Below are 60,948 nucleotides of genomic sequence, written 5' to 3' on the forward strand. Positions count from 1 at the left end.
CATGAACTACAGATAAGTATTCCCCTGCAGATACTCAGGGAGAATTGTGTTACTTGCTGACTGAGCTGATAGGGCTGCAAATATATATGCAATGTAAATACAGGTTTTGAAAGCACCAGTGAGCAGTTCCTTCCTTTTTTCATTTCAAATTATATGTGAGAATGTCTGTGCCAATACCAGTAATTCTTGCACAACAAATACCAAATATCAGGGATTTTAGACTGAAGTGGTATAGAGTAAGAAACATCATTGGGTACTTAATGCTTGCTAAAGCATCATAGTCACATTTCTCAGAAGAACGTGACCTCAGTATAAGGTGGCCTTTTGGTATCTATTGTCTTGCTGGTAGGCTGCCTACCTCCTTGCTGTGTCACTTGGCAATCCTTTTATACAGAACTCCATCTTCAGTAGAGTAATAAACACCAAAAGCAATGAAATGCATGAGATACAAAGGTTTTTCCAGTGAATTGTTTTGCTTTGAGTCTCTATGATCTGTACTGCATGTCTGAACCAAAGTCATGTGGCCACACTTTTGCCCATATACACAACTGATGAGGACAGATCACTGCAAGGTTGCAGTTTTTCAGGTTGCAAAGGTTGCAAATTTTAATTCCTGATTACTACAATGTGATTATTTGCTCTAGCTGGTTTCTAGTCAGTGTAGGACTGAGTATTAGTGGTACTCTAGGCTGAGTATTAGTGGTGTAATTTTAGAGCCACTGGAGGGCTGGGGATAAGAGGGAGTGAGAGGAAAAAGGAATCACTTTTTATGGATTGACTGTTTGGCAGTTGTCATCCAAGTAAACACTGAGTGTAAACTATTCAAGCTGCACCACACCTTTCTAGGCACCTGTATGGGCAACACTCATTTCATTTAATTGAATGATAAAAATGATAAACAAATGAATCAGATGGATAAACAGAACACGTCACCAGCCTTCCTGAGAGCAAAATTATGACCCTCTTATTGACCCTCTTACTTTCATTCACATACTCCAGTGCTAGTCGAAACATCTCTCCACTTTCCTAGCAAAAAATTATCAAATCCTAGATAAGAGAAAGAGTGTATCAGGCCCAAGCACAGCTCATATATTTTGTGCAAATGCTGGAGGGAAAACTGGAGAATACCTGAATGACTGTTTTATTACTGAACAGAACTCTTTGTCTAACCTGTCAGCTACCTGGCTGGGAATCTCTCATCTTGACACAATAACGAGAGAACCAGTTTTAGAAATGAATGCTCAGATGCTGAAAAAAACAAGTCCCAACTCATATGCTCCAAATGTCACCTTTCTGTTTAATAAGGTGTAATTTAGATGCCAGTTGGGTGGAGGTTTCACCCCTTGCTTTTTCACTTCCAGGTAAGCATGTCAGTGGGTAGAGATGTACATGCCCTGCAGCTGTGGCAGTCTTCCTTGAGGACAAGCATAAAAAGGATTAATGACAAACACTTTTTTTTTTAAATATTCCTCCCCTTGGTTGGTTAATTTTCTACTCAAAGTTCTCATTTTATTCATTTGACTCACTCAGACACTGCAGTAAGGTTTAACATTGGAGTAAGGTTTAACACTGGAGTAAGACATAAAACTCCCTCCTCTGGGAAGTGTGATAATGTAGCTCTCACGGTTGCAACAACACTGTCCCAAGTTACATTTCCCCAGGCTCTGTCCATTCATTTTTAGGAAGTCAGACAACAAAACTGCAAATCTTTTCTCCAAAGCCTGATGAGCCTTCTGCATGTGTCAGCTGTCTGTCAGGTTGCTCCATTCAAGTCTGTAGGATTTGTATTCTTCTCCAGAAAAATTATCTCACTTGTTTTGTCTGAGGTGCCTTTTACACCCACAGCTGGAATAAGTGTGCATGTGCAATCCCTGTGATTTTAAATGTCAAAAAAGAGAGATGTTGGATGTGGGCCCAGCTTCAGAAAAAACACCTCTTCAGTAATTTGTGATTGCAATGCTCGTGAAGGTTTGACAGCTCTGCAGGCAGAGACCAGGTTGTGGCTACTACAGGGGTGAGTGATAAAAGAACCCTCCATCACTTGGGCACTTCCATTCTACGTGGGCACAGAATGGAAGTGCCCAAGTACCTTGAAACTGGGCAGTAGCCCTCCCTCAAGGCATCAATTCTCTATCAGCAAAATGAGTGGAGGTATAGAGGGACTAAGAAAAATGTGGGAAAAGCTAATGATGATGAACATAGGATCAGTTTCTGTGCTACCAAATGAAACAGGTCAAGAAGGAGGAGACAGTAACAGCAGCCTGAATCAGTGGCTGGAGTCCAAACAACAAAGAGGCACAAGGTGAAGGTGACAAGGAAGGGATACTGGCAGATACTGTGCATCAGCATGGATGGAGGGGAGAGACACAAGCCATGTAGGAAACAGAGAAGGATGGTTTCTTGGAGAGGAGAGGGAGTCCCATCCCAATGAGAATGACAGACTCTTGGTGACAGAAGGACTTTCCTGAGGGATGAGTTGATCAATTAGGTAGCTTTACTGCAGCTTTTCTAGAGATGGATGAAACACTAGCCCAAGGTAAATCAATTGCTGACAGAATCTGTGTCCTTCCTTAGATCTTGGCAGGCATAGCTGTGCCTCAATAGGGAAGGGAACTTTGTCAGAATTTGAATTAAGCCAGTGGTCACCTGTTTCCCTACCTGTAGCTTTTTTTGTTTCAAATATGGCCCTTATTCAGTTTTATTCACAGTTCTCAAACTTTATTAAATGTTCTTCTACTGGCCTTCTTGTTGATCTTGGACACTACATACCTCAATTTGTACATCTTTAAAGTAAACCTAAAATAACTCATCCAAGGATGTCCTATCCACTAATATGTGGGAGCTCTTAATTAGATTAAGTTACCTTTCTAAAAATCAAAATATTCTTGTAATACATTTCCTTTCCATTTGAAATCCTTCTTAATAAGTGTTGCATACAATTCATTAGATGTGAGTTGTCACTTGTCTACCTTATTTTCAGGTTTTTATTTGACTGTAGAACAATTTAAGTAGAATCCAGAAAATACCAAGCATTTGTCTGATCTGTCTCTGATATTGAATAGGCACATTATAGGAGTTGTGCCTATTCAACCAGGACGTGTCTATAATGATGACAGGTCCTGACTTTTTGAAAAAACAAGGTTAGCTTATCTGACACTAAAATCTCTGGCTCTTACACCCAAAATTGAGAAGCCCACTGAGTGTCTGAGAAGCATATGTTCCAAATCAGCTGCCAGTAAACGACCGAGCAAATGCATGGAACAACTTAGACATTCTTCACACTTTGCAAATGCAGACACTTTTTCTTATTTTTAAGTTTTTCCTTTGCACTTATTTTCATATGGAAACCTCTCCAAAAGCCAGGTAACATGGTGCACAATGGGAAAATAGCACTGAAAGTGATTGATTGCAAAAACTGGAAGATGTATTGTGTAATCATACGCCGGTAGAAGGAGCAGGCAACATGACTTGGTTTCCATTTCAAATAAATAGACAGTGGAACAATCAAGTAACTGCCAAAGTAAATTAATTCAGCATGGTTGGAACACCAGCACATCGCTGCCTAAGAGAAGTTTGCTGTCACAAGTTACAGCATCAGCAGTGAAGGACACAGATTTTCTGTTTTATTTTTCACTTTCTGAGCCACATTCTGCTCTCTGTCAGTCTAACTGACATCTGGAGGAACGCTGCTGAGTTCACTCAAATTAGTCAAAAGTTTGAATTATTGTAAAACAGATCAAATTCCTGCCCACTGTCCTTGAACCCCTGGGATATGCAAAAGGTATGATAGACTCTTTCTCGTGGGGATTGATACACTGATTTAACTGTTCCAAACAACTTCTTTACCACTTTATGAGCTTTAGGGGAGAAAGAAAAAAATCTTTTACCTATGATAAAGTGATAGAAATAAAGAAGTATTAGTAGCTCTCCATGGAAATTACAAGAGGTCCCAAGGCCATATCAAAGCACATTATTTAAATTCTTTTGGCTTTCACCCACAGAGCTGAACTTCTCTTCCAACATGTCCAAATCTGCATTTGATCTTGTAATTTGAGATATGGTAAGGTAGAGGTTATCATACCCCTTTGCTTTGAAATCTGTCACAGAGCTTCTTGTAAAAGGCTTTGATTTTGTATAAGGTGAATATAAAATCACAACATGCACAACATGCTTGACACCAAACACTCTCTTTACAAACTTCAGCAGTGTTGTGCAGGTGTGAGCAAGGATTTACCAACACACAACGTTTTTTACCAACGCACAGCTTGTGTCAGAAGGGCAGAGCACTCCAAGGATATCGCAGCCTAATACCTGACATGCTTTATGTGAAAGCAGGACACTCCTTCATTAGCTGAAGGTCACAGATTATAATAATGCTTGGCACTTACAATCCTGGAGGTGTTGTACTCCATCTAATTAAAATTGGCAGATATGTCAGCTTTTATGCATAGGGAAAATAAAGTCGAGATTTCCCTAAAGGCAGAGATAGAAGAGGAAAGAATTCATAGGCACAGAATCCTAATTCTATTTTTCCTTGGTACCCAGTTCTTCCTCAGATTCCTGACCAAGCTTTCTAATAATAACTTCTTGAATTTCATTTTTAAAAAAAAGAGGAATAAGTAGTAAATCTATCATTTATACTAAACAGGGCGCAATATTTTGAATAGCAAAGAGTTTTTTCAGGACTATGAATAGAAAAGCAAAGCATAACACCCACTGGTGTTAAAATTCACAGGCCTATTACAAGCCAAAAGTTATAGCTTGTTTTTCTTAATACTACATACACACCTTCTTTCCCAGAGCAAAATCTTGGAGTATGAGCAGAAGCACTACATATTCACCCTCCTGCATTTGTGAACAGCTAACACATTCATCTTATACAGACTTTGCATGTCAATGCATTTATTAAGCTGGACACCATAGCATTACTCTTTAGCTTATATTAAGCATGGAAGCAGAAGGGAAACCCAAATCTGAACAATTCCATTTTAATATGTTTTATTCTTTTTTCTACCAAGTTTTTCTAATAGATGCGTACTTCATAATGAAATACCCAATTATTCAGAAATCACAGCTGCATGAAGCTCACTTCATTTGGGAGTACAGCTATCCGTCATTCTTCATGCTGGTACTACATGATGTGAGAGGTCTCCACAAAGTCAGTTCCCTTGGTGTTCTCCATGCTCATTTGAGGTTGGCTGTTACTGATATTTGGAGCAGCATTGGTCATATCCCTGAGCTGCCAACTGAAGGGACACATCTCCTTTGCTCAGAAAATTCCATGACATCTACAAAGGTGTCCTGGTTTAGGGCAGATTTGGGAGAAATTTGCCTAGGACAAAAGGTAAAAAAGCATTTTGGAATTTCTCTGCAAGCACAGACAGTCTCAGCTCAATCTGGCAGAGTAACACCACTGATCTTCAGCAGACCCACTTACAGGAGTGGGAGCAATGCCCAAGTGTTCTGCATCTTTGGGATGAAAGCTGGCAGTATTAATCCATGCAAAATGCCATGGAACTTGGTTTAAGTGACAATGTATGTTAAGGCCTATGTATCTTATTAATTAATAAAGAGAGAGGCTGTAGAGTGCAGAGTACATGCACTTGGCTGGCTGTAGCTTGCAGCTCATAGAATCTGTTATTCTGTGTGGTAACAGCGCTAACTAGAAATGTTTAAATAATCACATGTATTTTAGTGTGTCTTCTCTGCTCTTAAAATTGAACACAAGATCAGTTCTTGTAAAGAATTTTCTCCATCTCATTGCACACTGGCTTGGAGAGTGCCTCAACTTTTAATAAATACTGTGGACTTTTCAAACCATCTTCGCACTCTTAAAACATTGTGCAAGCATTGTCTAGAAACATCTGAAATCTATGGAGACATCCAAGTTCAGTAAAGTGCATTATATATGCCTCTTATCCTTATTCAGTGTCTATAATTTCAGTCCTTCTGAAGATAAGGAACACACAGAGCAGGCAGCTACCCCCACATAGTTGTTTTGTTGCTACCAACTTGCTTAATTTGTTCAAACCGTAACAAACAAGAAAGTAATTTTTAATAAAAAGCAACAACTATGGACAAGATTAATTGTATCAAATTATTATTTTTTCAAGAAAGCAGAATGTTCCCTTACAGTGTCTTGTACCTCCTTGTTTTTAAAACAGAGTAATACTCTGGAATAATTTTTCTTAATAGGCCACGTGTGCTTAAAAAATAGTGAAAATGATAGTGTGGAAAGTTGAGAAGCTTTTCCTCAAAGCAGTAGGTAGAAAATATTTCATGTCAGAATGTGAAAGATATTTTTTTGAGTTGAACAAGCAGGGCCAGTTATTTATACTGAAAAATTCCAAAGATTAAGCTTCTGCTTTTTAACGTCTCAGCCCTAAAATGTATGTGATATATGTGTTCAGTTTGTTCCTTTTTACATTTGCCCTTTAAGTGCTGCATCCATTGATAGCCATTTATAAAGCACTTGAGTGCTGTGTGTTTTAGCAAAGCTAACAAGAAAGAGGTTTTAGATATAAGGACTAGTGTTTAAAACAACCTTGTGAAATTGCTGGTTTCTGTGTACTGCCAAGAACCAACCTGGGGTGGGAGGGGTGCAGGGAAGCTTCAGAGGAAATCTTAAAGAAATGAGCCATAGCCAATGCTGTCATCAATGCCAGTGAGAGTCAGACTGGCAGTTTAGTCGGGGTTTAGCTTGTGTCTGGAATTTGGACACCCCTGAACACAAATCCTTAATTCCAGGGAGCTCTGTAGCTGACTGGCACTTGAGCCAGACATACAGACATGGAGTGGTTATCCTGCTGCAGATGACATGTCCAACCTTTGGAGGAAGTAAGGGCTCAGATGGATGCAGAAATGACAACTATCTGCTTGTTTTGTCCTGTCACATGAGATGGCCAGAATCACATTTATCCTCCTCTGTGGATTAATCACATATCCTTCTCTGTGGATTCACAGATATTCTTTTTTTCTCCATATTGCTCCTGCAAGGAGTCATTCTTGTTGCTGAACAAGGCAGGAGATGTTGCAAAAGTGTTCAGTACTCTAGAGATGTGTTTAAAATGTAAGCCACCAGGTTTAATGAGGGGACAGGCCTTTTCCAGCAGCCACCAGGTTGCTGAAACTTTTTGTTTACCTTGTCTTGCTTGGTCTTGCAAGACACCTTTTATGGCAAAGGTGGCATGTAACACAAGAGTTTCTGGAGATGAGTGCACATCTGACCCGCAATGATTTGATTATGGTGTTCATGGAGGCTGAGTATGCCTGAAATGCCTGAAAGTGTAGTTAATCTTCTGTGTTATTATCCAAACTGGTCTGCCAAAGTCATGAAATTGAGGTTGGGGTTCAGTGAGGCTTGCCAGAGCCTTTATCAGCTGCTGAGGAACAGAGTTCCAGGGGGATTGATGGGAATTGGTGAGTCTTGATGTTTTCTCTGCATCAGATCCACATCCCTTTCAGGATAAATATTGCACCATTATTGATACAGCTTTCAAAAATTTAGAATATATTTGCAACCTTTTTTTTTAACCTAAACTACAAAAGCCTTGGTCTGAAACACTTCAATGGCATGATAAGCTGTCAAGAACTGGTGGCCTAGGGCCACCAGTTAATAGTCCCATAGTTAATAGTCCCATTAGTTCCCAAGAAATGTCCAATGATCAGGGTTGCTTGATTTGTAGTAAACTGTCAGGAAGTTTCTCCCAAGCATGTTACTTTCCAAAGTGTGTCCTTTAAAAACCTTATTAATATTATTTTTGACCTCCCATTCATCCTTCTCCTGTCATACAACAGATGAACTTCAGTCTAGCATGAATGATGTCACGTGTTCATCTAGCAGGAGTCCTCATCAGCATTGCTCTGTTGGTCAAGGCAGTTGTTCTACCATGTTTCAATAAAAATGAGAAAAATGCCTTTATCCTCATTTCTCTGTGAAGCACAATTTATTTGGAGGATAAGCCTAGACCTGTTATGTTAATCATAAATCAATTATATTTATCCCAAACCTGTAAAGCATGAAAATACCTTCTTTCCTAATTGTAAAATCCAGTAGGATATTCACAGTAATTAAGGCTTGTTTTGTACAAATCATAAACTCATATCATAATGATTAGAGCTACAACAGAGTATTTCTCTGTCTTAGAATATTTGAAATGTCTGTTTCAATTGCAGTGGAGGTTTGGGAATTTATTTATTTTTGATAGCTAAAGTAAATCCTTTCCTGAACCAGGTTTTCCCTTTTTATTCCTCATGTAGCCTTTTGAATTTAGTCAGATTTTACATGACATGAAGAAAGTGCAAAGGGAACTGTGAGGTTAAGCCTGTAAAATACTGTCTCTGCCCAGTACCATTGGCCATTGATTTGGAAGATAAGCACCTGCAATATTGCTCCTTACACCTTTAGTCAGTAAATAGATTATGTCAGTCAAGCTGTCCCCACTGTTTGTTATTACTAGCACTTGAATCATCAGGCTCAGACCTCCTCAGTGTTAAGGAATGTACAAGGAGAGTCAAAAAAGCTCACAAATAAAGAAAATATTTTAGGAAATAAATAAATATTCTTAATTCTGCTATATGCATAAGTGGCTGAGATGCAAAGTAAAGATACTTAATTGTCTTCATGATCCTTATCTTTTGCAGTAGGGTTTTTGGAGGGTGGTTTTTTTTGTATGTTCATTGGGTAGCTTAGCTGTTTGGAGATTTTTTAGGGGGTGAGGAGGGATTGGGGGATGTAATTTACAGTTCTGACCCCACCTGGTAAGCAGTGGTTTCAGCTTATAGGAAAACAGGAAAAGTTTATTTATCTAAAATCTGTAGTTTCCACATACTATTCCCCAACCATGTCTAAAAATTGGCTAATTGTGAGCTTCAACACCCTTAAAGCAATTTAAGCCATTTGATACTGAGGTACTGGGTTTGGCTCACATTGTGACAAACAGTGCCAGAGAATAAATTCTCTGCATCTTTCCTCACAGTTCAGTTGCCAAGATATCAAATAAGTACACTTCTGCTTATGAGAGTGCTCATTTCATTGTCAATGTCTAGAACTCAAGCAGCAGAAATATCCCATTATTCTGTGTTCATTATTAAGTGTGTGTCATGGACTTATTTCTCCCGTTCATCTCGGACTCTGTGGAATGTAAGCATGATCTTATGGTCAGGCCCTGCTGCCCTTTGGCCATAAAGTACTAAACTGTCAGAATGAATGGAAACAGGTGTATGCAGAGAAAAAGAGATGGCTATATCTGAAAGAGTGGTTTTGATTGTTGTAGGCATGGTTGAAATTAAACCTGGCTGAGAAGAGCAACCAAAATTTTTCAGGCTCTTTTGTGCACCACCATGGCTACTGACCATCATGCTAGCAAGCATGTTAATAAAAGGGCATTTCTAAAATTCCCTCTTCATGACAATATCCAAAACAGTTGCGCGTTATTTCTTTTTGAAGCTTCTGGAATATTTTGTCTTTGTTGTGTCAAAACTTCCTAATGAATAGGTCAAAAGACTCAAATGCAGCCTTTATATTTCTTTCAGTTCCCTAAAAATTTACTAAAATCAATCCCAGTGTGTGTAATTGCCAGTGCTGGAAAACAGGCACCTGAAGTATCCCATCATTTCTCAAGCACTGTGAGGTCTGCTCTGCCTGGCTCAGGCTCTCTAGGTACAAAGTGCACTTTGAGGTTATGTGCTCTTCCTACAGGCTGATGCTATTATGTCATCATGGATAAAAGCAGCTGCTATTTGAGTCAAAGTACAAATATGATAATTAATTTTACAAGATATATAGCATAATGAAAAACTGCATCACTACAGACAGCTTTAAATTGACAGTTCAAGTCTTTTGTTATCCTTTTGGTGGGGAAAGAGGGACATCTGGTGGGAGGTCTTTGTAAAAAATTGGGCAATGTGATTTTCTATTTGCAGTGGGATACAAATCACTAGAGAAGTTGTATATTCTGTGTAACCTATGGACTTTGCATAATTTCTAACCAGGAGAGTTGGTTAATTAATTTGTACCAAACCCACACAACAAGATGTCATGCAGTGGTGCATACTGTAAAGCCCTCACTTCCCTTTATCAAGTTCACAAAGTATGGCTAAGGCTGGATAATGTCCAGTACCCTCTTGTAAAGAGATTTTCACAAAAGGTCTGAGAGAAAAGTGGTGGGATGAAGACTTATCCAGAAAAAGCACTTCATACTTTTTGTTCAGAGTTAGAAAAGAAATATTAGGAATCCTCCAGCTTGCCTGAGTACATAAAAAAGCAAGATAATGTGGCATTACTAAGCCTTGAGTAGACATCTTCTAAAGGATTATAACCGACTTAATCAACCTCTGGGAATGCAACAGGGCAGGAAGCAAAACGTACACTTATACTTGAGCATGACACTTAAAAATAAAGTGCAGCAGATTAAAGGAAGACATAAGAATGTGGCACATCTATGTTAAAATGCCCAAGATGCTTGGGCCCATCGAGTAAATAATAACTAAGGATTGCATTTATTGATAAAGAAGAGGACAACTACAAGTCTTTGTTGTTTCCATCTTCTTTGGTCCTTTCCTAGCAACAGTCAATCTGGAATATGTAGCTTCGCTCCTTCTGCTGCCATTTCAGAGCTTCTGTCACATTTTGGGAATGATCCCCTGCAGAAAGCATCCTACAACGAGGTGGCTTCAGGGTCACAGCAGTCACAGGGTGAGAGCTTCAGTCTTGCTGTGGGAGGAGCAATGCTGGAAAATCATTCCCTGCACAGCTATTGCTGCATGGGGCATTGAAGAGAAGACAGCCAGCATGAGGTGAGACCTTGCTGCAGCTCCTCACTCTGCCAGGTTCTTGCTTCACAGCTGAGCTGTCTCACCCACTGCAAACTGGGTGAATTTAATTTCCTGGGAATTCTGTGACAGAAACATTTCACCAAAGTCAGCATAAGAGATCTGTTGCAAGCTGAGAATTGAAATGAGTGTACTTCTTTTTCCCCCTACTCCACTGCTATATTTCATTTCTTTGTCTAAACCATTTCATAGTCTGTGTCCCATGGCAGCACTGTTACAAATTTAGATGTTTTTTTAATATTTCTCTTTTCTCACTAAAGGATTCTCTGAGTGCATTCCAGATTTATCTGCAACCTTTAAAGTGCAGTAAGGGACTATCAGTGCATCTAATTTATGCTTGCATTTGTGTTTAAGTTGTCATTAGCATAAGGTATTAAATCAGATTATGATTAACTTGCTTTTGCAAAGCTAAAGCAGAACTTTCTAAGATCAAGTGCAACTCACTACTCTCCAAAAATTATTTCCATATAAAGTATATTTATTAAATGTGCTGAACTGTTATGGAGTTCCTTTAAATTTATGAAAAGACTCAGAAACTGCTTGGCAAGAATACTTGAAATGACAATATATATCATAAATGCCTTTCATACTATATAAAGAAGAGCATGTATAAAGAGCAACTAAAAAAGTTTAGCATGTTCACTTATGCTATGAGTATAATATAAGCCAAGCTAACCTCATTTTATATGAGGCCCTTTTTTACTCAAATATATCACTAAGCTTTATTTTATCTGTTGCATTTTCATTATTTTTGGCCAAATCTGAAGTGAGAGCATTCAGGCTTCTAAGCCGCCTGATAGAGAGGAATTTAAGAATGGAACAACATTCAGAACTGATGGATACATAATTTATTTTAAAAGATGGGCTCCTGAGCTAGCACAAAGAAGCAATGCTAATGTTGTGATCCTATCTGGAATGCACATTGTAATTGTCTGGACTTTTACTGCAAGAAAGTTTTCACTTCTCTCTTTCAAAAGCGAGTGATGTCACAGTTTGTTAATTTTGGCAAACAGAGCAGTTTAGTTTTGAAACATGCTACAACTGGCAAGATAAGCCATTAGGAAAATTATTAGAGCTAAGTGGCCTTTTACTGTCAAACAATGAAGAGCACAATTAGTTGCATGAAATCTTCAATTCCCACTGGTTCTTGTAGGGTTTCGTATTGGTGATGCAAACTCATTTTCAAAGGCAGGGTCTCCCAGCTGATGGTGGAAAACAAAGCAGCTCTGTAGAAGATCAGTGCTCATCAGTTACTGCACCCATGACTCTTCAGCAGTGCTTCATGACCATTAATCAAAGAATAAAGTTTTAGCACTGAATCTGAACTTGCTCCCACATTTGACAGGGTGACACAGGGAGTGGCAGCTGTGCCATTTTTGAGAAAGCCTCAGTGAGGTTGTTCTTCAGGGGAGATTACGTTGGCTAAGCTGTATAACTTAACATTTTCAAGACTTGACCAGTTCAATTGACTAGTTCATGGAGTTTTTCATTCTTAGAAAGGTAGTTGAATTTCATCAGCAGCCTGATATGTTCTTCTATTTCTACCTCATATTAGTCTAATGGGATTTTCTGGTTTTCTGTGGGACATTGATTATTTATGATTTGCTTGTGAAAAATAGTGAAAAATACCAGCCTTGATGGAAAATTCATCTAGTACCTTGTGGTGGATGTGCCTTTCTGAGAGCCACAGTAGTTTCACAGCCAGGGTAATTGCTTGCTCTACCAGAGGCCAGCTGGAGAGTCCATTAATGCTTGGTGAGGTGTACAAATGGCATCATCCCTAAGGATTGGTGAGAGTTCCTTACAGAGTCCAAAAATTAAAAGGTTTTCATGACTCTCCATTGTGTATGTGAACATACGAATTTTCAAAATACCGTCAGATCATTTTTGTGGAAATGAATCCATTGGTAAACCTGTTCTTTGTCTTAGTTGTGCAATTTTAATTGTCCCAGATTGTTGCATGAAATAACAGGTGGTCAAAATGTAGTTGCATTAGGAAAAAGATAGGTCCCTTCTGGTAGTAGATTGCAGAAATCTCCAGCTCAAAAAATAAGTGAACAAGTGTTTGCAATAGACAATTTATGGATATAAAAGAGATACTTTCAGTGATTTGGGTTAAAATCATTGTAGAGTTAATGCTTATCCACTCTTTTCTTAGGAACAGGGCAATAAAGAAGATATATCTATTTTTTCTTTTTAATTGAGATTACGTGTCAAATCTTGAAAAAACAAATCCAAACTCTGTCGAACTCTACAAGCAGAATCCATGACAGATTAATTTTTGGTATGGATGCTTATGAACATGACACACAACTGGACCCTCTGTAGCAGACTGGCTCTCGGTGTAAATTACTCGTGTGCAACACGTACACAGCTTAAGGTGTGCAATGCATGCATCCATACTTTTCTTCATAAACTCTGCATAGGAGTCTTCCATCTTCCTGGGAAGTTGACTCTTTTTCTTTGGCTACAGAGAGGTGAAAGATACTCTGTGGGAGAATTCAAAAAAGGAAGCATTCATTTGAATTGAAAACACAGACAGGAAAATACGTGACATCTATGGCTCATGAGTTTATTTCCAAGGGATTAGCTGATGAGATTTTTAGGAATAAATACAATGTACATTAGGTTTAGAAAAGGCTTTTCCCTAGATTACTATAAGAACATTATGCCATTGATTTCTGACACTGGATTTGTAAACTTAAAATGTAGTGTTGAATTGGTAAGCACAGCTTTCATGCAACTTAAAAATCATCTCATGCAGTAATTGTTTCAGCTGTAATTCTGACACCAACAGAAGTGTAAGAAGTGTGATTTTTTTTCTAATTGTATTATGATTTGGCTGAAATTGTTTCTTTCAATGTAATTCCATAGAATTAATGAAGGTGCACTGGAAGAAAATTCTTTTCTGCTCTAATTTTCAACTGTATATTTATTTTATTATTTTTTTAATGAAAAGATAATTTTAAGATGGTTGTACTGGTTGCATCTTAAATGCTTATGCTAATTTAACACCTGTATCATATTGTGAAGTACTTGATTTTTATAAGGAGGAGGAGAACTCAAATACTTTTGAGATAATCCTATGGTCATCACTTGTCAAATTAGGGTTGACACATTAGATTGTTTATGAGAGTCCTGGCAAAAGGGCTTGTGAAAACATCACTGAAACTACTTCTTAAAGCTGGAATAATTTTTTGCAAACAAGTCTGCTTAACACATTTTAAGCTCTCCTACTTGGCAGAACAAAAACCCTCCCTGCTTTGTCTTGGTTCAATTTTTTTTTCAATTTTAATGAAAAGAATGGTAATTTCCACGTCTTGTGTGGAAGTAGCAATAACAATTCAATAGTTTCAGTAATACTGCCAGCAAAGGAGATGCAGGAGGGATGTCCTGAGACTGAAAACTCTCTTAAATTGTTTCTGTTTAGATAGTGCATAGTGAAAAGATAAGGTTTAAAGTATGCACCCAGCCTCTTCCTGCATAGGAAAGCTAAACACTGTTCATACTGGCCTGTTTCTCAGACTTATCTCATATTGGAAGAATATCTAGGAAAATTTGCTGTTTATAATCTTGGAACTGATACAATGAAATAAAAGCCTGATGTTTCCTGCTGTTGCCAAGTCCTCACTGTCAAGTTCGGGTTGACTTTTGGTAATCTAGAATCTGATCTTTCATCATTTTTTAAAATATTTCTGTTTCTTTCATTATTTCTCCTTCCTATTCCTTCTCCTTTTCCTTTAGTCACTGTAGAAACAGATATCAATCTATATTTCTACATATCTATATGAGCCAGCCAAGAAGGCCAGTGGTTTTCTGGAGTGCCTTAGGAAGAGCATTGCCAGCAGGTTGAGGGACATGATCCTGCCCTTTTGCTCAGCCCTGGTGGGGCACATCTGGAGTGCTGTGTCCAGTTCTGGGCTCCTCAGCACAAGGGAGACATGGAGCTCCTGGAGCAGATCCAGTGGAGTGCAACAAAAATGATTAGGGAAGTGGAACATCTCTTTTATCCAGAAAGGCTGAGGGAGCTGGGCTTGTTCAGCCACAGCAGGAGATGAGGAAATCCCCTGAGAGGGGATTTCATCAGTGTGTATAAATATATAAAGTGAGGGTGCCAAGGAGATTGACTCAGGCTCTTCTCAGTGGTGCTGAGCAATGGAAGCAGAGGCAGTGGGCAGAAACTGATGTACAGGAAGCTCCATCTGAACATGAGGAAGAATTTTTTTATTGTGCCGGTGACTGAGCCCTGGCACAGGTTGCCCGGAGAGGTTGTGGAGTCTCCCTCACTGGAGATACTCAAGAACCCTCTGGATGCAATCCTGTGCCATGTGCTCTGGGATGGCCCTGCTTGATCAGGGTGGTTGGACAAGCTGACTACAGGTGTAGACCCTTCCAAACCTAACCATTCTGTGATCCTGTGATATGTGTTTAATTCCATGTAAAAACATGTCTATGTATAAATAACCTTGCAATATCATCATTAACTGAAATTCCCTTCTCTGGATCAACTGTGCTGAGCTCACCCATCAGGAATGAGAGAACCGAAAAACATAAGAGAACTCATAGACTCTCTGGAGGCAAATCAGGCAAAGCAGACCAGGCACTCTTTCAGTACCAGCTCCCAGGATACAGACAGAGAAGGTGACTGGAGTGCCTGGCCCTCCCTCAGGATGCCACCAATGCTCTGAATCATTCTGACTTGCCAGCACATTGTTAGGAAATATTTATATTTCAGTGGTGTACAGGAGCACAACTCGAGATAAGGCACTATTGCACAAGGCTCTAAGGCAAACTTAGCAATAGCACACAGACTTAGGAAAGCTCACATCAATTTAGAGAGCCCTCAGGAAAATCACTCCTGTAACAGAAATTACTCATCCTCTGAACACCAAATGCTCCGTTAAGCTCTGAGATGTGCAGTAAGACACAGTAATCGCATTTTGCCCTGAAGCGTTTGGAAGTTAATAATTCTTGTAGAGAAAATCCACCTCATTCAATTCTCAGAGGAGCTCACTGTCCACACAGCCATCAGATCAGTCCAGTTTTCATCTAGAGATGTTGCTTCAGAGGACCAGCAAGTATTTCATGCTGTATGCTGGAATGTAATTCTGCATTGCTCACTCATAAGAAGATAATAATGAACAGTGACTTAAGTGACTTAAGTGACAAGGGCCACAACAGTGATGGATGATATTGGCCAATACCAACTGATAAGTGTGTGGGGGGTACAGAAATGTCACTCAGTAGCTCTGGCTTTGAGGGGCACACTGCTGTCCATGTACACAATGCTGGGTCCCATTTCTGACTCCCAGCTGCCCCCCAAGAGAAGCAGGACCAGGCACAAGCTGGGGGCTACTCTAATCTCCCACTGCTCTTGCTGAAAACAGGAAGCACTTCCTCTCATATCCATGACTCTGTAATTGTACAAGCCTACTTGAAGGGAAATGGAAATGAAGCTTTCACTGGCCCTGTAGCTCAGTTCTTTCTCTTTCAAAATATTGTGAAAGTATATTTATTTCGTATTGTTTTAAAGTAAAGATGCCTTAGTGACAGAAGATTTTGACACAAATATTTGGAAGCTATTCTTATGCAAGCTTTTAAAACTTAACTTCTCTAGAGTACTCCAGGGGTCTAGACAGATTTATTTCCTCCACATATGCTTTCCTTCTCTCTTTCTCTGTTCATCTCCCTTTCCCATGTTCTGTAAAATATATTAACTCCTTTATCCTGAAAGGTATTTACTTTCAACTCTTTCAAGAGACAGACCTTAAACTCCATAGCTACATCATCTAGTGTCTGGAACTGCAAATGTTGCTATGCTGCCTTAACTCTAAAAGAAATTGCAACAAAGATTTTTTTCCTCCTCTCCAATGACTCATTAGGAATTATTCTGTATTAAATATCTCCACCCACTGACTTGCATGTTTTATCAATAGTTACAAGTATCCTGAAACAGTACAAACCAATCAAATAAATACAGCTGTTTTCTGGCTTTTGACTGAGACAAAAAGACAACCGTAATCAACCACTTTAGAGCAAAAGTAGGTTTATGCAACTGACTCTTGAATTTTTTTTCTAGGGTATTTTGTAAAGAGGAGGAAATGCTTTTAACTCACGCTGCTCCAGAGTTGTAATTATTGTACCATTTCTTTGGATTTTAATGGTGTTTTATGTCTCCATGTATCTAGTTCATAAATTCTCAGACATTTTTTCCCTACTTTGGATACCTTTACCTCCTTTTGGAATGAGAGATCTCAGTACCATGGAAGTAAAAAATAAGCTGTTGCAGAAGAGACTGAAAGATTGATGAAGAACAGGAACTAATAAATTACATGGAGCGAGCATATCCTGCACTTACTTCACATAATTCTTTTAAATTATTATGATGTAATGATTTTTTTGTTCCATAAAGAGGGTTTTTGGCAAGAACTTGCCTAGTGAACACATCCTAGCATTAAACCTACACCCGCTTTTTTTTTTTTTTTTTCCTGGCAGGAACTGGCATTAAAAAAAAGCCCTAAAGTGGGAATAGGTCTGATGGAACTCACCACCACTGCTCCTTTAGTGGGTTCATCATCATTCAGGGAACCTTCCTGCTGTCTAAAAACTCAGCCCCTGCAGAGCTGTATTATTTGAGTTATTTTGCTCAGGTGAGTGTTTCAGAGCATTCACCTCAGCAACTTTGTACCTTTCAAGCACAAAGCATCTGATTCTGCTAAATCCAGTAACCAAAGTAAATAAAGGTGCACTTGAGAAAAAACCCCAAACTAACTATAGAAATATGAGAGGTGGGTACCAAAACTGATTGTTTTCAGACATGGAGTAATCCACAATAGCAAGTTAAATTAACAATTCATAATGCCATAGCAGGAACTGATCTGTGCTACAAATGATAAGCAAATGGCAGTGGAAACTAAGCCTGAATGGGTTTGTTATGTTCAGCTGTAATTTGTGTAACTCCATGATGATTCTCTCTGATTTTGGGAGAGCTGTCTCAGTTCATCTGTCAACCATGCCAACAGGGGCTTGGCATTGTTTCTGATTAAAGAAGCTTCACACGTGGTGTCACAAATCTCACCTTTGAAGAAATTACGGATTTAAAGGCAGGCACAAAGGACCTCAGCTCCAGAGCTCCAAACAGGAGGTTTACATTGAACTAAGGGTGGAAATGGTTTGGGCCCTTCCAGAAGCACCATCTGTTTCTACGGCTGGTCATTGTTTAGATTATTTATGACCATAATTTTAAATTTATCTGGTTAACCTTTGGATAGCCTCCCAAAATAACTATTGACTCTTTGAGTTTTCAAGGTAATATATTAAGATGCAAGGGTTTAAAGTTATTATTTTATGGAAAGAACCACAAGCATTTTTTATGTAATATATCAATACCTACAGACCCAGGAAATAGCTATACTATCACACAGCACAAAGAACTGCAGTATCTGCAATATTTGTTGTTCATACCATGACCTATTCAGACTGAAATTCTTCATGAGAAAAAACAAAGGACAGTTTGGGGGTTTTGGGGGGTTGGAGTGGTTTTTTTGTTTGTTTTTTTGGTTTTTGTGAGACTCCCTCTCCCCTACAGTGTCCATCTTCATGTTATAGTTTAACAAAGCACATAGCATGAAGGTCCTCCAAAAATAACAGAAAAGAAAAAGGAAATGGGTCTTGAGGACTCATGACTTGCATCAGATTAAAATGGATGAAAGGAGATGAAAAAAGTTACTTACATAATAGTGTGTATGACCTCATCCTGAACTATTAGAGGTGCGGGGAGTCTTTCCATTTTCCTTGAGAGATCAGGTCCCATAATTCAAAAACATTGTGCAAAAATAAGAAATGTACATAGCCTTGGCTGGTTTGGCAAACATTGATCAAGGATGGTTCAAATTTAGGTTGAAAATAAACTAGTAGAAATCAGTATCTGTGGGAAAGGTTGTGTAAGACTGAGATAGGTTTAGCTGGAGTATAATTACAGTTTTTGTGCTCACTAGGTTATGCATACCAATATATTGACTTCAGAATTAAAAAGCATCAACTTTCATGACTTTGTTTGTATTTAAAGGGCAGAACTCCAACTAAATGAGAACATTCATAGAATTTATTCTTTAAAAAGGGTGAGGCCACAATCTTGTGTAGCTTTTGGCTCCTCTCTGTGTAACAGGCTAAAAACAAATCCTGAGATTAAGACACCTTACTGTTTTACTTTGGACTTCATGACTTATTTCCAGTCTTGGTCTAAAATTCACTTTGCAGTACTGTGGATCTAAACAGCCCTGTACAAAATGTACATTAATAAGGATATTGGCAACACTTAAAAAATTAAAATATACTGCTAGGGAAAGTTAGTCTTTTCTTAGGAAAAAAAGGATAAATTAAGGAAAGCTTTTTAGTCTTCCTAATAATGTACTGCATTCCTCTTCTCACCAGAGAAAATACTTTTCAGTTATGAAAATTTACAAAAGACTTTCTTCCTGATTGTCTCCTTGCATTCCCCCATCATTAAAAAATAGAACCAAGAGAAAGATTGCAGTACAACCCTACAATAATCAATAGCACCAGGTATTTTAGCAGGACCTATATTTACCTGGTAGAACAAAAGAACATTAGATGAGGATCTCAATAAAACATGAATTCAGGGCTCCCAGGTGGTATTGCAGAAAGTTCAGATTGTTTCATTTGTGTGAAAAGCAGCCAAAATGCTGCACATCTATTCTTCTTGTTGCTCACCCAAATGCACTTTGGCATATCCTTTTCAGCAGTCAGTGAAGGCAATCAACCAACACATTATCACATGAGCTGCTCAAGTCAAACACAGCAGATGCAGCAAACCAGGATGACTTATTTCATTACAGCTGGTAGCTTCCCAAAATGCACTCAGTATTGCACCCTGTGGTCATGGAATCTTCCTTTTTGTCATTCTACACCTATAAAATTGATTTGTCATGTTAGACCCAGATTGAAATTTCCATATTCATCTGAAACACTTGCAAAATTGAAATTAAATTGTTTCAATGTATATTAACACCTAAGGAGAGGGATTAAAGAAAGAGCCGGGCTCTCTTCAGTCATGCTTACTGACAGAACAAGAGGCAATAAGGCACAAATTAAAAAAAAAAAAAAAAAAAGAAAAAACTAAAGCCACAAAATCTAAGCACAAGGAAACTTCTTTTTACTCCAAGGTTGTCAAATAATAGCACAAGTTGCCCAGAGGAGTTGAGGAGTCTCCATCCTTGGAGATTCTCAGAAGCAAGCTGGACATGGTCCCGCTTGACCCGGCATGGACTAGATGGCCTCCAGAGGTGTCTTCCAATCTCAGCCATTCTGTGATTCTCTGAAAAGGAACTTCTCCTCTAATTAGTTCACCTAATTCAGCTCCAGTATGAGATTCACAGCACAGTGTGAAGAATTTGATTATATTGTAGTTTTTAATTCTAAATAAGATTCCTCAATGACTAAGCTGTATTTGGTTACTCATCACAAACTGAAAAGTTGAGGGAAAAAGATGGGGTAAGGTGTGGTGTGTACCTTTTATCCTGGTGGTTGATCAGCTTCAAATAGTGCATTTGATCCATAGTTAAGTGAATCTTGTGAGCCATATTTTTGTTCAGAGTTTTGCTGATTTAATAAATAAACAGAGGAGTGTTTTGCAGTATTTCCTATGGTGCTGGGATGTGTTTTGAAGTTTGCGGCAAAATGAAAACAAAACTACCAGATATTGTTGCATGACTTAATCTTATACTACCGCCTAGTGGCTAAGGTCTAAATGATTCACAGTGAAACTCCACTACATTCTATATGTATGGGTAGGTACAGAAAAGTTGTGTATATTATATTATATTATATTATATTATATTATATTATATTATATTATATTATATTATATTATATTATATTATATTATATTATATTATCATATTTATTTCCACGCAGTAATAATGTAGCCAAATATAGAGAAGAGCAGGGAAATTCCCATGTTCAAGGACACTAATATTAATGTTAAGCACAATCTTACTGTGAATGGGATCTCCATTTTAACGTAGTTATAGTTTGAGATGGAATAATTTTCAAAAACGGACTTTAGTGAAGGACTTCAGCTTTGATATTTGAGATATCTAACAGTTGTCATCATCAGAAAAAACACATTCTTTGGGTAGATTATATTACAACTGCCCCATGATGAGTGTCTTGCATCTTCCTGGAAAGCTCTTGTGCCCCAAACATTCATGGACTTGGCAGTGAATAGTTTATTTTGCTCAGCTGAACACATTCATGGACATTAAGCCTTCAGGCATCTATTTCACATTCACTGATGAAATTTCTGTACCTGGATTAGTTCACAAATTAAAGCCCATTAGTGTATTGAGTTTCAACAAGCAAATCCTTCAGGTGTCCTAGGTTTTCCCATTTCCTCCAGACTCCATGTCATGGGTCTTAGCAGGAATATACAACTTAGCAAAAAATTAGGCTCTTGCAGAAGCTTAGAGGAAGGAAAACAATAGTAGTAAAAACTACTTCTCCAGCCAACAGTGACAACAGCTAGTTGGAGGAAAGGATTCCTCCTCAGGAAAATGAGTTTCCAGCTGTTGCACCACATGGCTTTTAATTCTTGGCTTTCTGTGTGCCTGCCACCAAAGCTGCTCCTGCTACAATGTCAGCTCTCTGTGAAGGCAGGAGTTATCAGGGGCAAGAAGCAATAGATGTGCACATTAACTATGTCTGGTTGTGGTTTTGGGTTTTTTTTTAAGCCAATGTATCTATATGTAGAGCTAGATATATAGAGATAAATTTAATTGCTTGATTTAGGTCTCTTCCCTAGAGGCTTCTGTAATTCAGGTCCTGCTGGAAGAGGAATTTTAGCACACGAGGTTAGACGAGGACAGGAGAAAAAGTCATTTTGTCCACGAGGTGGCACTTGGGCATTGGGCTTCTATGTTTAAAAATCACATGAAGGCAAAATTAAACTTCAGGTAATGATTATATGAGCTGTAAGGTATTATTGAGCAAGGATCTCTCTGTTTGTGGAAATGTAATCTACTCAGTTCTCTCCTGGGGAGGTCATTTTGATCTTAAGCTAGGGAGTTGAATTTCTGTCATTGATTTAAAAGGAAAGTGACATGGTCTCAAATACATGGAAGTATTAGGAAAACAAAACATCTTTGCAGGGTTGCAAGACAGACTATTTTTCTTCTCTCTGTTTGTTAGACAAGCTACATGAATCATGGTGAGTGATTTATATGTAATTCAACAGAGAAGGGAAATGGAAAACGTGACAGCCACTGAGTGGCACAAACTCAGGGTTTTGGACAATTAATAAGCCAAACAAGCAGGACAATTCAGCCTGCCAGAGCTTCCTGAAGTGATGTAAAACACCCATGCATAGAATTCATAAACCATTATTTTTGTGCTGTTTTAATCCAACACACCCATTGCTTGACGTCCCTTCTCCACCACACCAGCTGAGAGTTAGGCTGAGGAATTGGTACAGTGTGAAGACATATGTACGGCATAAATGAGGAAAAAATTACTTGTGGTGAGGACAACACAGTTGGAGATTGGAAACTGTTATTTTGCCAGTCATCTGTGCAGCAAATATAGCTGAAAGCTTTTTAAAATTTTTTATTCAATTCCATGCATGATTAATATGAGTATGTCTAGGTAAATGTCAGGTGTGACAGGCTATATACTGACAGAAGCTGAAACTCTTTATCCAGTGAAATAAATCCACCTCATGTGTCAGCAGCCAGTGCACAGCAGAACCCCCAGCCAATACAGTCCTGGACAGGCAAATTCAGATCTTGCAACAAGACCCTCTCAGTTCTTTCCTTGCTTTCCATAGAAATGACTTTCCCAAAAACAACACAGAGATCATAGAGAAGAGCTGCCAAGGTCTTTGTGCTAGTTCAGGTCTGAGACACTGTTTCAGCTGGTAATTAAGGAATATTGTATTGATGACATGGAACTAGAGAAGAGCTTTTATTTCCTGACCAGCCAATCCACTTTTTGGCCTTATATTTCTGTTCATTTTCCATCAAGGGTCATTTAGGACCATTTGTGGTTTGCTAGTCCATCTAATTTCCAGGCTTCACAGAGACCTCACTATAGTCATAACTGTTTGTTAAAATAAGAGAACTTTCTGTCTCCTTAGTGCAGTACGTGTACAACTACCAAACATTTCCTCAACCCTGTCTAGTTTTGTTCTGCTGAAAAGCTTGTAAGGTAACTGGAAAAAGGACACGTAATGATTGTAAGAGCACTTACAAGAAAACAGTACATGAGGTATCTAGCTTTCTTAGAAACAACAAAAGGCTTCATCCTGTCAATGCATGAAACTCACTTAAAAGTTCCATTTGTTTCTGTTAAGGCAAACTCTTTCCAGAGAATTTGCCTAAATTGGCTGTTCTGGGAAGTGCAATTGTGTGCTAATCCACATGAGGCAGGAGGAATCTGCCTGACCCTGTACCATCACTGGAAGTAGACACAACTGGAAACAATAGGTTCAATTAGTTTGCAGTCATAGAAACAAGCAGGTCCAGTAATAAGCAATTCCCAGAAACATAACAGCATCCTGGAATCATGCTGTTGCTATTTCTGATCTGAAACATTTTGCTAGAGTTCTCATGATGAGTTTTAGATGAGTTGTTAAATACAAATACTATAATGAAAACTAGCACTTATCTTGCTCATAGAGGCAGGGTACAAAAAAACTCAAAATCTGCTCTACCTGCAATGCCTTGGAACCTCACAATGGAGTTGTATTATTCTAATTATCAAGCCACATTGAAAGTGTTTGAGGGCCTCTGCACAGATCTTCATTATACATCTCAGAGGAACCTCTCATGTCAAATCTTCCCACAAAATAAAAATTTCTAACCTTCTCTTTGCTGTCATCTCTGCCTCCCTTCCTACCTCCCTTCTTGCTAGTTCTACCCTACTTCTACTTCTCCCTCAACCCAGAATTAGCATTAGAAAGCTTTACAAAAGGAATTAGAGGGGTAACTTTCTTGCCCCTACCAAATAAATTCCAAAAAGTACTACAGGAACAGAAAACAGTACTCGAAAATTGAGAATAAGACTATACTTTATCATTGTTGCCATGGTAACCAAAACTAGGCCATTCACTTCCCCCCTCCCCATTTTTCAGTCTGTATTTCTGATATGCTAAAGAACTTGGTTCCTGAACAGGGGTCTGATTAACTGCAAAACACCCGTCACTGAACCATGAAAAAGAAAAGAAATTAAGTAGTTGAGAGTTTTATGATTGGTTCTCCAAAGAGGAAAGAGGAGGGGAAAAAAAAAAAAAAAAGCCAGGGATGAGAATGTGCTCCTACTGAGAAAGGAGGAGAGGTTACAAGAAAATGAGGATGAGGCTGACATACAGAATACAGCATACAGAAACATTTTAAGGTGATGAGAAGCAGGCAGTCCCCTTCATGTTTTGAGACTGCTTCTAATGGCACTCAGTGCTAGACTCTTGGCCCAGGATCTCAGAGGAACCACAGTACCAAGGAATCACAGACCAATTTTCTTGACATCTATTTCCAGGGATTCCTCTTTCAGATCTCCCTTCAAAGAAAAGAGATTGCTTGGTTCCAACTCCAGTCCTGAAGCTGCAAATGACAATGTATTTTTCCATGACAAGGCAAGGCCTAAAAGCAAAATTCAAGCTTACATACATTTTTTACAAGACTAGAGGTGTATCAATATTGTGCATCTGTAAGGACAATACACCAGTAAGTTTCATAATGTCTATAATTTTGTCTGCTTAGATCAGAAAAGGGTTTCTTATAGTGATAAGCACTATTTGATGGATATTTTAACAAATTCAGTGGTTTCACAGACTTACACATATGCCATAGCAATTACTAAACAATTGCACAAAACAGTGATGACCATAGTCAAAATTCAGTGCAGCTTCTTAGCACACAACCTCATGGTTTTATACTGTGGTTTGCAGAAGTGCCTCTCTATAAAGTTCATTAAGTTACAAAATCTCTCATATGGCAATAAAAAAAAAAAGCCAATCAGACAGGAAGAATGGGAAATTCTAATTGAAAAACTAATGACCATATAACTTGATGAGAAACTCAAAATGAAGAAAATAAGCAGGAAAAGCATTGAATTGCACAAATATATTAATATGAATGGGGTTTGGTTTAATTTCACAGAACTTGCATTTCCAAATGTTAAAGATCAGAAGCTTTCATAGATAATATACTTATGAACAGTTCAGCAAAATTTAACTTTTCTTAGAATTTCTGACATTTTCTCTCTAAAACATAAAGAAATTTTTGCTTTACACAATCAGCCTTTGCTGCCTTGAAGCAACACATGTTCTTATTATTCTTTTGCTTGATCACACCCTCACTCATATGACAGTGATGAAGCTGACTGAGAACTTCTACAGTCAGTGAGTTCAGGCTGAGGTTCCAAGTGCAGCACTGCATGTAAAGTAGCACATTCCAAATGATCGGTGTCAAAGGCAATGTCATGCCAGCCTCGTGTGACATCTGTAGCTTGTAATGCCAGTTCTCCTCTCTAACAAACACACTCCAGACACACTCCCCAAGGTGCTGTTTCCTGGCACCCCCTGGCTGCGATTGCTGCAGCCACGTGGAGCACCAGCAGCACATTTCACCCTGAAGGCTGCCTCTTGGGTCCCACTGGAACTGTGCCTACGAGGAAAGGCTACAGGGTGCTAAATTTGTCCAAAAATCATCATATTCTTAAAAAAACCCCTTTGAATTCAAAACAGGCATGGGTTCAACAGCTTGCCTCTTTTTTGACTAGGTGTCTTAATTTAATGAGCATCTATCTCTTAGAATCACTGCCCTGAGTCTGTCTAAATTGAATGGCTATTTTAGCATCTGTTAGATGAGCAGAGCTGGTCTGATGGGCTGGTCTCCATGAGATTGGTCTGGATTAAGCTGTCCTACTATGAATGTTCCAGGATAACTGTTCAGAGTGAAAACCCCATTAAAATTAAATACATTCTCTTTACTCCAGTATTACTATATTCTGATATTTTTAAAGTTATCAGCTTGCAGTTACAGTAATTAAAAAGGGAGGAATGAGGACACAGACAAGAACAAACAGGAAGATGAAACAGCTTTTAGACAAGCTTTTAGTAACTTTCCTTTTCCCTTTGGGATTAGCCATTTTCTATTCTTTTTTAACAGTCATGCAGCACCAGAACAGATTTTCACTTCTTCGGGAACAATAAATTTGCTCTGTTCTGTTTGGATGTCTCCCTGAACAAGAAGTACAAAAATAATCTGATAAGGGAGGAAAAAATCCTAGGGTATTTTAAAAGCTAAATACTTCAGTTAGATTTTTTATTAAGTACACCAGCTCTCCATAATTAGGCAGTAAGTCAACTAGGCATTCACTGAAGCCTAATCACGATCCCTGAGCAGCTTTAAAGACTTAACAGCTGCTGCTTTAATGTAGGTCCATAATAATATTTTACACTCACTCTCCAATACTGATGTGAAAGGAAAAACAAAGTTAAAAAAAAAATAATAGCAATTTCAAAGCAGAACTCATTCAGTATTCTCAGAATCTTAGTATATAATATTTAAGCCAATTTGCTCAGGAGATAAGGAACAGAAGGCTTGACAGCCATGAAAAATTCAGTTATTCAGTATTTGTTTGGGGAGGGTTCCTTCATATTTCAGAGTTTCTCCTTTCCTACTTACTACATTTGTCTTTTGTGGCCCCAAGGCGAAATTCTAATAGCAATAGTAGCTTCTTTGCATTTCTTTAATTAAGTTCTGAGAGGTGCCAGATGCTTCCGTTTTGCAATCTCCCTTTCTCTTACTAAAGCACAGAGGAGTTAATCATATAGTAGTCTTTAGTTTACTCTGAACCCAGGCTGGGGCAGTGTAATTAAGTCTTGCCTCTTAGTTGAAGTTTAGCCTGTCATCACAGCAGGTCTCTGTTGCATTGCTTTGTGTTGTTTTTTAACCAACAGAGAAATATCAGATTTTATTACCCTCTGTAGTTTAAATTATTAAAGATTTGATCTGTAATAATTTCTTCTTGTCCAAAAACTAAGTGTTATAATTTGGCCCTTAGGAAGGGCCTGGTGCAGTCATAATTAAATGTAGGTAGTTTGGGCTTGGAAAAAAAACAGAAAAATTCCAAAGGATAATGGTTCATATTAATTTTAATCATATTCAGAGGTTATTTAGGTGCCCAAAGGTACCAGTAGGTGTTCCCTGGTACTTTCACAAACATATCAGGACACTTTTGAAAAGCCTGATGTTGCATTATCTGCAGCCTTAGCTGTCTAAACATTCTTTGACTTAATTCATGGCTCTTGCATCCCCTCTTCAAGGATATGGCAATGTTGAGCAAGGAAAATATTTTCGCAAATACCCCAGAAACAGCCAATGGGTTCAGTCTTTACCTTTCCTAATGGACATTTTATCCAGTCAGTGGTGCAACTGGGATGCAGTTCACTTCCCAGCTACATCTTCAGATTGACCAGATGTGGTATTTATCACTTTAGCTTTCTCCTCACCTTGCACAAGTCAAAAGAGACCCCCAAAGTACTTTGAGAGGGTCCCCAGCTGAGGGACTGGGTATTCAGTAAATAAGGGACCTTAGCCAGGACAATGTGTCCAGCTCTACCTTCCTGTCTCACTTGAAGACTGTCAGGTATTTACAGAGATCTAGTCATGAATTAACTGCAGATCCAGAACTTTGTTTAAAGGAAAGACTTTAAATAGGGAAAGACTCGCAAATAAATTTTAATAACAAACACTTTTGAGAAAAACTTGCTCTGCTTGGGCGCAATTAGCAAAGAAGAGACATAAAATTAATCAAATAAATTATCCATTGTGAATTAGGCACATAATTTTATGGAAAGCCTTAAATTAGTCCAAGATAAAAATCCTAATTTATTACTCCCTTCCCTGAAGCACAAGAATACTTGACAGCTTCAAATAATCAGGCTTTGTTTAAAAAAAAATTAAGTTTAAACCAAATCACTTAGGCCTTTCTGAATCTTTAATAACTCTCTTGAATGAACCTTGTCAGATTTGTAGTCACATTAAATTAATTGCAGCAAATGAAACTGGAGCCACATAAACTCAAGTCACCACCAAGCATAGCCCTGACTCCTCAGACCCAGCTTGAGTCTTGCACACATGCACATACACATGGAGCTTTCTCACAGGCTGCTATTGTCAGAAAATAAAATACTGTCTCTATTGCCAGGCTAAAAACAAAACATTCATTGTATGGGGATTCTGCCAGTCTGTCTCCCTAGGTCTGTTCATCTGCCCACTCTGGGGGGCCAGAAAGCCTTCTCAGTGAAGTACTTTGAGTAAGGCCATCCCTCTTCCTTATCATGCACATATATATTCATTGATATTTCTTTGAGAAAATCATGCTACCACAATCACTTGTGGTTGCCTGAGTGCTTAGGATTTTAATCAGGAATTAACGTGATCTTTCCCAATTTTAACCAAAGGGCCTCTTCTGCTGGCACATATCCTCTTGGTTCTTTCTGTAGTTTAGTTTTATACGCTCAGAATTGCTCAAAACCCTAATTCATCTGTCCACATGAGACTTAACACACATGCACACACAAACCCCCCCAAGCAGCAGCCTACTATTCTGGCCTGTCCTTACTTGCACTTGGACAAATGACAGCACATTAAGGACAGCTAAGGGTTTATTTTAGCCTAACAAATTTTGCATTATGAGTCCATACTTATTAAAGTACCCAGTGGCCGAAAATCCTTGTCCTTAAAACAAAAACACAACCAAAAAAGGGGCTTTTTTCATGTAAACAAAAAGAGATTCTCAGTGGAGGAGAGCAAGCATAATTACATATTGGGGCTGAGGTCATAGATTCAGAGTGTGGAGTGCTCAGCACCAGTGCCTTATTAAGAGTTTTCCTCTCCCTTCTCTTTCTCATGCCTCGAGCCATTTGTTTCTGTTCCTATGACTCAAAGCTCCATCCTGGCTTAGTGGCAACAAAACTGTTTGTGGGACTGGGCTAGGAATGATCACAAGCTCTCTGTCATACTTGGCCAATATGTTTCTCTCCAGGCCCACAGCAGGGTCCTCCATGCACCTGCAGCTGTGGGAGGGCAATGGGCCACAGGGATGGATGAGGAAGGGAGAAGTGACACTGGTGTGGTGGCACTGTAAAGATAAAGCATCGTATTAGTACCACATCAGATTTATTTCAACTTCCAGATGAACTGAGAGAAAAGTCTTATTGCTATGGAACACAGCAAAAAAAGAACTGCAAAAAGAAAAGGGCTCTATTCCTGTGGGAAACTGCTGGAAGCTCAAGAGCTTTGTGAGTAGCAGCAAGCAGCAAACTGAACCCATACTTCCCACATCCTGAAGTAATAAATAAATAAATACCCTGCTGTTAATTTGGACTGTCTATACATTTTCAAAATATTTTTTGCCTGCTCTGAGCTTACACTGCAGTGGAGTAAATGCTTATAAAAGCCTCATGGCAAGATAAGAAAATCAAAACTCACTTCTGAGGTGGTAGCCGAGAAGAAAGGTAATAAATCACAAAAGATCACAGCAATTGAAGTAAGCAAATTTAAGTTTTAAAATTTTGTTTTGAAAGCCTACTAATTCCAATAGGGTGGAGGTAAATATTGATCATTCAAGCCGGCTATGCAGAAAATCAGCCTCTCATCAAGGAAGATAAATAAACCTCACCTAAAAATAGAATGAAATAAAAAGGAAATTGTTAGACTTGATAGCCAGGAAAGAGCCTTTTGTCAGATTTTTTATAATGTGGAATAATATCCAAGGGAAATGGCAGAATTTACTTGAAACGTTTAAAAAAATTACACTGGCAAATGCATTAGAAAAGGTACTACAGAAAACCACCCTGCAATGCCTAGGAGTGCTCCAGGTGACCTTTTGTAATAGAACTTCACTGTTACTGTTTTGCTTCTGCCTTTCTGAGCCCCTGTATATGAGCCCATGTATATTTTGCTTTGACCCTTAAATGAGATTTCATGATACATATCAACTGTTGGAGAAAGATATTGCTAATGTGAAGTGATCTTCAGTGTCCTTTTGTCATTATACATGGAAGAAAAAGGAACCAAATTAATTGTTTCATTTCATTTTTATTCAGTATCCTTTAATATATTTTCATGTTTTGAATTCCAATTTCTTCCAGTTCACTTTGTATCTGGTGCTGGAAAAGCCCTTTCTTGTATTTCTTAATATGCTTGAAGGATCTAAGGAAATTACAAAATTTAACAGCTTTACTTCAAAAATCCATGCAAGAGCTGCAATGACCATCATAAGCTGCATGGTCATACTGGACAAATTGTCTGAGAGTTTAGAGAATTTACTTATATTAACATCTGGAATATAAAGTAGATAAAACCCATCAGGGAGTTTGAAATGTTCCATTCATCGGTAAATCCATTATACTGTATAAAACCACATTGACCTTTTACCAGTTATGACAAAAGTTTCCATTAACCGAGCTTAAAGAACCTCTGTTTTTTCCAAGCCTTTTAATATTTAGATGAACTCTGGAGATTGAAAAGATTTGGATTAAACTGTGCAGTCAGCAATCTGAGTGAATCTCATACTGAAGTCAGTTACATATGTTGGGTGCATATAAAAAAGGGAAAAAAGTTTTGGTTGGTTTTTTTTTTTTGTTTCTTTTTCTGAAGTTCTTAACCATATACTATTAAAGGAAGTTAGCTGAGTTGCCACTGATAGGAAGTGGCAGGTAGCAAGCAGGTGAGAACTCCAGACATCCACTATATCTAATTCCTTTTCCTTCTGAGTCTCTACAAGGATGACTTTTGTGTTGGGAATAGCTCCAAAGGCTTGGTCTGGAGCAGATGCAGGCACACAGACTTGTGTCTGTTGAATTGGCTGGTTTATGGTGCTTAATTTTAGGCTGGTGGTGGCTGTTTGTGCCAGCTTTCTACCAGGTGGGAGAGAGGACACACAGTGCCTGCCCTGGTATAAGACTTTTACACACAGTGCTAATCCATCAAAAATGTTTGACCTGTTTGAACCAGGAAGGAGTCTGTGTGCTACACGGCGATGTCCTTTTCCATCTGGAATTAAATGGCCAAAACCTGGTTTGGTCGTATCGTCAAACCACAGCACTCTGCAGGCTTCAGCTTTGCCTCCCTGCCCTTAGGCAGGTAGCTGGGATGGGCAAGTCCTGAGGGCAGGAGCAGCTGATGTCACTAGAGAGGGGGCTCAGTGCCCTGGCCATGACAGCAGCCTAAGAAGACATGACTGAATGCCATGGGCATGAAAATAAAAGTGCAGGGTGAATGGGATACATTTCCCTGGGCAACAAGACCAATAGAAGCACTCTGTGTGACTCAGCTGCATGTGATCCCTGTGGTAGCACGCCTTCCTCTGCTGCCTTTCAAATACTGCTCTCATTACCCAACTGCACCCAGGATCAGGAAGTCTCTGAACCTCAGACTCCTGGAAGCCATAAGAATACTCTCAAGAAGTATCTCTGCAGCATCTGTTACCCTCTCCTCACCACCTACTATTGGCATTGGTCAGAGCCAAATAAAGGGAGTTTAGTCCCACTCATTCCAGCTGTGCCTGTGTTTGCAGCCTAGAGTGGTGTTTCAGAAAGGCCAGAGGGCTCAGTCTCTCCTGCTTCTCAGCAAAGCTGCAGCATTCAGTCTTCCTCCAGCTGCAAGCACCTGTTTTTCACAAAACCCCTTTAATTACAGATTTTTAGCATGAGCTTCTGACTCTCCTCAGTGACACCCAAATAACAGAGTTGTGCAAGGTGAGCTCTCTTTTTTCCTTGGGAGAAATTTTTTCTGTACACGCATTTACAAATCAATGAGAAGCTGCCCCATACAAAACAATTATTTCAATTATTTTGCAGAATCTGCCCTTTAGCTTCCATCTCTGCTTGGTTTTTTGGGTTTTTTGGGGTTTTTTTTTTTTTTTTTTTTTTTTTTTTTTTTTGGCATGTTGCTTTTTTGCCTATCACTTAAATTACACTGAGATTTATCCTTGCATTTTCTAAAAGTATCGCTACTGGGAGAAGGCACTATCAGAAGAAGATCAGCCATGTCCATGTCCAGAAGGCTTTGGGGAACTTCCCTCAGACAGTGATCTTGAAAGGAAAGTTGCTAAGTTATAGAAATCTCTTCTGATGACAGATCCTTCAGCTTGTGATTAGATCCTTATAAAGCTACCAGACACTTCCAAACATCAGGAAAAAATCCAAATTTCGGAAAGACAAAGGAGAAACAGAGCAGTTTGCAGTAGCTCAGCTACATTTACAGACCTAGCACCGGTGCACAGAGCACATGAAGCCTCAGAAAGTTCACCTAGACAATTGCTAAAGGTTGCCATGAGAGCATTTGCTATGAAGGGGAATGGGTTTCTTTAAGGTTAGTGAAGTTGGACAGGTTACAATGGTGACTGTATCCGAAAAGATCTCAGCGAGGGCTTCTGGGTCCCTGTTCTTTCCCTGAGCACTGGATCTGTTATCCCAGAATTGCCTTCACATGTGGAGAGTGCCAGGGAGCCTGAGGCAGTTCCACTGCACTGAGTTGCTCAATGTGAAGAAGCAGTCAAAGGCTGCCAGATGCAGTAGGAAGGAGTGTGGCTTTTTAAGAAATATGACAAACTTTCCTTCACTGCAGAATTAATGGAAGAATCTTTGTCTACGGGGAGATAACATCAAACCAATGGGACTGCAGATATGTGAGGAAGAAAGAGCAGCACCAAGCCAGCCAACATGTTTTAGTACTCCTGGCAGGATGGTCACTGCTGCCCAGGAGGCAGTGGGGTCAGAGGCTGGGCTGTGAAGAACAGTGGTGGCCTCAGCATAAACTTTTCCTAAAACATTTTTAATGTGTGTTTTTGTTATACACAACCCAGCAAAGGTTTATGGATGTAAATGTACTGAAAAGCTCACTGAAATAGACACCTAATCTATGCTTAAATTAAGACTTTTTTTCCAGAGGGCTTTTACAGAATGTCGGTACTATGTGTGACACTACATTTCTTCACAAATCGCCCACAGAGCAGAGAACCTCGGGGATGTTTTACTACACTGCTGCTGAGTAGTCATATTGTGCACAGAGATGTATCACCACAGTGCCTGGTGGCGAAGTCCATAGGATTTCTTCTCGAGTCCAGGAATTTTGCATGGCACCAGGACTGCAATAGTTTATGGTCACTGTTTAAACAGTGTGATATTTCTTCAAGCTTCTCTCTGTTCCTAAGAAAAAATTACTAACAAACAAATAGGTCATGGATGGGAACTCTGGTCAAGCAGTTAGTCAGGCCTTCAGGGCAAACTGGTTTTGGCCAGCCAGCACTTTGGGGAGCAGATTGGGCCAGTTGTTCCATCAGGATGAGGAGCCACAGCCGAGCAGGGTGGGCAGAGCAGTGGCCCCTTCCCCCAGTGCTCAATCCCAGCTGTCCCCCCATGCTGGCCCTCAGCCCCTGCAGCCAGACTGAGGGGCCTGGCAAGGGCAGTGGTTGGTGTATTGGCCCCCACTTATGAAGAACCTTTGCTTGTAGCCTGAAGGTGTGACTATGCCACAGCACACTGAGTGGTTTTTGTGATGGTTTTAGGTGTGCTACAAACAGCTACTGCTGTTTATTGCCCAACAGTAATGACAGGAAAAGCTTATAGCAGGTAGAATTTGCTCCAAATGACATTGGGATCCACACCTAGCCACCAGAAAGCCATATAATATTAATCCAAATGTCTCATTTCCACTGAATCCTGCTGTTAACACAACCTGTTAGCACCTCCACTAATTGCTTATGGAACGAAAACTGAGCCAAGCAGACCTGCCACCAATAGTGCATGAATTGGATGAGGAGAAAAGATGCATAAGGATGACAACAGTGGTCCCACCACAGCTGGGGAATGCCACACATTGAAATCCAGCTTCACTTTCCGATTCTGTTCTCCCTGTACTGGGGTGGACAGCATGGATAAGGCGCGCAGGACTGGCAGGAGTGAAGGCTCCCTACAGAGGGAGGGAGGGAGGGAGGGATGTGCTGGGAGCGGGCGCCAGGCACACCCAGTGCAGAAGCACCTCATTAGCACAATCGGAGAAGCCCTTGGAAAAGAACTTTAAGACCACTGAGTCTGTTAACCCAGCACTGCCAAGTTCACCACTGAACCATGTTCCCAAGTGCCACATTTACACATCTTTTAATACCTCCAGGGATGGTGATTTCACCCAGGCAGCCTGTTCCAACGCTTGACCACCCTTTCAGTGAAGAATTTTTTCCTAAAATCCAATCTAAACCTTCCCTGGCATTGTCCATACACTAAGTCTTATTTTCGGGATCTGCTGTTGCGTTTCCTTCTTCCTGGTGTGTATTAGTTCCTTTTAAAGAACAGAAGACAGGATCCAAGCAGCTTCGGAAGAGCGAAGTCAGTGTTTCCTCTTTCCCGAGGGAGGAACAGCGAATGCCACATCTCAGACTGCCAAGAGCAGCCGTTCCTCCCCAGGGATACACCGACGAGGAGCGGTGCTAAAATTAACGCTTTATTAACACCTGGCACTTCCTGCCTTGAACAAAAGCTTTAAAAATCGGCTGCTCGGGGTGGTTTATTTTTCACTCCAACGAGCAGCGAGCGCCCGCCCAGCCCGAGGCGGGAGCCGGCAGCTGGAGGCTCCCCGCCCCGGGCCCCCCATCCCCGCCGCGGGGCCGCTGCCAGGGGCCGCCCCCCGCTCCCGCGGCGCCGCCCTCCCTCCGTTCCTCCCTCCGTGCCGCCGCTCCCCCGGACCCCGTGACGGCCCCGTCCCGCCCCGGCAGGCGGGAGCGCGGGCAGCGCTGGGTCCCGCTCGGCGCGGAGCAGCCATGGGCTCGGCGGCGCAGCTCCCGCCGCCAGCGCCGCTCGGGGAATGCGAGCGGGAAGCGGGGGCGGCGGCCGCCCGGCACCGGCGGCGCCCGGAGGAGCAGGTGGGTGCCCGCCCGTGAGGGGTCTGGGAGGGCGGGCCGCGGCTCCGGGGCTGCCCCCGCCGCCGGGCGGCAGCAGAAAAGCGGCGACGCTGTTGATTCCTCTCCCGTGGCGTTCCCGGTACAGCCCACCCGTGCGAGCCGCTCCCGGGTAACGCTCCATTGCGGCGGGGCTTATGCAACCTGCGTGGGGCTGCCCACGCCTGGTGCTGGGGTGTCCCGCCTGTGGGCCCGCCTGAGCCTCGTTCTTCCCTCCGGGACGCTTCGTCCGCCTGGAGGAAAATGGGAGCAGATGTACGGGGGTAGTCCCGGCACGGCATCCACATGGATCTCCTGGAAATAACCAGGGTGCTCCTGCCATCCCCGGAATTCCCCCCAGTAGTTCAGCTCTTGTGTGCGTTCACTTGAGTATTTTAAGCTTTTAGTCTCTGTGTTACTTAGGAGACGTAATATACTGTAATTGGAGGAAAACACCAACTCTTTTTAATTTTTTTTGTCTGCTTCAGGATTTATGTTTTTTATGGCGTGGAAGTGTGCTTTTTGCTTAGGAGCTGTTTTCCTATTGTTAGCTGTAAACTGCCTTTCCAGGCATGCTTTTGTTTTGCAGACAGCATCGTCCCGGTGTTTAGACAAAGGCAGAGCTCTTAATGCACCTTTATTGATGTTTCATTTAAAGGAAGAAAGAACACAACCTTTTTTATGCTCAGTAGTAGAATGCAATGATCAGCTCTGAAATATACTAGCACTCATGATTGCACAGGGGCAAACAGAGCTGCGGGAGCGCATCCATAAGTAATTTCCGAAAGGTTTTGATTGCATTAATCATTTTTGTTGAAAATTCTTATAAGATGCTCTTCGGTTAACCATAAATGAGCCATATCACAGCTGAGGTAGTTTAATATCAGAAAGTGTCTGGTAGTACTTGCCTGACATGACATCTAGAAGCAGGCCACTGTCAAAGATTCTGATACTTGAGAATTCACTTAGCCACATTTACGCCACGTTTACGTAAGTCAGAGCATCTTCTTGCCCCTTTCTCTAGAAAAATGGGGCAGAGCAGAGCACATGCCTGAATGTAGGGTAAGAACAGATGCACCAAGGGAGGCTCAGAGTTCTGTCTGTGTCCATAAGCCCTCCTGCAGGATGTCACAGGAGGCAAGTAAGGAATACTTGCTGGTTCTGGTTACTCTCCTTCCTGGAAAGAGAAGTTCAAAAGTTGCATCAGATCATCTCATGCATTACTGTGCTCAAACTAGTTGTAATTCCTCACCAAGGAGCTTTTCCCTGGAGTTTACAGCTGCTTCTTAGCGACGGGTGTGTTGTGGTTTCAGGGGATGGTGCAGGCTGAAGAGCTGCCTTCAGTGGTGCCTAGACACACTTTCAAACGAAACTGCTAAATGTACTTCTTGGGTGGCCACAGCCACACTTGGCTGACAAATTCTCTTTCCACTTTTCTCAAGCCCAGGTAGTGATCCTGGACCTTTCTGACAAGTTGAGGTGTAACAATAGGATAATAGAGATTTTAAATATACCACAAGGAAGAAGGAGAAAATCCTTCCTGATTCTTGGATATGTTTCACTGTCATAGGACAGAGTAGTTTTTCTGCATGCTGAGGTGCAGTCAGCTGGGGAAATAATAAAGTAGATTTGGAAATAAGAATTATCACTTGCCTGTATTTAATATACAGAGAAAATTAAAATATTGGATAAAGTATCAGTAAAAATAATAATAATTGGATAAATATTTTATTTTTTATGTGTAGGGAAGACATAAGGACACAAGGAGTTGGTGGTTCCTACACTTGCTGCAAACTTTGACAGAAAGTCCCAGATTCTTTGGTTCAAGAGAAGAACAAAGTTTTAGTTTGATTTGGAGGGGCTCCTGTGTCACCAAGCCTTGTAACACTCTGTACCTTTTTTGCTTTCTTGAGTGTGTTCAGTTTTCTCTCAAAATAATCCTTTTCCCCTGCCTATTTTTGCTCTCACAGAGGAATTGTTGCTGACCTCTGCCGTTCCAGCGGCCAGGGATCCTGTTTCCAGGCTGGGTCCTTACTGGAGTTTGGTGGAGGCCCAGCTGTGGCTGTGTTTGCTGAGGGTGTTTGCACTGCCAACACAGCCTCTGGTCCTCAGCCTGTGTTTTCCTGTTCCGTGCTCTCTCCTGAGCTATGAACGCGTGCGTGCTTTAGTCACATGTGCCATGCAAAAGAAAGGAGTCAAAATCTGCTTTGCTGTTGGTATAAATTCTTATTTCTCTCATCAGGTGTGAAGTAAAGTTTGCATGAGAGAAAATCCTTTGGCCTTTCTTGAGAGGGACTTTTAAGTGAGGATCTGGGGCTTCAAACCTGGGTGTGATTCGGTTTTTCCCATTTCCTGCAAAATTTGTGTAAGATCATCATACCTTGTAACAGAAAACTAAAAGAATACAGGACCTAAGTAATAATGAGTACACACTTTAAATTTTTTTTGAGAAAGAGCACCCTGTAGGAAATAAATCTATTTAATGCCAAACCCTCTGCTTTAATTTTTTATTGAAGTTGTTATTGTGTCAGCACAGGCATGCTTAATGAAATTACTGACAGGTCCATTTTTGTATGGACAGTTACATATCTGTACATTCCAAATGGATGGATAGGTAACTAAATGTTAAATATAGCCTTTGAAATTCATATTGCAATAGACTGTAGAATTACCTATTCTGTGATTAGATTTGAAAGCTGAACTGGATGATAATTTGATTTGTGTGCTTTGTAGGTTTGTATGAAAAGCTAATTACACCTATTTTAGTCTTCAAAGCACTGCAGGACCTTGGTAGTTTCTTCCACCTGTCCTGTATTTCAGTGCTGGGGTTCAGAAGTAGTAAGTGAAAGCACCCAAAGATTCAGTTGCTCCTGAAGCCATGGGAATAGGTTGCTGATTTGCCACTCAAGATCACATTTTTTCCCTAACTGTTGATAGCTATTAGTCAGACACATAAATTGTCCTGTATTTTCAACATCACTAGAGATAAGGACCTCAAGCCTTCTTCTCTAACCCACTTCCTAAAATAGGTTAGCCACTGTCACATTACTGCATTCTAATCTCATCAACACCTGTAAATTAAACTATTAAATAAGAATAGGAAAGCATGAGCGTGTATTAATAAAAGTTGATGCAGAAGTCCTGTGTTTGCATCACCTGCATCCTGCACATGCCCTACAGCAGGGCACGAGGTGGTATCAGTGGGATGCACAGCCCCTGTCTGTCTAGAGGGGCTTTGGAGCCACACTCTGTGGTTGCCTTCTGTACTGAGAGCTGTGGGCAGCTCTGTGTCTGGGCAAGAATGGGGTTTAGTTCCTTGTAATCAAAATTGAAGGCAATAAAAAAATTCCCAGTTACTCCAGTGAGGCCAGGATCTCCACGCTGGCTTGGGATGCACAGAATCCACAGTGCTGTTCAAGTGTAAAACCAAGGCTTCTAGAGAAAGTTTAAGTGCAGAGTTAATACATGATAAGTGTATTTGCAAGTAGATTTATTAGCATAGACTATCATCTTTTCATTAACTTAAGTTTGTAAGCCTTTGGGATGTTTTATTATTATTTTGAACAGTGTTTTGTGGCTGTACATGGAGTATTTTATCTTCTAATAGATGGCTTCAGATTTAGAGGTGCTGTTACAAAAGGACTTTTGAGAATTGAGAATTTTGTTGAGGAGATATGGGTGTCTCTCAATGAAGTTCAAGCCCTGAACTTTTTGAATATCTTTACAATATCACTAGTATTTCTCCAGAATGGGGAGGATGAGCAGAAGCAAAACTAGAGAATAATATCAACAGACCCATGGTATGCCTTGTGTAAAATCTTCATCTTCCACTGTTGGATGGTTGTGTGTTGGATGGTTGCTCAGAATGGCATACTTTCAGTCATAAGTCAGTAATGATCAAGAATTATCTAAAGTACACTTGTATATGTGGAACTTGCAATGCCTAAGGCTGGAAACCTATTTCTAATTTATTCTACACTGAGATAATCTGAAAATTGTAGGTTTCTCCTGCTCACAGTTGTTGGAATTTGCTTCCGAAAGTAATCGTATTCAACAAGGAGGACTTAATCCCAAATTTGTTCTGGCTCTACAGATAAATTAACTCTGTTGCACAGGTTTGTAACTATAAAATAATAGATGATAATAACTTTCTTAAGAGCATTATTAAGTTTTCTGGGGCCTAACAGTATTTGAAGAAAAAACCCCCAACCCTTCAACAATATGTAGCATCTACAATAGCTAGGATAATATGCTCTGTTTATATGATGGGAAGATCCCATTTTCTTAAAGAAAAAAGTATTCTGGAGATAGAAGTGAATAGAAATAGCCTCTCCTTAAAAGGCAAAATTAAGAGCTGTTGCTTTTCAGCAAGCCAGTGCATTTGTTACCATGCTGAATGTACAGGGGTTGCCAACCTTTGTGCTGAGTCAAGCTGACCAGTTTTAGTAGGGGACCCTGATAAATGAAATCCAGTGGAAATTAAATGTTGCAGGTGTAATGAAAAGATGGATTAGACACTGCATTTGATCTAGTCTCTATGTAAAATTGCAGGACAGACGAGATCAAGTTTCAGGGACAGTAGCAGGAGCAGGGAGTGTAAACAGCATCCTGAAGTGGGGGAGTGAGGCAGCAGATCTTGACATGGGAGCAGGCAGGTTTCCTCTCCCATGGACCCTCCTGTGCCAGGTTCTTGTGTTTCACACTTTCTCATCTGGTCCTCTATTAGTGGGGAATTTACTCGTGAAATCATGGGACATTTTTTGTGTTTATCAAGGGAAGCCTCTATTCTTTTAGAAGCTATCTCTGTTCTACCCATACACAAGTTAAAGTATCTGGAAAAGCCTTTTCATCTCTTTAACACAAAACTTCTCCTGGTATTTCAGAGTTTGTTCCAGCAACTGTTGATTCTAAACTTGAGTTGCTATAAAAGCTGACTGAAGGGAATCCAGTGCTGTTGCTTTTCTTATGTTGTTGCTTGTTTCTATAGAAACATCTTGTCTCAATTTTATAAATGATTTCTAGATTCTTGCTGTAAAATGAATGTTAACCCAAGCTTTGGTTTGCAATCATCTGTTTAAACTTCCTCTAAGTATGTAACTTTTATTGATAGCTGCTATAAAGTACTTTTGGTATTAAGAATTTTTCTAGTTTTCTTGCATTTGCTTCCTTTTCCCAGAGGAAGAAGTTAAACTTAGTTTGTTCTATCTTATTTTTCATCTGGAATTGAAGGGGGTTTTTTTCCTAATTTCCAAATCTATTGATCTTTTCATAGTTAAATATCAAATTAAAATTAGCCTAGAGAAATGAAGCTGGTTTGTAGTTTGGGGGTTTTTTTCTCCAGACAGTTGAAATTAATTGTGTTATCTTTGTAGTCTGTTGGCTCAATATCAAGGTCTTTTTACTGCTTACGTTGACAAGGTTAAATACTGATTGTTAATTTTACGCTAGCAAAAGATGCAAAGGGAGACTGGTCTTTTCCTGTAGTAAAGAGGAAGAAAATCAGAAACGTTGCCAAAAAATCATTTGCCCTTCTTGGGCAAATTTCACTTTATTTTAATTAAGTGTAAGATATCTTTTAAGTACAAGAAAGCAGAGTGGGGTTCTGATCAGGTGCCAGGTGTTACCAGTAATAAAACTGTTTTGCATATGTGGAGGAGTAGGAAACACAAAGGCAGCACCCACCCGGCCAGCGCATCAGCAGGGCTTGTGCTGGTGCCCTGCAATGGGGTGAGGCTGTGCTTGCACAGAGAGCAGGCCACCACTGGGACCTGCTCTTGGCTGCAAATCTCCAGAGCCTGTCCATGGCAATACACTGGGTGGTCATATGGCTGAGTACCAGTGAGATTGGATCATTCCTTCCTTCAGGACTTCCATGGCTAGCTACCCAACTATAAAATATTTGTCGCTGCATGTTGGCTGGTGTATCCCTTTCTGCACCCAGATAAATTGGTCTCTTAGTCTGGAGGGGAGAGGACTTGTGGTTTCTTCCATCCTGGTCTCTGTCATCTGCTCACTTTCTTCTCTTTTTTTTTTTTTTTTTTCATTATGAGTGGTCCTGAAGTATTTTCAGTTTCAGTTTTCATCTTCTGTAGAAGGTAACTCTGAGGCACTCTCTTCTGAACATTAACATCCCAACTTAGTGAAAAATGCTCCTATATTTTTGAAAGTAAGCTTGTTCTTAAAGTCATATCTCACTGCCTTTTTTGACATTTAGGTGTCTGTGGGCTTCAGATAGCAGACACACCACCTGTTCCCTGGAGTAAAAATAACCACGACTGGAGTAAAATAGATAGTGAGCAGTTAAATACTGCAGAGAAAACTTCTTACTTGGAAAAAAAAAAAAAAAGAAGTGTTCAGATGGGTGTGTAAATGTGATATCCTTGCATTTCTTTATTAGAGGGTTGGGTTTTTTTAAGTACCTCATTCAGAAGTCATCCCTGCATTCTTTATTACAGGGTTTTTTTGATGTCTCATTTAGATGTAATTAAACACATGCTTGCTATGGTACTCAGAAGTGATTTCTTTTCTCTATAATGTGGAAATAATTCTCTTAAATATGCCATTCTTTTTCTTTCTTTTATGACTGTACATATGATGAATTGCGATTGGAGGCATGTCACACAATTTAGAGACACTGCTGCTTTTCTGTGTTGGAGATGAACATTGTGTGTACCTTTTGTGTCCTTTCTCATTGCCTTCTTTGCCCAGCAGCACTTTTTTGACTGTAAAATCATAAGCTTTTACATGGAGAGTAGTTATTTTCCCAATTCATTGGTCTTTTTTCCTCTGTTATTGGAGTTCAATGTTTGTCTAATGCTCTTTCAGGCAGTCGATGCAAGAAAAGAGGCAATTACAGACTTGTACTCAGTCTGGTGCTATTGTTGAGTCTGTGGTGGGAATTTTTCAGGTTGTTTGAACAAGAGAAGACTGTTGAGGTTTCTTCTATTCATTAGTCATGACCAAAGACAAGAACGCTACTTGGTTTGCTTCAATGGATCTTGTACCTTCAGAGTGGTTGAATGGATTTTTTTTTTAACATCCTGAATCTTCATGTGGAGCAGGTTCCTTGTGTTCATCTATTCCCTCCTTCCACAAAACAAAGGCTCTTGTACTTTATCCAATTATTTCACTCAAGTGAAAGTCAGTTACTTGGTGGGTCTTTTCCACACACACACACAAAAATCCCAAACTAAACACACCATCTCAAGATTCCTAGGCTAAGTGTGGAAAACTGTGGATCAAGCTGCTGCTTCAGCAGATAATATGCATGGAAAACATAACTATACCTGTTCTCCACACGGCCACATCAGGGGTGAGCTTACAGAACTGAAACTTGTGGTTACTTTAGAGCTGTTCAATCCTCCCAGCAGAAAAAAATAAATGTTAAATCTGCGCTCCCATGCTCTTTTTTATTAGGCACATGAAAATAACTTCCCATGTGTGTAGGGTAGTTTTGTGCCCTTCTTGGACCCATTTGTGTTCTGCATCCTCCATAGGCTTGGCAGACTTTCTTGGTGTGATCTGCAAATGGTCAGGGGCAGGAACTGTGTGCTCTCAGCAATCTGAGCAGAAAAGACCAGAAACTGGCCACATATAGGAGATGCAAACAGGGATCAGAGGTAGGCCATTGAGAAGACTTCCGTGCTAACTTTATCCTTCTATCCCAGGGAATAGCATATGACTCACTGCAAAGATGGCTTCTTTCTGGGGGCAGGATGTTCTGATGGGATCTCATGTTTCACTGCCTGGTCAAAGCACCCTTTGATAGGAAGGGGGTAAGCAAGATAAAGATTGTCCTGTCAGGCTGGTGTGGAGCAGCCTCTGCTCATGACATACCATGTGCTTCCCTGCGTTTAGGAAGCAGTGAGTTTCAGTGAATGCATGGAAGTTTGCCACAAGCAGGGATAGTTAGTGGTCGGAACACAGGGAATTTTGTGTTATGTTGATGACAAACATAACTGGAAAAGCCACAACCGGATGTTAGTTGGGTTCAGTAGGATGAGTAGGACTTTACCTTCTTTGTTGTTTTAAAGCTAGTCAAGGAAAAGATTAATTACATGGAGGATTTTCTTCTAGAAGCACCTCAGGGATGAGGGAGCATCAGCTGTTCTGGAAGCAGGCAGAACTTGGCACTTAGTAGCTCCTCTGTGACCTCCTTGTAGGGTTTCATTCTGCAAAAAAGTGATTTTATGGCATCCTGCATGACACCTGTGAGGGCCTGTCATGGCTCTCCTTGAAGCATCAAAGCCCCTAAGCTATTTGACCTTAACAGAGGGGAAAACTTAGTTCCAGGTTTCAGTATAAAAGCTTTTCAGAGTTTTGATCTTCAAGTTCTGACTTTTCTGCCAGTAAACAGTGGGAGACAGCAGACCATGGCTTTGCTGATGAAGATGTGCCATTTTGAAGAGGGAGGGAAATTTTAAAATACCAAACATCTGAAAAGACTAGAGGAAATGGGGTGGTTGATGGGAACCTGAGGGTACCAGTGGGTTTGTGAAGGACATTGTTTGTGCTTGCTGAGCAGTGGAGCGGATCAGCTGCTTCCCTTTCTGTTCTGTATGATAACTCTGTTTTTATCTTTAAGTAATTTAAAATAAAAAATTAAAAACCATATACAAAATTGAGTATGGAGTGCTGCAAGCACTGGAGCCCCCAGCACAGGAAAGACATGGACCTGCTGGAATGAGTCCAGAAGAGAGCCATGAAGGGGCTCAGAGGTGATGAAGATGCCCCTCTCCTGTTTAAGACAGGCTGAGAGAGTTGGGGCTCTTCAGCCTGGAGAAGGCTCCAGGGAGCCATTATAGCACCTTGCAGTGCCTAAAAGGAGAGAATTGGAGAGGCACCTTTTACAGGGGCGTGTAGGGATAAGACAAGGGGGAATAGTTTCAAACTGACAGAGGATAGATTCAGAATTCAGACTAAGTCATCCCAGTAAGTCTAAAATAAAATTATATTGATGTAAAATTAATTTAAATTATAATAAGAAGTAATTCATTGCAGTAATTTGATAAGAAACATTAGGTTAGGAAACAAATGCAATCAGCATTTCTAATACATTCTGGTTTAGACTTATTCACTTAGGAAAGCCTTGTTCTCCTTTCTTCTTCAGTAATAATATCATATGTGTATATTTGGTGAGTGTCTTTCAGCCAGCTGGAGGAAGGGGGAAAGAGGATTCTTGTCTGGAAGGCAGTGCTGCTGTTCCTCTCTTTTCAGGAGATATCATCCATCTAGATCTCTGGCTGCGCTGCTGTTCCCCAGTTCCTCTCAATTTCTTCATCACTCCGGTGTTTCACAGAGTGAGGAAAGGCAAACAAATGAGGGAAGTGGCCATCTCTTATATTCCCTCCTGAGCTGTAGCAGATGAGGTCCGGGAGTGCCCCCTGCATGGCACTTAATTATGAGAAGAGCAGCTGGGCAAAGCCTGGAAAACATGTTTTCTCTGGGGCTAGCGCAGATCAAGAGATTCCCTCTGCTCCCTCCTGATACACAATCGATTCTTAAAAGTTACGAAACCTAGGCTGGGTTGTTGAATTTTAAAATAGCAACTTTGCAGCAGAAGCTTCTGCTTTTACACCAGGAAGCTCTGGTTTTTCAGGGGCAAGGGGGTGAGCTGCTCAGAATGGGTACATTTCTCCCTTCACATTTTGTCTGTTAAGGTAGTGTCTGTCTAGCTTCAGGCTGATTCAGCAAGATTAGTATGAAAATAGCCCTATGAAAATAGTTCAGCAAAAATTAAAGAGTCAGCTGGGAACTGTGTGTTCACTGAAGGCAGCCAATTTCTAAAATTGTTTAGAAAAGTATTTTTTTGTCGGGAAAAAAAAAGAATTTGGTTCTGAGGTTATGATTTGAGAGCTATGGCACATACATGGGGCTGCATGCCATTTTACTGTTGCCCTGAAAGTTAGTGAGAGAAATTCTAGCTGCAGTATTAAAGCTTATTTATTATTCCTTAGCAATTTGGAGTATTGTAACATTACTGACATTTGCCCCAATCCTGTTTTAGCTAAACCTCTGAAAAAAATTATTTGTCCAGCATGTGAAATATTACACAATAGTAAAGAAAAATATGCTATCAGTGTTTCGTGACTGATCATCTGTTCTCAGCTTCACTTGCTTATTGCTGAGTTGCCTGAAGCAAGATATACTTAGCCTGAATTAACTGAAGCAGACTTTGAAGTCTTAAGAATTTCCTTGATCATTTTGAAAGGTTTTGTAAGCTATTGAAAAATATTTGGAAAAATAACTTGACACTTGTTCTGTAGTTAAACATGCACTTGTCAGTCTCTGTGCCTGGCAGCTCCCTGTGTCTAATCGCTTTGGAATCCACGAATCTACCCTTGTTTGAGAAGGTGTGGGAGGGGTAATGAAAAAATAAAAAATACCTGGACAACCTCAGTGAGGTGGAATTTACTGTGTTTAGTTTGTTTAAGAGAAGGTGTGCAACTTCTTGCTGTTAGCTTATGGAAGCAAGCAGGGCTGCAAGGGCAATTGTGTGTTGTACAGCTCCTCATAGCAGGAATGGCATAGTTGGCATGAGCACGTGTGGTTAATCCTGCTTAGCCCAGTGGGAGCTGCAGAGGACCTGCAGACCTGTGCCTGCTGGCAGCCTCCTGGCCAGTGCTGCACTTGTTCTGTGGGAAGGCTTCCAGGACCTTGCTGAGTACCACTATCAAGCCAGGGGTGAAGAAGTGATGTGCATGTTTCCCCCCTCCTGGTTGCTCTGGCCATGGCTAGAAAATGTAGTGATTTCTCAGCTGTTCTCTCAGAAGTGGTATGTGCATTGCTTGATGTGAGCTGTGCTCTGATCCTCTCCACCATCATCTGTCACATGCTCTCTCTGGTCTCTGCATGCAGGAAGCAAATAAATTTATTTTCCCTTCCCAGCACATCCCTTTTCTTTTCCCCTGGTTGCTGTGGTCTGTATACACTTAGGCTGAGAGTCTGTTTGTCTCCCTGTGCTCTTTAGGAATGGAGGGATGAGAGTTCCACTGTCTTCCCAGCCCTGCCAAGTTTACAGGGGCTCACAAGGGGCCCTGCTTCTCTGGAAGAGACTGATCTTGAAACATTGGGATTATTGATGAGTCAATGTTTCTTTGAATTCAATTGAATTAAATAAAGCACAGTTAAAGCTAATATGCTGAAGAAAATCCAGTAAGGGGGAGAAAACAACCGGGGCCTGCGAAGTTGGCTGAGAAGAGGAAGGCAAGTGTCTGTCTGTACATAACCTCCAGTGCTGCTGCAGTTGTGCCTGCTCAGGATGTTCTGTAGAAGGTGTGAACAGAGTATTAGTTATGAATTAGTTATGAACACATTAATATTTAGGCTTTCTGCACCTGTCCCTTTATGAGATTCAGTACTGAAGCTTAAACCAGACTCTTTATGAGTAAGTAAATTTTAAAAAGAAAAAAAACCTGGTACTTTCAGCTGAGGGACTTTTGGGGTTTTTCTTCCAGCAGCAGCTGTAGGGCTTTACTCAGAGCATTCAGCCAGCAGGTTCTGCATGGTGGCCTCAAGTCTGACCTGGAAAAGCAGTACTGGCTTCCGTTGGTCTTTGCTGTATGTTTTTCTGTAAGAATGGTAGTTCACTTTATTATTTGCTCTCTAATGGAAAGCCTGGCACTGGTGTGAAAAGGAATTTCTGTTTCTCTACCAAGACCAAGCCATGGAGCAAGGGATGCAGAATAGCATTCATCCTTGAAGATGGAACATGTTTGCTTTGAATCTGGGAGTAGACTAATTGCGCATAGAGCTTGTGGGCAATTTGTGGGACCTATTGATCAGTCAGCTGAATTATTTATGAGTACCTGCTGTATGTGTTTTCACTGCTGCCTAATGGAAGCATTAGAAGATTCATGTTCATCATCTTGAAAGCATGTTTGCCCTGTCATACCCAAACACAAGGCAATAAGGTTTTGTGCAAAGAATCTCTGGACACTGGGGAAGAGAGATGGGATCTCAAACTCTAATCTAGTTACAGTTTACATGGTGAAACGTTCCTGTTTTCTGCACTGATACTTACCTGTGGCATCTTCATTTAAAGATGGATCTCTGCCTTCCTGTACATTTGCTCTGCCATTTTTTATTTCACAAAAAGTCCAGAACTTGTTTCTCCTTCCCTTTGCTTTTTTATACCACCACTTTGCATCTGTGCAGTCCTTTCGTCTGTCTTCCTTTGTCTGGCTTGTATGGTTTCTTACACCAACATTGGGACAGATGTTTGTCACTTTCCTGGTCAAATCCAGTGCCCTTCTTTCAGCAGTGATTAGCAGCCCTTCAGTTCCTTAGGCTTCAGTGCAAAACACTTCATAGTACATGTTTAATAGTTTGATATCATTCTTGTAGTTCTGGAGATGTTCTGGAAATAGTTCAGCCAAATCCCCTCCCTGGAATTAGAGACGTCTCATTCCATTGTGGTTGCCCTGACAACCACAGGCAGGTTACACAGACAGGTAAGATGTATGACCTGCAGGAGAGCTTTACACCTCCTCTGGAGTGGCATCTGGAGGGAAGGGAGGCTGTCATGTATTTGTAGCACCACTTCAGATGTCCCAGGTTTGGACAAATTACATCCTTAGCATTGTACCAAGGTCACAAGTTATGTAGTATTTTCAGTTTCTTGATTTAAGAAGTAGATTTATTGCATGTGTATCTTAGTTTTATGCATTCAGATAGAAACAGATGAGAGACTTATTCAGAATCACAGTAATAAAATTGTACAACATATTTCCTCTTTTTGTCTTTTGCCTACAGGTCCACCAAGAGCAAAGGAACCACAGCACGGAACCTGTGATAGATGACTACAAAAAGATGGGAACTCTGTTTGGAGAACTAAACAAAAGCCTTATCAGAATAGGCTTCACAAGGATGTACTTTGGAGAACGGATAGTAGAACCCGTGATAATTATATTCTTCTGGGTTATGCTCTGGTTTCTTGGCCTACAAGCTCTTGGACTGGTGGCTGTTCTGTGCCTTGTCATTATTTATGTACAACAGTAAAATTTTATAGATACTATTTGGATGACGTATTTCAACACTGTCACTATGTCAGTGGATTTATGTGTTTATGTAAATGGGTGGTATATCAAAAGCTGCAGTGCTTCAAATTGCTGAACTTCTGGTGATGGGGACTAAAATTACATTTTAAACCAAACCAGCACTGCCCTACTACATCTTTTAGGAGGAAGAAAGGAGATGTTTGTAATGTAAGGGTGTGAAATGCACTGTTTTCTGCGCTCTTGGGGCCTTAGCCAAAGGACTGGCTTTTCATTTTCCCTTCTACTCTCTCCATGATCTTGCTTTGTATAGTGAAAATTTCATGTCTGGTTTTAAGAGGACACTTGTGTCTCCTCTTGTGCTCTGTTTCACTGCTGAGAGGCCTCATGTGCTGTTTGTTCCCTGAATCTGCATAATTTCTTAGTGTTTTGCTGAAAAGCTAAATCTGTGCAAGGGAGATTTGGTAACAAACCTGCATTTGTAAGATGAGTACAGTTTCCAGACACAAAAGCATCTTTGGGTAATGTAGTTTATACTAAGCTCTCCCACAGGAAACAAGCTGTAGCAGCAAAATGCCCTTATACTAATGTTAATGACATCAGACAAGACTTCAGCTGTAGTTCAGGAGAAATTGCAGGCCTACGTTGGCCAAGCAGTCTAGTGTAGCACTGCCTTGTTTTATGGAAATGTACTCAGCTCCTGCTGCTATTTTTCTTTCTTTATTTTTTGTACTTGCTCTTTCCCCCAGCCCTACTTCTTAAGATAAATATTTGGATAATTCATGGAGTTTGTAGGTAGTTGCAGCTGCAGTGTTGGACACTTGCCATTCCAGACAGCGTGGATGTTGTCTTCTTCCTCTGGGTGGTGTGACAAGTGGCTGAACAACCAGATACCAGAGCAGATCTCTCAAGGCTTCTCACATTTGCTGCAGTGTGGGCCTACACAAGCTAAAGTTTTGTGCATCTAAGCCAACTCAACCTGTTATGTCTTGCAAGGCAAGAATGGAGTTGAAACCAGGTGGTCATTTTATTTAGTAGTCTTAACTGGTTCCTTTCCATACTAGGCAGCAAAAATGCCTGCCTACAGGTATATGTCACACGCAGCCTAGAGAATAGGTTAAATAGATTCAGGAGTGGGTGCAAAATTCACTCAACTCCCCAGTAGCCACCCCAGGAGCGTGCTGGGTGTTTCCAAGTTCTCTTCTTTTCCTGAAGAGAAACAGAAAAGTGGGACAGAATCTTTACTACTTGTACTTTACTACTGCTGCTAAATAGGCTACCAGTTTAATATTTGTTGTACATTACTCTTAGCAAGAAACTTAATTGCAAAATTGATTTCATCTGTGGTAGAGTGAAATTACATATTTGCTTAAAGAGATGTAATAGGAGATGTGAAATTTGCAGAAAATTGCTCAACCTTTTGCAGGGACTTTTTTCCTAAATGTTTTTACAACAATAAATTAGTTGAAGATGTTGTCTTATTCAAAGACATTTAGAGTTAAGGGAGGGTTCTCTATAGTCCCATTCCTGCTGCTGGATTCTCAAGTCCAGCTTTTTGCATGGATCATTTTGTCTGTTAGGCTGTTTCCAGGACTCCTGGCCCCAGTTCTTATAGACTTTCCTGTTAGGAAAATAATTGTTATTTAGGGCAGTGAACATGAAAGCCCAGCTCCTCTAGAGTCTTTTGTACTGAAATGCCATCTCTAGATGTGTCTCTATGCTTTTCTAATGAGCAAGTAGTATCCTTCTGAGGAGGCATGTCATCTCTCTGGATCTTCAGATGATCCTGCATCTGGATTCAGGAGGCTCTGCTGCAGCAGCAGGACTGCAGGACTGAGGCCCAGCTGTGTAGTTAGATGGCAACCTGTGTTGATTGGCAGCTGATTAAATAGTTCTGCTGGCAGGGAAACCTTGGACAGCAAGTACAGGCTGAACTCAGAGCCAGGACCTCTGTACTCAGGAGTGCCTAGGGGTAAGCTTTGGGTTTGTTTCAAGTCCCCTATAAGGAGAACATCTGTTTACATCTTTGCAGATTTGTATAGCTAGAATGATGGAGTTATGTGTATTCTCCTCCTGTATAAGGGCTGTATTACAAAAGCATCCTGTTGTTAAAAGTAAAAAAAAAAAAATCCTTTCTTTCTTCCCACAATCTTGTTACTGTACAGAGGATCTCATCTAATTCTCTTCATCCCATAGGAAGAAGTGTATCTGTGCTAGCCTTGTTGCAGTAGTTCTGTTGTGTAAAAGTGCTGTGCTGTGGGATGGCATGTGGTATTTCCTTGAAGTGGTGATTGGGCTCTGTACATAAGGAAGGGGGAGCAGTGAACCACGGTGTGACCAACAGCCTCAGTGAGGACATTGTTTATGTGCATGTGACCTTTCAGTGTGAGCAGAACTGTGACTGCTGCACTCATCAATTCAGTTCAGTTGTTTGTTCGATGTTCATGTTTGTGTACGTGTACTCTGGGGAAAGGTAGGGTAGCTTTGGGGCTGATATTGTGTTTAGTGGATGTCTTAGGTGGTTTCTCTTAAGGGTAATTATGTTTTGTCCTTTACAGAAGTTTTGCATTTTTAACAACCTGAAAAAACAGTGCTAGTGGTGTAAGGTTGGCTTGGAAATGGGAAAAGAAGAATGCATTGCATGGATAATCCCCCTCTCCTGTTTGGTTTCATACATTCCCTTGTATGTAACAATTTGTACTGAAATGTCTGTCCTAAATTTTGTGCTATTACTGCACTATCCCCCTCTCATTTGCAGGGAAGGCAGGAGGAGCTAAGGAAAAAGGGGAACTGGGATAGAATCAGGCATAAAGAGTGGAAAGTGGAATGCGGTGAAACGGTGCATATGTGTGTCCACAGAAATCTGATCGTAAATGTGTGCCAGAAGTGAGGGGGAAATGGGTGAACAGTCCTTGCTTGTGTTCTTTATTCCATCCAGACATAGCAGGAAGGCAAAGGAAGCACCAAATGTTCAAAGGATGTCCCTAGCTAAAAAAACAGGAGGTTAAATTTTAAAAAGAAAAAAAAAGGCAATTTCACAGTTGTCTATATAGTAAAAATTTATAATGTTATTTATGCTGTTACATATTATTATTATTATTATTGTTAGAACTGAAAGCACCTTTATGCATCTCTGTGTGGGACTGTAGGAAAGAATTATGTCCCTTAAATCTGTGTTAAACAACAACAAACAATATAATTCCTATTGGCCAGTGTTTTTACACATTGCAAGCGTTTCACATGACCTCCATTTTTTAAGGGATGGACTTTTCAGTGCTGTTTCATGCCTGCCAAATGCATAAATGGTTGAAAGAGTGTGTACAGAGAAGCTCTGCAGGAGAATCTTGGAGAACCCGGTTTGCGCTGAAACATCATCACATCAAAACTGTCCATATAAAAAGGAAGAATCTTATTTCTTAAAATCTCTGTATTGAATGAAACCTATGGGAAGCACTTTGTTACTCTTTCTAATAAAAAGTATTTCCATCAATGAGATCTATGAATTCTTTGTGGTGCTTTGTTCAGAGTTACTTTGGGTCCTTTCAAGATGTCATGGTAGGCCCAGATAAAATAGGGCAGTGTTCAGATACCCACTGAAGTCAGTTAACTTGCAGCTGGAGGAGAAAAAACTGCAGTACAGGAGCTGAAGAGACGGCATCAGGTCTCTATGGTTGTATGCAGCAAGTTACGCTAAACTAGAAGAAAATAATAGTAGAGCTAGATGTTAACAAATAATGGCAATATTATGGTGTAAAGTAGCTTTTATTTCACAGCATATCTACTTTGCATCCAAAGCAGCCTCTGAGGGGAACCACAGGTAGTCAGGGGTGTGAAAAATCCTTTGAAGTGACAATTGCTGTGCCACGGAAAGGTTTGGGTGTTATCAGTTGGGTTTTTTTTAGATACACATAGAACATTATGTGGTTCAAAACAAATCTACTTCCAGCTGTTGTTTTGGTTTTCTTCTGCAGGTCAGAAAGGTGTTCATTCTGTCACACCCAGCAGACAATTCAGTGTATCCGTGTTGCTCAGGATGCCCAGTGAGTTAAGGAGTTAATGGGTATTTTTTAAGTAGCAAAGTTGAATTTTGGTCCTTTGAACTCTTATTGAATGTGCACAAAAGAAACAAGGTTCATTCCTGAATAAATTCAAGCCTTCAGGTTTTCAGTTAGAGTATCTTTGTCAGGCCTTTTATAGGGTGCATGCAAATTCAGAACAGCCTGGCTTTGACTCTTGATTCTTTCCATCCAGGGCTTTACTCTAGGGTTTAGGAACTTCTTAGCCTCTCCCCTCTGCCAGAACTGACAGCTTTATCTGCTTTGTCCATTCCTCCTTTAACTCTAGCATTTCCTTCTCTAGGGGTGTTCACTTTGAACAGTCTTTCTCTGTGCCAAAGGTTCAGGCTTTTTCATCATTCAGTCTTATTTAAAGCCACCTAGACAGAAAATCTATTTTCAGATTGGTGTTTTGTTTGTTTTACTGTGTGCCTGCTTAGCACCAGAGGGGAAAAAATAGATTTTCAAAAAACGTATATATGCTGGTCAGTCACTTCTTTTTTACAGTGCTTTTCTGCTGATTTAGATGATGGTTACCAAAGTGTGGTTTGCAATCACCAAAAGAGCATTGCAGGTGTGGAGGGTAAGGAGCTGTTGGGAGGCTGGCACTGGGATTTTGAGAACAGACAGGTCAAGCAGCATGTGGTTTAGGGTTGTTTCAAGCTTAAACAGGCAGGTGGACTTGTAGCTTCCCTTAACTCCTGCCACTGCCTTGGTTGCTTCCAGGAATATCTCCAAATGCATATAAAATCATCAGTGCTCCTTTTACTGAAGGAATCTCACTCTGAAGAAAACTGAGCTTTCACCAGCTCTGTTTTTCGCAGAGGAACCAAAGGGAATGGGAAAGGGGAATCGGACTAATAATAGTGAGTTTAAACTTGCATGCAAGCTTCTGGTGTTTTCAAATTCTGGTCTTGTCCTGTGCAGATAATATTTGTGTCTTGTGTGCAGTTGTCACAAGTCTTTATCTCCCCCCAGCCTATATATGTATTTTCTAATTAGTACAAAAGTGAAGCTGCTGTGATAATATGTGGTTTTCCCAAATTATTGAGAACTACACACACTCTTTTTCCCCTCAAGTGGCAGGAGGGATGTGACTGGATTAAAGCCCTTCTGGTGACAGGAGCTGCTCTTGCCGCAGCCTCAGGGTCACTGTCTCCTTCCCAGGGCACAGCAGTACTGTTGGAATACCTGGAGTCCCAGTGGCATGGAAAGGGAAGGACTGTTATACCACGGTCGAAGGGATTTGATCAGGCAGTGTTTGAGACAGAGCTGTTGCAGAGTGCTGTATCAAGATTTATGTTCTTCTAATGAAATTTAATTAAGCCACATTCTTCCTTGGCTTGTCCTGGTGCCATCACCTTGTGTTTGGAATGAATGTTGCTTGTGGCAAATTGTTCTGCTTCTGGAACCCATCTGTGTGTGTCTAGGCATCTTTCAGTTGTACCATTTACTCTTAATTGCAATTTAAAACATTACAAGGGAAAAGGGCTCATCTTCCAGTCCTCATTTGGATGAGGGTTTAATTAATATCTGTAAGAAGGGAGCCAAATTAGTCTCTGGCACACTGCTGAGGGCTTCCTTTCAGAGGAAAAAGATGCTGACTGATGTATGGGGGATTCATGTACAAGGCAGATGGATTTGCATACTGTCCAGAATGAGGGGTAGAAAGTGGCCATTCTTCTGTCCTAGTTCACAAGTTAGTTGGCTGGTTTTTATTGTAGCAATCTTTCTCAAGCTAGCTGGAACAAACTTCCTAGGTGCAAGAAGTCTGTAGCAAGGAAGTGAATTATTAATTAAGGAAAATTCTTTGTCAGCCAAAATCCTTGTCTGTAACAGGAAGTCTCTTCCTGACTGGAATGGAATTTGAGTCAGTGCTTTGGCTTATTCGATCTTCATGTTGAATATTTTACCTGTTTATTGTTTTAAACCGTTTTTTTCATTCTTGTCCATTCTAAAAGCTGGTAATATCAGTCCAAAATTCTTGAAAGTCACTCATCTGTCAGTAGCTGTGACCGGTGGGGCTGAGGTAGCCTGAGAATATGGAATGACAGGTCACAGGGTGAGACTGATGTGTCTTTAATGCTACCTGGCTGGTGTTACAAAGCCTTCAAGCAGGTTTTGGCATTTCCTTTGCTGTCACTTTCTGTATTTATGCATCTTGTTACATGCTGAATGAGAGCTTGCATTGCCAAGTACCTGATTTCCTCTGGCGTTTCTCTGAGCATGTTCTGTGCTGCTGAACAGACTCCACAGAGCCGGGCACCCACATTGCTGTCCTCTGCTTCCTGCTAAGGGTGGAAATACTGCCTGGCATCCCACAGTCATGTCCTCATCCTAATAGGAGTAGGAAAGGCATAATGATGCAGTTTTACTGAGGCAACAAACATTTCTATGCCTCTGAATCTTCCTGATGCAGAAAGGGGAAAAAAATTAACAGCTTTGAGTCTACTTTTGATGCTCTGTAGATAAGAGAACTAAAGGCATGCAAGTGTTTGAATATTTTTTTTTTCATCTTGCTTCCCCGTTTTTTTTCATTCAGTTTGTGATTAGAGAGATAAGACAGTATTTGGCTGAGCTCTGTTAGCAGTAGAATTTAACTTGGCTCTTAGCAGGGTATTCAACACCTACATGCAAATTGCTGTATTTTTTACTTTTTCTTCAGAATATCTTTTTTTTTTTTTTTTTCTTGTTCTAATGAATGAGCTTAACTCTTTTTTTTTCTGCTATTTTCTTTTTTTTTTTTTTTTTTTTTTTTAAAGGAAGAAAACCAAGCACACTTTGGGGAGCCTCTATTGCTTGCTTTGGATATACCTCAGTGGTGGTGGGACGGTTGGACACTTCAGTGTTTTGAGCCTCGTTGTTAAGACATGCCTACCTTGTCAGCTGAGCTTCACCAGCTGCAGGGCAGAGGGGTTAAAGTACAGTTAAGACTGAAGATTAATCTAATTTGCTTGTGCTCTAGTGGCTTTGCTCCAGTTTCCCGGGAGACTAAGCCATGTGTTGTAATGACAATGTTTTCCAAAGAACTTTGGAAACTGAGCTAAAGATCCTATAAAACAGAACTGAGGTCTCCATGAGTAACTGTTCTGCCATTAATACTCTGTTCTTCCTTTGCTACAAAAAAAGTAAATTCAGTGCATTCTGATGTCCTCCACATATGTAACCCCTCTCCCACCTTTTCTGAACTTCTTTCTTGATTGCCACCTTTCTTTCCTGTGTAATACAGACACTAGAGGGAAAAAAAAAGAAAAGTTTAGCAATTCCCACTTACAAGGCACTTGCTTCCTGTTTAGAAGTAATGCAGGCTGACTTTTCCTTCCTAAGTGCTTCAGAGTTCTCTGGGGAAGCTCAGAATCTATTTAATTCAGAGTCATCTCTGCTCCTGTATGAAATGAGTTGTTTCTTTTTACTTGGTTCGATGAGTAGCGTTTAAAAGCAGGTTTGTGACTGGGCTTACAGGGGTCTGCTGCTGAACACTCCCCTTCACAGTGATTTTGCAGAGAGGGGGCTCTGGATGAATTATTAAAGAAGAATAAGAGGACAAGAGCAGTTGGAGCAGGGCAAAGAGTTGTGCTGGGGTGTGGGAGATGCACTTTCCATTCCAACTTGAATTCAGCCCTGGGGACTTTTTCAGAAAGCTGAAAGCTGCAAAATCACTGTGAAGATTCAAAGGGAGTTTTCAACCTTCAGTAACTTTCCTTCTAACGCAAAGCCATGAAGATGTGTGCCAGAAATAAGATGTTTAACTGTCATGGGATCTGATAAGATGCAAAGGTTTTTTTGGAGTTTCCCATAAAACAGTGGAAGTAGTCGAATCTTTTATTCCCTTAACTTTCAGCAGTGTTAATGATTTATTTCCTGCATTCCTGGTGTTTGGGTTTTTTCCATGTTTGTAGTCAATGAATATTAGAATTAACTTTTGTCTTCTGAGCTCTAACATTCCCTATCTTGACATTTTTGATCTATGTTTTTATTCAATCCATTGTCACTCATAATGAGCTGAAAGCTTGTTAGATGCTGCTGTTCCCAGGGCATTTCTAGCCCTGCCCAGAAAAATATCCTTGTGTTGCCCTGTCTCTGCCTGGGTCCCAAGGTGTGTTCCCAGCAAGGCTCATTCCATGGTGGGTTTGAAGCACACCTGCATCCTGGCTTTTCAGCACCCCGGGAAGAAATCCATCAGGGCTGTTTCATGGCAGCACTGTTGTGAGGGATAACGTGGTTTGTGACAGGAGTCACCTGCACCCCCAGTGACCTTCAACAGGGCAGGCATGTGCTGCCCCTCCTTGCATGGGCAAGGATAGCCCTGGCTCTCTCTGGGAGGGTAAAGCATTTGCCTGGATTTCTGACTGATGGTTTAGGTGGAATCCCCTGCCAAGTACATATTTGCATGGACTGAAATAGAACAGGCTCTGAGCTTTAAAAACAAACTAAGGGTGGGTTTCTGATTTTCTCCTTTGGGGCTTTTTGTAAGGAGTACATAGAATAGTTTATTTCTCAAATTAAGAAGTGACATTTGAACTATTCTTTTGTAAAATGAAAACACAGGGAATCTTTAAATATGAGTCTTCCCATTTCACTTCCCAGGACATCCTGGGGTTTCCATATGTCCTAGCAGTTGCCTGAAGAGCCCTGCCACAGCCTATTTCCTTGTGGTGGCTGTGTTTCAGCAGATACCGTGCCAGCTGAATGTGTGTGGGTGTCCTCTGTGTCTTGCTGAATCAACATTTTTTACTTGCTGGATTGAAAAGCACTTTATCGTGAGGAAAAGAAATGGAGTTTACTGCATGAAATATGTATACAGGCACAGGGGTCCATGCCTTCATTACTGTAAAGAAGCACTGAAGCATTCCATGGAAAAATTTCACAGTTAATAGAGCCTTACATTGGGATGATTAACTTTGTTACCTCTTCCTGCTTCAATGACTTTACTAACAGCAGAAATTTGTAAAACCACTGTAGCATTGCAGATCACAGGTATGTAATATCTGTTACCTTCCCAGCTGGACAACAAGCTGTCACAGCAAAAAAATTATTAAATGTTTGATTTATTTCTTTCAGGAATGTCCCCTTCCTATTCTGCTACCAATAATACACACATAAATGAAACTACTGTATTATTTAGAAGGTTGATGTTACAAAACCCAGCTTAAAACATCTTCACATACTGCACACAGTACTTTTAATTTCCACAAAATCTCATGTCTTGAAACTTCGTTCTTTCATCTGAAGGATCAGTGCAGGGGCCTCCTTCCTTGAGCTGTGCCTGGCACTTCCCTGATCCCACTCTGGTCCCCAGCTCCACAGTAAGGAGGGGGCTCTGCACTTCTCTCCCTCAGTCACATAACAAGCTGCTCTGGAAAATTGTCTCTCAGACACAAAACTAAAGCTCACATGAAGATGGGAAGGAGTGATCAAATTCCCTTCAGGGTCACAAAGGTGTGTTCAGCACTCGAAGGCACCAACATCAGGAAGCCAGTAGGTACTTAGGTGCCAGCTTACAACAGAATCAGCCATAGACCACTGCCTAGGGCTGACTCCTGAGTTTCAGACAGCCTGAAGAACTGTTGGTTGTTTAATTAAATTGAGCTTTTATTTGGTTTGTGTTCAGTCACTCAAGAGATCTCCAGCTCTTCCCAGCAATGTACAGCTTGGAGATGTGTGAGCCAAAGTGCAAATGTGTCCTGGTGCTGAGAAAGTCTTTTGTAGCAGTCCTTTATAGTGCCCTCTCTGCAGCAGTTCAATCACTATTGTCTCAAAAAATTGTCTACTGCAAAGCTTTTTTTGAATACTTTTGGACCAGAGACATAGTAAAGCAAGTTTCTGCTTTAGCATGTTATTTCTGTTCTTGAGTGGGACTTCCTGCTTCTCTGTGGGCAAGGGCAAAGCAGGAACCAAGCTCTGCAGTAGCATTAACTTGTGCAGAGAGGGAAAAAAGAATTTAAATATTTATGTGCCTCGTGGCTTACTTTTCAGCTGATCTTCAGCAAACTCAGCTTTTCTTAAGCCTTTGATACTTTGATAGGTGAGCCTTCTCCTTTAAAAAATTAAATAAAAATAGTTTTAAGCCTTTTCCTGTATTTGGCTTTTCCAGGAAGTTTAGCACAGTTGTAGTTTTTGCTTGGGTTTCCTATTTTGCCTTTTGAACAGTGAAATTGTTGAATGGAGCACCTGAAGCCCAGACTCCTTAGAGTTAGCAGGAAACTGCTGCACTATTCTGAAATGCCTTACTTGAGGTTGCCTATTTCCATACCAGAAAACTTACCCCTCTGTACAAAACTACATTAAAAAACTAATTTTATTTCTTAGAGCTGTAGAATTTATTTCTTAGAGCTATATACTTTTGATAACTGATTTCAGAGCCAGGGCTGATGCAGCAGACGTAACCAATCTCTAAATCAGTAAGGTGTTTGTACAACAGAGGAAGAAAAGTGTAATCAAACTTCAGCTGAGACAAGGGAAACGAAGAAAAGCTGTCAGACTGGAATAAGTTTTACAGGAGAACTCTTCACAGTGAGGTCTCGTGCACCTACCTTGTTCATATTTGTAGTAGTCATGGCAGCACAAAAATTAGGCATGTAAGAAACTTACAAAAGCAATAGGAAGGATTATGCAAAATGCCTCAACATTAAGGCCTGGAGTTCTATAAAAAGGGAGAAGTAAATTTACAATAGTATGATCTGCAAGATCATATAGCTCAGAATTCATGAAAAGGCACCTAAGAGCTCATCTCTTGGAAGGGACAGAGGATAGCTGGAGCTTCAGTTGCACACTGGATGAACAGGAGCCAAGAATAAGATGAGGCTGTCAGAAAAAAATAATCCTAGGATGTTTTGGAGATATTTTTACTAGACATGTGACAAGCCATAGCATTGCACTGATATTTTTTTAAATCTTATTTTTAATATAATGTGGTACAGAAATTTTCAAACATTTTCATTAAAATCTTAATGGAAGGTGGCTTGTTTTTAAATGTAAAATGAAGTCCTGGGCCAAAGCATAAGTGAAAGGGTAATGCTGGTTGCAGGGTAGTTAGGTAAAAACTGTTAGTAACTTTCGTCCACATATTAGGCAAAACCCTCATTTGAGTAAGACTCTGAAAGATTTACATCAGTGACAACAAGAACTGGAAAGAGCTTTTGGGATAAAACTTGGTTGTTTTCAAAAGAGTTGCTATGCGATGGTATTCTGCAAGAGTAGAAGACCAGACTCTGCCTCTGAAGCAAATTTCTTCCAGTTCTCTAGTACAGCTACAAATAAAAGCTATTTCACTTGCCCTATTCCAGAAACATCAGTGCAAGGGACCCCTTTTAAGTCCTCTGCAGAGATTGCCTTTTTGCTCATTTCCTGTTTTGATTGTGAGCACGTTGCAGTGTAGGCCACAGAGATGATCTAACCTTGTCTTTGCTCCGACTCTGCCTGGTTTAACTGAAAGATTAATGTCTGAGATAACACAGATTATATTTGCTTCATACTGTTCTGTTTCCAAGTATCTGATGCCTCCAGTTTGGAGGCAGAAGTGATATTATTTCCTTTTGAACCACCCAGCTGATAATGGTCTGTGTTAGACCGTTGAAGTGGGAGAAAGGAGCTACCTTCGGTTATGTTCTTCAGTTATTGCCAAACTCTGCTTGCTTGCATTTAGTTTGCTCAATAAACCACCCATTTTAGCAATGTGCCCCCAGCATCTTAGGTTGGACAGTTAATTGCTCGTGACCACAAAAGCTGATAATCTGGTGGCCAGTGATGTGAGCAGCCCTTCCCTTCGCAGTGTGACAGAAATTGCTCAAGAGCGACAGCGCTTCCTGCCCTTCCTGCAGCTCAGCGGCGCACGGGTGCCTGGGCAGGCACAGCCTCCCACAGCAGCCAGGGCACGGGGAAGCCTTTCCAGCTGGGGCTCAGGACTCCAGGCTGACCAAGCCAGCAGGAGAACCACAATTGCCATCACCTCTGCTGTGTGCCTGCTGCAGCTGGACAGGGTGACTCAAACGCAGCCAGGAAAGCCCTGATCCACGGAGCAAGTGCCACAGGTGGCATTGCTCAATATACTTCATCTAGGGAGCCAAAAAATACAGGAAACATGGAGCTGAAATCAGCATTAAAAATGGGGTAGCCCAAAGATTACAACTCTGGTTAAATTTTTCATATAACTTGGATTAATTTCTCCTTTCCTCTGTTGAAGGTGACTGTCTCCTGTTTTGTAAAGGTGAAAGGAAGAAGGGCATAAATAAAATGGAACATCATTTAAGGGAATATCAAAGCTCTGTTAATGTGGGATGACATTGCAAGACCAGCAAGTTTATGCTGCTTCAACCTGCGTATAATAGTTTTCCATTACTATGATGTGCTCTTCAAAGTGAAGAGTTCCCTGGAAAACATACCACAGTGGTGCAGACCTGAATTCCAAACCTGTTGGTGGGTGTGGTTAAAACATATTATGTCTCTTTAAAAGCCTGTGCATACCTTCCTTGTGCCTGAAGAAAACACAGTGAAAAAATGGCGTTTAAGAAATTTCCATCCCAGTAACTTATCTGATACATTATCAGATGCCAACATAGGATCAGGGATCTCCCATGGGGCAGAGTTTACTACCATAAAGGCAGCACATGGTATTATTTGTTTTACATTAGTACCTGCAAACTTCTGTGCATCTGATGCTGCAAAATCCTGTTGTAAGAAATGAAAGAAGGGTTGAAAACAGTGATTTTCTTGGGGAGGTACAGAGTGCTTGTATTTGGGAGCCAAGACAAACCAAGCATGGCCCTACAGAGGTCGTCTCACACTTCCCCATTCTGGTTTCCCACTTCTGTTGGAGGCCCACACTTCAAGCAGTCATTTCAGAATGTGGAAAAACGTCAGTGACCAGTCTGAACTCAGCTCAGTAACAAATTATTGGTCTCAGTTCCAGTAAGAAAAACATATTTTTCGACTGTGTGTATTTTCCCCAACAGTCCCACAAGAAAATTCCCACTCAGCTGCTGAACCTACTGGGCATGCACAGCCTGAACTCTGCCTGCCTGGGCAGCTGCCAGCAGGAAAGTGCTCCCAAGCATCCAACAGCTCTTGATCCCACGATCACTGCATCCCATGATGTTGGCACTTTCATG

At 40.6% G+C, this 60,948-nt stretch overlaps 1 protein-coding gene across 1 annotated transcript; it reads left to right on the forward strand.

Moving 5' to 3' along the window:
* Positions 1-34,674: 34,674 nt before the first annotated feature.
* Positions 34,675-51,279, forward strand: FAM241A (family with sequence similarity 241 member A). Its single transcript, XM_058024297.1, has 2 exons — positions 34,675-34,776; positions 47,545-51,279. Exons 1-2 carry the CDS (start codon positions 34,675-34,677, stop codon positions 47,788-47,790), a joined length of 348 nt encoding a protein of 115 aa, XP_057880280.1. The 3' UTR covers positions 47,791-51,279.
* The last annotated feature ends 9,669 nt before the right edge of the window (positions 51,280-60,948 follow it).

This window comes from Melospiza georgiana, chromosome 5 (assembly GCF_028018845.1).
Source record: "Melospiza georgiana isolate bMelGeo1 chromosome 5, bMelGeo1.pri, whole genome shotgun sequence".
Taxonomy (NCBI): Eukaryota; Metazoa; Chordata; class Aves; order Passeriformes; family Passerellidae; genus Melospiza; species Melospiza georgiana.

What these genes read in the sequence shown, in the direction of transcription:
- FAM241A (XM_058024297.1), top strand. Translation starts at nt 34,675, where the DNA reads ATGGGCTCGGCGGCGCAGCTCCCGCCGCCAGCGCCGCTCGGGGAATGC. An exon ending in GGCGGCGCCCGGAGGAGCAG is followed by an intron (nt 34,777 to 47,544) that starts GTGGGTGCCCGC and finishes TTTTGCCTACAG; the next exon opens with GTCCACCAAGAGCAAAGGAA.